Source organism: Equus asinus, chromosome 27, assembly GCF_041296235.1.
Source record: "Equus asinus isolate D_3611 breed Donkey chromosome 27, EquAss-T2T_v2, whole genome shotgun sequence".
Taxonomy (NCBI): domain Eukaryota; kingdom Metazoa; phylum Chordata; class Mammalia; order Perissodactyla; family Equidae; genus Equus; species Equus asinus.
The window spans coordinates 37,075,674-37,147,762 of record NC_091816.1 but is presented as its reverse complement, the minus strand read 5'-3'; positions in this window follow the sequence as shown (position 1 = coordinate 37,147,762).

Here is a 72,089-nt window from a genome sequence, read left to right as displayed (position 1 = left end):
TAGGTTTCTAGAAGAAGCTAGCGATTCAGTTGTTTGACAGGAGAGAACATTGGAAACAGAACAGTTTGCTGCTGAAGTCTGTCCAAACCCCGGGAAATCATGGAATATCTGATTCATCACCATACCTCTGTGTGGTGGTGATCTATACAAAAAGAAGGAGCTGAGTAAGACGTGTTTCATTTCTTCCTAAGCATTTAACTTAGATTGAGTGGGTTCTGGGACATTTTACTTTTAGCAATAAAATGGAACATTTCTCTGATCACCATTAACAAGCAAATACCCAGAAAGAGGTTGGAGTACTTTGAATTGGGTCAAGCCTCATTTCTGATTTCTGGTTTTGTGTTCTCTGGGTCCCTCTCAGTGTGGTGCACAAGGGCTCATGTGGAAAGGGTATGACACACCGAAAGCCCTGGGCACACAGGAAGGGCAGGGCCCTTTGATCTTGCGTCATCAGTATTGTTGGAGACAGTGTTTTAATCAACTCGGGCTGCCATCACAAAATACCACAGATCCTTGGCCATTGCTGGTGGGAATGTAAAATTGTGTAACCACTATGGAAAAATAGTATGATGGTTCCTCAAAAAATTTAAAATAGAACTGCTGTATGATCCAGCAATCCCACTTACAGGAGTATATCCAAGACAATTTAAAGCAGGGTCTCTAAGAGACTTTTGCACACTCATCTTTATTGCAGCGTTACTCAGAACAGCCAAGAGGTGGAAGCAACCCAAGAGTCCACCGATGGGTGAATCGATAAAGTGAATGTGATATATGCGTACAATGCAATAATATTCAGCCTTAAAAAGGAAGGAAATCCTGTCAGTAGCTGTAATGTGGCTGAACCTTGAAGACATGATGCGAAGTGAAATAAGCCAGTCACTAAAGGACAGACACTGTATGATTACACTTACGTGAAGTCCCCTGAGGAGTTAGAAAGTGGGATGGTGGGCACCCAGGGCCGGGGGTGGGAGGACGGTGGAGTCACTGTTTAATGGAGATGGAGTCTCCGATTTGCAATATGAAAAGGTCTGAGATTCGTTGCACAACGTGTGAATGTCCTTAATACCACTCAACTGCGCACTTAAGACGGTAAATTTTGTTACGTGTTTTTTGCCACAGTTTTTTTTTTTAAAATAAAAAAAAGAGATGTGAGGCAGCCATGGCAAAATCCTTCGAGAGTTCTACTGGTATCACAGAACTAGTAAACTCTCTCGTGGTGGGAAGAGCATTAGTCTTAAAAAAGAAAACATGCGTATTTCGAGCGGGGGCACCCGCAGCAGTGTAGCATTGGCCCCTTGATACTCAGTTGCTTCATCTGTCAAACGAGGACCCTAATTTCCTGCCCGCCAGTCACAAAGTGCTGGATAAAGATCAAACAGGGCTGTGAACGCATAGATTGAGGTATTAAGTCCTTCAGAATATAGCCTATATTCACTATAATTCCTTTTGAGAATCATGACGTATTTCTCTTCTTTGGAAAAGCTTCCATCCAGAGCTGTAGATTTTGTAAGCAACTGGATTTAGTTCATGCTTGTTTTGCGATAATTATCTTGGAGAATTGGTTGCATCTCATAATTTCTTTTTGCAATTGCAGTAATGAATTCGAGGCTTCTTTTGTTTCTTGCTTTCCCAGCGTGGTGCTTTCCGTGTAAGCCACGTGCTACACCGATTCAGGATTTTAATTACTGAAGCTCTAGCCACCTCACACGGGCATTGTGAAGATTAATGTCTATTTGGTAATTTAAGTTTGTAATATGATTTGAGTTCCTTTGAGGACAAGTTTTATATAAATGTCTTATAATGGCTGTAATGATAAGAAAGAAACCAAATGGCAATAAAAATTAAAATGAGACAGAGAACCATTTTCGGTGAAAAATCTAAGCAAAACAACCAAGAACCCGAAAATCAGATGAACTATTGTGTGTGAATGTTTAAAATGCTGAAAGTATCTCCATTATTCCTTTGAACACAAGGAGAAGTACATATTTCATTGTATTCAAGGATTGAGAGGAGAACAGGTAAAGAATGTATGTCATGCCTGCTTTCTTTTGAGTATGTCTCATGGGAGAAAAATGTATTCTAAAACGATTGACAACTCTGGGAAAAATGAGAACATCTTTATTCTAAGTACCACGTTCAGAGTATATCATGAAAACTATGAATTTGCATAAATAAAATATAAATGTTCCTGTGGTTATTTGGTACCCCCCAAGCATGTCCAGAACCATTTCGTTTCATTCTCTGTCATCTGATGTCCTTCTAGATTTTGGAATAAGATTGTCCCCTGCTAGACTTCCCACAGCCTGACTCAGTGAGGCCACACTCAGAGCTCCCTGTGGGCACCAGGATAGCAATTCTCTCTTGGTTGATGTCCATAAAGATTTGGCTTACTCAGCCATTATAAACAAAGGACGAACAGGGAAGAGATTCAGGGAGAGAAATGACACCTTCAGAAATGCAAGCCAGTGAAAAGAAGAGACCAAAAACTAATAACACAAAACTTGACAATAAAGATATTAGATACAGAGAACAAAAGACATAAAAAGATACACTTTATCACAAAAAAATGAGTAAGAGAGATGCGAGCGTTGAGCACAGTGGAACAAAGGGAAGACAAAGAGGAGACAGAAAGGACCACTCATGCAAGAAGGGCGCAGAGCAACATCTATGCGCAGTATCCACAGGTGAGACTCCAGCATGACTGGATTACGGGATCCCGCAAATGTCTTGTGAAGTGTGTGATGTGTGACACAGATAGGAGCGTGGCAGGTGCACAGGACCTGGGGCCATAGCCCACTTTGGGAGGCAATGCAAATGTCTTGGCGACAGATCATGCTTGGGTACCTGGAAATTCCAGCTCTCTCTGCTCACTGCTGGCTGTGGGACAGCTGTGCTTTCCAGAGAATCCCTGAGAATGGGATGTGTGTATTTTGGAGCAAATATGCTGCTTTTCATCCCCATACCTCTACCCTCCAACTATCCATAATCTCTTTAAAAGCTGCAGAACTAGGTTCCAGGGTATTATCAATTTTTGATTCTAAATATAACTCCAATTCCAGCCAACCTTATCATATTCATAATGTCGAAGGACATAAATGCTTATATTTGGAAACAGTGAATTTTATTAGTCATTTATTTAATACAATTATGCCAAGACTAAGATCCTAAAATTGTATTTTTTTCTACATTTCATCACAATTCCTTTTCCAAAGAGGTTTTCACCTGTAAATGTGTTCGTGTTGCTTTCTTTCCCTTATATGCTAATTAAATTAAGGTATTGATTAATTTTTTAGATAACTTGGCAAAGATTTTTAAAAAGATAATCAACCTTCTGACTCATTGAAGACTTTTAAAAAAGGCTAGAATATATTTCTTTAATGTCACATAATTAATTTATTAAACAACTGGTCATTGTATGTGTCTTCACGTCCCTCCCTCCCTACGCAGCTTCAGATATAGATGGAATCAAGAAAACAACCGTGACCCTGACATTCACAGAAGATGCTTAGATTGGGGATCAAAAAGAAGGGCACATGGAGATCACATTTCACCTGGGATGCAAATAATTCATTTTGTAGTCTTACATTTTATACTCAACGTCTTCCTAGTTTGTGTCTATTTAATGTAGTCAAAGTAATAAATCCAAGCCATTGTTTTCCGTCTTTATGGAGAAATAAAACAGAATATCAAGAGGCCAATGTACCTTCCAACAAGGGAGTCCCACAGGGAAATTAACATTCCGAACCCATGAACAATTCTGAAGTGAGATGATGACTAATAATTTAATATTGAAATTACCTATGACGTTGATGTGCTCTGTTTGTGCTGGAGCAGAATCTTTGGCAGTGATGGTGCAACGGGAATCTTTTCTCTTCTCCGTCACTGGAAGGACCACAGGCTTGGGCTGGGCTTTCCTTGCTAAGAAGCTCTGGGTTGGTGTTATGGACTCAATGTTTGTGTCTCCCCAGCATCCATATGTTTGAATCCTAACCCCAAGGTGATGGTGTTAGGAGGTGAGGCCTTTGGGAGGTGACTAGGTCATGAGGTGGAGTCCCCATGAATGGGATTAGTGCCCTTATAAAGGGGACCCCAGAGAGCTCCCTCGACCCTTCCACCATGTGAAGACATAGCAAGAATTTACCATCTATAAACCCAGAAGAGGGTTCTCACCAGACACCAAATCTGCCAGTGCCTTAGTTTTGGACTTCCAGCCTCCAGAATTGTAAGGAATAAATGTCTGTTGGTTAGAAGCCACCCAGCCTATGGTAGTTTGTTAGAGCAGCTAAGTCAACTAAGACAGTCAGTATAATTTCCCTTTTTTGAGTCAGGGCAAACCTAGGGCTGATGCTCCTCAGACCCTTGTTTGGAGAGCATAGGTATGTCAAGAAGAGGATGTTGCACATTCTAAGAGATCTTCCAAACAGAAGGTGACTATTGAAGTGAACAGCAGCTTCATCTGGGGATTGTTGCAATTCCAGATACGTTGCGAAGGTCCATGGGGATCCCAAGGTGGTTAGATGTGCACCCCACTTCACACACAGATTTCTGGAGCTGGCAGCTTAGCTTGGAAGCCCAGCTTTGTAACTTACTAGCTTAGTAGGATCACCTTGGGCAGTCGACTTCACCTCTCTGCATCTGGTCTTCTCATCTCATAGGATTATTATTGTGAGAGTGGAACAAGGTGAAGGAGAAGTGCATGATCTGGCACGCAGTGAGACCTCGTTAGGACAGACCTTGTGGAGGGTGCTGCCATGGCGTGCCTGGAGCACTCGGTCTGCACAGTCCTCTGAGCAACACTTCACAGCAGCACCATGCAGCAGAGGAAGATCAGGGAGGCAGGGACTAAAACCCTGTCTCCATTCCTGCTGGAAGCCAGAGTCACAGGACCAGAGTAATCAATGGAATAACGGACAGAATAATGAAACTTGACTGATACGATTTATTGCTGCCCTTGGTGTTTTCGCCTTGAAGCTGTTTATTTTATTTACAGAAACCAAACAAAAGATGACATTTTTTACTCATTCAATAGAAGACAACTTCATTTATTTAAGTGTAATTATCTAGTGTTATTTTCCTTTTCATCATTTCTATTGCCATATCTATGACGTTTTATGATCCACGCTTCTGTTGAATGGTTAGAAAGTCAGGCAAGTATGTCTGCTTTTTGCATGGCTGCTCATGGGACGCTCTAAAAGTGCTATTTTAATGAGCAGTGCACAAATCATTGTGGAATAAGAATCAAAATTCAAACCTAGAAACTTTGCATCACATGAATACTTATTAGTATTGAATGATTTCAAATTTTTGTGGAGAAAATTACTGATTTCCAGAGATGTGCGAGATACAAAATACATGAGGTTTGTTAATCCTCCAAACCACCTAAGGGAGTAAATATCGGTAGCTCTATTTTGCCAATTAGGAAACAGAAGTTTTTAAACTTAAATGAGTTTTCCAACCTAGTTAGTAACAATAATGGTACATTTCCATGCAGCTTCTGAGATTCCAGAATATCAAATTTTTCTCTAAACCAACTCCAGGGTTTCTTATACCTTTAACAGTAGAAATGAAGCACAGGATTTTAGAGCCGAGACACTTCATGAAGCTTTCGACATAAGAGGAGATTGAGTGTAAGCTCAGTTAGGTCTCCGGGGGCTGTTAATGACAGACAGGACCAATGCAGGGCTCTCTTCTACTTATACGCCGTTCAAACACAGATGGAGCCACCACAGACGTTTCCACTCTCAACTCAGGTTGGTGACTAGACATTCTAAGAAGAGACGTGGGCTCAGATGCCATTATTTTTCCTTATCTTCCCAATGGCCCTATTACTAGGTTTGGAACTTGTTGAAGCTACCCTACTAAATTAAAACCCTGCCCATATTTAAAGGGGAAGAAGATGGATCCAAGAATCCAATTTTATTCTAGATGGAACAGCAACTAGATGACATCCTTTCGTTAAAAGAAATATCACATGCTCTTAATTAGAAAAACGGGATAAGGTTTATGAGAAGGATAGTGATGGCCACACAGAAGATTTGGGGTTGAGAATAAACAGTGGAGAGGAGGGATGTGTTTCCAAGAATATTCCCGGCTCAGACTGGAAGATTTGTGGACTCAGCTATGCCAGTGTAAGGACAACGCTGGGGGAGAAGAGTTATTTTATGTTCATTTAATCATCAATTCAACCTACAATGTTTGTTGATCACCTACAGTGTATCGGGCACAATCCCAGGCAGTGGCTGTAAACCGGAAGGGCTCAGGGACGTAAGAGTTGTTGTGTCAGAGGCTGAGGCTGGCTGTGATGCAGACGGTGTGGCAGTTAAGACTTCACTGGGGAAGAGAGAAAATTGCTGCCTTAAAAAGAGGCGAAGATAAGGAGGAGCCATGGGACCAACTAGGATCATGGAAGACAACGTGCCCTGCCATTTGGATGTAGAGCAAGGCCGCCTGTTCCCTGAGCCTCCGTCCTCTCCCTCCCTTCAGAGGGGGTGGCCACAGTGTCACAGTGACATTCCCCACTGTCACTGACAAGCAAAGACAGGGACTCTATCCAAGGATGAGGCATATACCAGAGAGACTGGATGGTCTGTTTTCCCTGAGGCCACAGTATGATGGGGACCGCAACAGTGAAGGAAGGGAAGGTAGGTGAATAGACAACTTGGCTTGAGTTTTCATCTTCCTGAAATGACGATAAGCAGTACAGAGGTTGTGAATTGAAGAAACCCATGAGATTCTATGGTTTATCCCAACTAGGAAAGGCTTTGTGGGAGGAATGGAGATAATCTTACAGTGACATGAGGCTGCAGCCGTCTCAACTTAGTGAGAGAGAGAGAGATGCGGCCTTATTTTCTACCAGAAACTAGAAAAATAATACGAGTGACTGCTTAAAGAAGGAGATAATTCTATCATTGAACAAACACGAAAGACAATCTTGGGGGGAAAAGTCAATGACCATAGGCTAAGACAGTGATTTTGCAGGAAAGTTAGAGATGGGAGGGAAAAGCTTCTAATCACTTCCTGGACCCCAGGAGGCTCCTTCTCATCACCAGCTACTCGCTCTCCTGTCCTCCTCACTCCACTCTCCTCCCCTCCCCTCCCTTCAATTCATCCCACCATGAGTCCCTAAAGTTTCTCAACCTTGTGTGTCTAACAGAATCGACTTTGGCAGTTGTTAAGGCACGTTTTAAAATTCCATACTGTGGACCCATTGAATCAGCTTCTTTTGGTGTAGAGATGAGCACATGTGCTTTGAAAAAGTACCCAAAGGATGGGTGTGCAGTTAGGATGAAGAAACACAGCTGGAGCAATGGGCCATGATGGGGCATGAGCATGAGGACCACAAGTGGGAAGACAGCCAACCTAGAGATCATCATTCAGACCAGGGTCGAGGTGCGCAGGACTACACACCTGCATTCCACAGCACTGTCGCTGGATTAGGGTGGGAGTTTGCGTGTACATTCCAGAAAAATGTTAGCATCTGCCCAGCAGATGTGAAGACAGGTGAGACAGACAACCTTGACTTCCAGGACAGGACGAGCTGGGCAAGTAGCTCAGGACAGCTTCGCAGCTTCCTGGACAGGCTGCTTTGAGTAAAATGGAACTCAGGGACGTGGCCTCCTTTTAAATGATGGAGTAGCAGTAATACAGGGATCATAGAAATTTACATAATTATTGTGTTTTTCAGCGTTTACTGTGTGCACGCACTCTGTCTAGCCCTCAACAACCATTATCTCCTAAGTTGGTGGTCTCTGCCTAGTTACAGGGCTGCAGATGTTGAGGGTCAGGAAACAGGCTCTTTGGAGTACCCCACCTTTTCCTCCCTCATTTTTATCCATTTTCCTGCCCATTCATCAGCTGCTATCCATAATTGTGTGTTAGCTCAACTTAGAAGTAACTACGTCACAACAGGAATAGAATCACAAGCCTAGGCAGTAACCCCCGCTCTGACAATTACCGTAGCCCAGTTCTGTGCCTCTCATGCAGCCTCTGCCTTGGGGCTGTATGTGCTGAATATGAAGGTGAGGGTTGATGTCTAAGGGTGATGCGGGGGTACAGAATCACTTCTCAACCCATTGATCTCACCCCATTTATGAAACCTGTGTTTCTCTTTTTCACCATCAATTACTACACAGTTGAAAACCTCAAACCTACCTTTCATTCTGAATTGTTTGATATTGTTGTCACCACGGGATGCCAGATAATTGTTTAGGATCCATTTAGTCCAAACCCTCCCAGTTCTGTACCATAATTATCTCAGAATTCTTCCAACTGGCTTCCCAGCTTCCTCTCTATCCCCTTCCCCAAAGTTAGCCTGCCCCAAACAGTATTTGTATCAAGTCTATACATTGCTTAAAATCCGTCAGAGTTTCACACTTCTCTTAGGATTAAGTCCAAATATCTCCAACAGACTTTCAACTATCTCCCTAATCTGATTTCACCCTCTAAATGGAACCTCTCCTCCCACTCGTCAGAATGCAGAGTCAGTCCAGCCCAGCCCATCCTTTCCTTGTGCCGGGAGCACATGTGCATGGATTTGTGAATGCTGCTTCTCTCACCTGAAGTACCCTCTCCCTCTCTCTGCCTTTGCTGATCCTATTAAACCATTCCATACATCTTTCCCACTCATTGTCAGAGGCAGACTGTCGCAGTGCCCAAGAAAATAGTTTCTGGAACCAGAACAATCTTGACTTGAGTGCAATTTCCACTGCTTCATAGCTGTGTGAACCTGGGAAATTAAACTCAAACTCTCCAATTGTCACTTTCTGGATCTCTCCAATTCTGGCTACTATTTATGGCTGTTGTGGTGACAAAGGGGCCGACGGCCGAGAAGCGCTTGTCCGGTGTTTGGTACATCGCGGATGCCTAATATGTTGTTGATCTTCTTGTTCTTGTTCACCTCATTGTTGCCACAGGTTCCTGGTTCGCATAAACCTGGACCGCCTCAGTGGGTGGCAGACCATTTGCTCAGGAAACTGCAACTTTCTCCCATCCAAAATCGGCATACACTGGCTGCTGAAGAGACTGCCTTTTTCCAAGCCAAAGTGCTTCCAGTGGTGAGGCTGCTGAGCAGAAAAGTAAGACGATATGGATGTATTTTATTTGCGGTGGTTATTGCCACCGTCAGCACACTCCACAGGCCTGAGGACCCCAGAGCATCTCCACAAACCCTTTATGCCCTTTCTACATCTTTCCACTCCGGAAGTCCGGCTTGGTTGGCCACCACACTCAGCGCCTGAGCTTCCCCCAAGCTGAGTTCCTCTGGCTCAAATCATCACTGCCTTCATTTGCATGATATTTCCTCATCAGGGTGTAATCGATGTAACAGACACCCATGATCAAAGACCAGACCTCAGCTTTACTGGGAGCTGAGCTCCTTTAGCAGAGCTCTCAGTTTACCCGACTCTGCAGACACAAAGTACAAATGTCTGCAGTTGTGGAGTCTCCTCTTGCACATTTGTCTGCATCTCTACAAGGTCCTGTGTCCTAAAGAGTTTTCCGCAAATATATTAACTTGATACTTTCTTTTATAACTACACCCGTGCAGTAGCTTCTACTTCTGACCATGACAACACAAAGTCCCCTCACCTTCTCCACATATTTGTTGAAAACATGCGTCTCCCTGTAGAAAGGACACCTCTGTGTTTTCCCACACTGATTTCTTCTCTGAAAACCAATAAGCTACAGTATATAATTCACTCTAAGCTGTGCTTTATATTATTGTAGACGATTTATGATCGAAAACTCAGTGGTTGAACAAAACTTCAATTTAAGGCTTATGTAAACTTAGTTGATCCATACGCGCCATTTTGGTAGATACTATTAGAAATTCATGTGCGAACTGTAACTACTTTCGGACACACTGTTTTATTCGCCCCACCTTAGCATCACGAAGAGCTCATGCTTCTTCCAGAGGACTTTATTTTTTCTGAGGCAGACAGGACCACAGAGGAGTGGTCTAGGACCAACAACTGACAAATTGGCATCTTGGGACAAAGGCCCAGTTGATGTACAAGAAATACAGAGTTTATACCTGAGATAAAGGACATAAGTGGGTAGTTGTGACATCCTGTCCCCTCCCTAAGGGGTCAGGCAGAGGGGTCAGCAGGCCAGAGCACACTCCCAGCCAGGTCAACTGTAGATTCATTGGCTTTAAGTCAAAGGTGGGGGAGGGACCCAGGTGCCCTTTATGTCACTGGGTAAGGGAACTCTTGCAAAGCCATATTTGCATACCCTGCATTGCATTTCTCCCTGGGTCTTCAGATCTACACAGGCCTGGCCCCAGCCATGCCTAACTGCCATGTGCTGCCTCTGTTGCTTCCATTGTCACAGCTTGATGCCCAGCAGTCCGCTCTTTAGACTGGACTCTGTCTATTTTCTGCACTAGTCTAGGGATCATTAGAAGCATTTTCATTTCTTCCTAACAGCAATGGGATATTACAGATCCATCCTTATTTTCTGCTTGAAGACATGGAATTGGACACTCATTGGATCTTAGTAGAGAAACAGAATCTGGGTGACAGGGGTTCAAATGAGATCACTCTGACTACTTCAGGATGCAGCCTTTTATCTGAGATGGTTTCAGGCACTGTGCTCTTTTTGGTTGGTTTTGTTTTATTTTATTTTTTTAAATATCATTAGATCACATTGATGTTTGATGGTGCTAATTTAATATTTTTTTCCCTCATTCCCTTCACACTTCACTTTAATATAGGAGCTTATTAATTAATTTTCCTATTTCTGAATTTCTTTCCAAGAACTTTGATGTACTTTTACACACATTTTCATACAAAATTTTATGTCTAAGTTATGACAAAGCCTCTGATTTTAGGAAGATATTAGCTTTTTTTCCCTTTGTTTTGACGCTTGGCTGAGCACCCTGGGTGGATGTCAGTGTTGAACGTCCAGATCACTCCTTCCATGAGCATCGGCTGTGCACAGCACCAACTGCCTGAAAGTGACAGAACCACAAGCAGACAGGAGCCTCAGCATTCTCCCCGGGTCATGCCATGGGGTCAAAGGCTTGAGATTTAGGATATAATATACAGATGGTGTTGCCATACATTTAATAAAAGAAAGGAAAGACAATGTAGAAATATTCCAACTCTCAAGGTTTTATGTAAAATCCTCCTTTAAGCGTGAATAGACATTTCTACAAAGAAGACATACAGAGGGCCAACAGATATATGAAAAACTGCTTATCCTCACTCATCATCAGGGAAATGTAAATCAAAACCACATGAGATACCACCTGTTAGAATGGTTATTATCAAAAACAAACACATAAATAAAAGACAGCAAGTGTTGGTGAGGATGTGGAGAAATTGGAACACTTATGCACTGTTGGTGGGAATGTAAAATTGCACAGCTGATGTGGAAAACAGTATGAAAAAATGAAAAGTAGAACTACCGTGTGATCCAGCAGCCCTTCTTCTGGGTATGTATCCAAAAGAATTGAAATCAAGATCTTGAAGAGATATCTGTGCTCCCATATTCGCTGAAGCATTATTCACAATATCAAAGATGTGGAAACAACCTAAGTGCCCATCGACAGATGAACGGATAAAGAAAATGCGTTATATACATGCTATTCAGCCTACAAAAAAGGAAATTCTGCTATATGCGATAGCTTGGATGGATCTTGAGCACATTCTGCTAAGTGAAAGAAGCCAGACCAGTTCTGCACAATTCCCCTTACACAGGTGTTTGAAATAGGAGAACTCATCCAATCGAGGACTGGAATGGGGGTGACCAGGGGATGGCGGAGGGGGAAATGGGGTGTTATTACTCAACAGGCATCCAGTTTCAGTTAAGTGAGAGGATCAGGTTTTGGAACTCGGCTGTGCAACATGGCACCTAGAGTCAACAATGCTGTGCACTCAGAGTTTGCTAAGAGGGTAGATCGCATGTTAAATGTTCTTACCACAGTAATTTTTTTAAAAAAAGAGTAAAATAGAATGAAATAAAATCCTCCTTATACTTTTTTTTTCCATTTTAGCCTTGCTATTTGTTTTTCTTTGTACATTTTCCTTTTTCTCCTGTGACCGTCTTTTTTGGGGAAGCGGGGCTTGGGCAATTTTATTGTATAAGTCAAATCTTTAGAGATCCTCAGATGCACACCCTCTGCCTCAGTGCTGTCCCACTCAAGCACCTCAGACAAGGATCATAGCGTAAAAGGAACTTAATATTAAAGTTTACTAGAGATTAGAAACTCTCCATCCACAGGGGAGTTAGAACAACTCCTCCGTCCTGCACGGTTGTCTTCCTGTCGTTCACATCTCTGTCTGAACGTGCCCTCCTCAGGGAGGTCCCACCCGAAGATCTGCATAAGAAATCCTCCTGTCACCCTTCCTCCATCTCCCCACCACATCGCTCCGAGTGTCCTTCCCGGCCACACGCGCCATCTGAAATTCCTTCCATCATGTCTTTTCCACTAGAATGTGAACTCTGTGGAGCAGGATCATTGTTGCCATGTTCACTTCTGTATCTGCAGTGCTCGGCAAATACTAGATGTCTAATAAATATTTAGTAAATGAATAAAAGCAATCTTGAACACCCCAGACGTGACGGCTAATTTTATGTGTCAACTTGGCTAGGCCATGGTACCCAGTCTTTGGTCAAACACCAGTCTGGATGTTGCTGTGAAGGTGTTTTTTAAAAAATGAGATTAAGATTTAAATCAATAGACTTTGAATAAAGTAGATTACCCTCCATAATGTGGGTGGGCCACATCTAATCAATTGAAGGCCTTGATAGAAAACGATTGATCTTCCCAGAAGAGGAAATTCTGTCAGCAGACCGCGTTGGGACTTGAGCTGTGACACCAACTCTTCCCTGAGTCTTCAGGCTACTGTCCCACCCTGCAAGTTTCAGACTTGTCAGCCTCCACCATCACATGAGTCAATTCCTTAAAATCTCTCTCTCTTCATATATCTATCACCTCCCATTGCTTCAGTGTCTCTGGAGAATCCTGACTAATACACCTGATTCCAATGACTAATCTTCTACTGCCTTCCTTGTCTATAGCACTTATTTTCCACTTTGCTGTTGAGTCATTGTCAGTAAGTGTATGACCCACTTTTCCGATAATCTTCAGACTCCTAGAGGAATGGTTGCATCTTAGTTTCCTTTTTTATCCTCCTCGCTGCCAACTGCTCCCACTTGACTCTGGCATTGACCATCAGGTGGTCTCTGGGTTCTTATCAATCTGCAGGGGTCTCAGAGCCTGTGGAGAGACAAACCAGTGAGTGCACACAGGACAATTATTTTGGAAAAGTGGCTGAAAGGTTTCCCCAGGATTTTTACTTTGGTTTCAACACAGGATTTCAAATTCAAAAGCCATTTATGACTCAGATTGATTAGATAATTACTTTAAAAGCAAAAATTTTGCAAGGAACTTAAAAAATAAATTTCAAGTGTACCATAACTTTTGAATAATCAGCTCTTTCTCAGTCCTAAGGGGCCCTTAGCTCATGGTTTGATAAAAATCTCATCATCTGAACTTGACCAACTATGACTGAATTTTCTGAAATAGGACTACATTAATTATTTTAGAGACCAAAGTTATATTAAAGTAAACTTACAAATCTCTTCATTTCTAAACTTCAGATAGCAGGCAAGTGAGTGACCGAGAGAAATAGAAATTAAAACTTGACAGGGAATTATTTCTAAATCTACTGAACCAGTGCAAATTCTGGTATATGTTGACATACACCAGTAAAATATATTTTATTCCCCTGGACAAAATAGTGCAAAGAAAGAAAGTGATTTTAGTGGGCCTAAGGACTGAGGATAGAATCATTCAGATTCAAAATAGTGTGAAGTAACGTGTCCAGGCAATTTTGCACATTCATTCTTTCGTGGAAGGACTCGATTTAACTCGTGGGATTGAACTGATGATGGCTGGAGGCTGGTTGGTCCCACAAATCACATTTAAAATGGAAATAAAACATGGCTTAGATCCCAGCTTAGAATTATACCAAATGAAAATTTGCTTAGTTGTATTGATGAGATATGTACCCTGTTTTCTCTCTATCCTCAGGTTGTCTGTAATATAATTATAATTTAAAAAAATGACTTCGTTGTGATATTCAGTGCTAAGGGCAGCTGGGATCATTGGGTTAATGGATTTATTTTACTGACGGAGAAACAGGGCCTTTGTGGGGATCCTGGTGACTTCTCTGGTGCCAGTGCTAGATTTTTATTGTTGCATCTCAATGTATTTAATTAATAAAACCTGATAAAGTTAATGTAAATTGTTTGAATAGAAGGAGACGTGAATTTATCACATACCAAATCTTTTCGGGTAATTCCATCTATCAGAACATAAAGGTATCAGTTTTTTAGGGCTACTGTAGTGAATTACCATAAACTTGGTGACTTAAAAACAACAGAAATGTATTCTCTCACTGTTCTGGAGACCAGAAATCCAAAACCGAGGCGTCAGTGGGGCCATGCTCCCTCTAAAGTCTCTGAAGGACAATCCCTTCCATCCCGGTCTCCTGGCTCCTGGAGTTACGGGCGATCCTTGACCGTCATGGCTTGTAGGCGCATCGCTCCAGTCTCTGCTTCTCTCATCACATGGCCTTCCCCTCTGTGCATCTGGTGTCTCCAATTTCCCTCTCGCTTCTCTTATAAGGACACCTGTCATCACATATAGAGCAACCCTACATCCAGGACGATCTCATCTCAAATTTTTAATTACATCTGCCAGGACCCTATTTCTAGATAAGGCCACATTCAGACATACTGTGAAATAGGACACAGTCTTTCTGGAGCCACTATTCAACCCACTAACATAGATTATTTATTTATATTTTTGCAATTAATCTCTCACATACTCATGGCCAGCATTATGATATTATTTATGAATCCTCGTTTTGGTCAAATACTTTGTTTTAAAAAATGTATTTATTGTTTGATTCCAATTACTTTGAAGCTATATAGAAAGGTTTGCATTTTAGAAAAAGTATCATATGTTTGACAGTTAAATACAAAGTATAAGGAATCACAAAGAAAAGAGGACACAAGGGCAATTCACAGATAAGCAGACCGTACAACCGCACTCTGAACTTCTCCGTAGCCACGGCAAAAATGGGAATCTCAACAAAGTACACAAAAATCTATGCTGTTTCTCTAAAGAAGAGAGTACAGCTAATACAACTAAAACCCAGAATATAACCGTCCTGTGAATACTTACGTATACGACATAAAGAAAAAACTAAAGGATCTTAAATCCAAGCGCCTTCCTCCAGAATTTACACACAAACAAGCAGAAACCACATTTGTTCATGTTTCCTCCAATCTCTGTAAAATCTCAGGACCCAGTTTTGATGGCGATACTAGTGAAATGAAATCTGTAGAGACAAAAAACCTAGGTTGGACTGTACGGTACGTCTCCCGGTTAGAACCCCCTCTGATGTCCCTCGCATAGCTGAGACTCACTCTTACTCCTGAAAGAATGGCGAAAGCCAAAGGCAGATCTGTTCTGAATAAAAGAAAAGCAAAGAAAGAGAAAGAAAAACAAAGCAAAGAAGTCCTTCCATACAACGTTCCTGGGCTCTGCATTAACTTTGTGTAGACGGTCAGCACAGTGTCAGCCAAGGTCAAGTCTAATATGATGAGTGAGCAGGTGGAAAATGCGAGCTCCTACCTTGACTTGGTTGAGTATGAACGCAGTGCCTGGAGGAATGCATCACTGGTTTGTGTGGACTAATTTAGCAGTGCTCTCCTTCTGCTTGTGTTTCTACCTGTTATCTAGTTTCCAAACTGGTATGTTTCCTTCAGAATATTCTCTTCACTTCCACTGACAGCTTTTCAGGCTTTGTTCTGAAAACATATTCCCTCCAGAAATCGCAGCCCCTCCGCTGGGTTCTCATAGCAATTGTGCATTTCCCGCCATGGTGTTCCTCTGACGGGGTTGTCCCTATTGGTTTTCATCTTTCCCTTTCTCGCCAGACCACATAACATGTGAGGACACGTCCATGTCTTGTGCATTTGTTACTCTCCTAGAGACAAGCACAGTGATTGGCACAAAGTATCCGATTCCTAAATTTTTAGAGTATGCATGGCTGATGTCTCAGGCTGTACTAGGCAGCTGGGTTTCAAATGGGTGGGTCAACCTGTCCTACATCAAAGGCTCTTAAAGGTTTTAGCAGCCTGATGTCACTTTTCAAGTTGAAGTGCTCTTTGCTACAGCTAAGGGGACTGTCATCCCTGCTTTGCTGAGACAGTCCTGGTTACGTCTATTGTTCCAGAGTGATTCCAACAACATACTCTCTAAAAGTCAAAGTGCACTGGCTTGCATGAGGAATTATATTTAGCCCAAATCAAGTCTGATGTTCACTCTTTTTTTTTTTCTTGAGGAAGATTAGCCCTGAGCTAACATCTGTTGCCAATCCTCCTCTTTTTGCTGAGGAAGACTGGCCCTGAGCTAACATCCTTGCCCATCTTCCTCTACTTTATATGTGGGACGCCTACCACAGCATGGTGTGCCAAGCAGTGCCATGTCTGCACCTGGGATCCAAACCAGCGAACCCTGGGCCACCAAAGCGGAACATGCGAACTTGACCACTGCGCCATCCAGCCAGCCCCCACATTATGTTTTTATTGGACTGAATAAAACCTTGCAAAGTTTGACAGAATCAAAGAGGAACATGTAAATCAAGGCGTTACAGCCTTCCCCTTAGGTTTCACGTCATGGCTTTCAAATTACTCCACATTAAATTCGGATAGTTATAAGATAGACAAAAAGCATAAGAATTGATTTTTTTAAATTCTCATGAAATATTCTCTAGTGAATTGTGCAACAATAACAAGATAAAATCGTTTATTAGGCTTTTGGAAAAGCGTAATGTCAAATCATAAAGAAGAAAATAAAATTTTAATGTGGCGAAATTTTTTTTAAAAACTAGAAATAAAACATTTTGTGATTCAGTAAAAATGTCTTGTTTGATGGCTCTATGGACTGTATGTTTGGGAGATGGGAACTGTTCCCACAGGCAAATAAAAATGGATGTCTACTTATGACCACACGGAGTGCATTTGCCCACAGCCTCTCTGAGAGAGAGATGCTCCGACAAGACAGGCACAGTGTAACAGAACGAACGATTCTGAAAGCCATGTTAAAAGGGCAAGAGTGAGAATCAGCAGATATGTGACTTCCTCATCAAGTGTCAACAAAGCATTTATGGAGGGGACGGTGGTTCTGTGTTTGCAATGAGCACACGGCCAGATTTCACAGACGTTGGCTTTCTTTGGCTCCTGAACAAACTATTACCAGGGGCCTCCAGGGTCACAGCAGCCACTCCCACTTTGGAAAATCAAGGCCATCACTGGGCCTGGAAGCCAGGTCATGGCCCTGAAGTTAGCCTTGAAGGATCCCTTATGAATTGGCCAGTGCAAAGTAAGATGCTCAAAGATGATCCAAGCTCAGGTTGGCAGCAGGTAACTCTCAAAGCATTAGCAGCTGAATGAAAAGGAAATGAGAAAATGGACACCTATTTTCCTTCCCTTTTCCCGGACTGCTGTATCCTCCTTCATATTACAAAGTTGACAGGGCGCTGGCAAACATTCTGGCCGAATTTATGTATGGGGCAGAATGCACTAATGGTAGCTATCTGCGAGGCAGGTGAGCATATATAGACTATGTGAAGGGGACGGTTCTCAATCACTTCCCAACGGCCACTCTCTGTGTGTGACACAACGTAAGTCGTGTTCTCTCACTTTGTCGTTTCCAATAACTCATGGGTAATAAGTTGCATGATGAGTCTAGGGAATCTGTTTAGAGATGGACAGTGATGCAGACTCAAGCGGGCCGGAATAAATGATTCAGAAGGCAGTGATGTTACAGAGGGATATACGTGAGCTCTTTACTTATGTGACCACAAAACAAAATGCATTTAAAAGTGAAGAAGAAGCATGGCAAAGTGAAAAATCATGTGGGGCTTTTGGGAAACCTCAAGATCAAACTGAGCCAAATTTGTGACCTGCTTCCAGAAAAGGCTGAAAAGAACCCAAATTCACTATCAGAGATACCCACCTTCCAGAAGATGCCCTGGCACCGAAATGCATACGTTACAGCACAAGTTTGATGTGTGACAGAGAGATGCACTCTTAATGGCCAATATGTTTCTTGTGTGTGTGTGAGGAAGATTTGCCTTGAGCTAACATCTGTTGCCAATCCTCTTTTTTTGCTTGAGGAAGATTGGCCCTGAGCTAACATCTGTGCCAATCTTCTTCTACTTTGCATGTGGGTCGCTGTCACAGCATGGCCGATGAGTGGAGTAGATCCACACCTGAGATCCAAACCTGCAAACTTGGGCCACTGAAGTGGAACATGAGGAACTTTAACCACTTGGCCATGGGGCCAGCTCCCCAATATGATTTTATTGGGTTATTATCACTGTGAAATTTGGGTTAGTTATGTTGAAGGACTTTGTTGTAAACTCTGCCCACAAAGCAATCCTCCCACATGGTATTTAAGACATTTCTCGTATCCTTGTTGTCTGATGGGGTGCCCAGTTATGCACTATAAGCAGCTATGCCCTCTGCAAACTACTGATTGATTTTAAGAAGACTAATCTTTGAATAGTGACTGATGGTTCAAGTGAAAAGGGCTCCATTAAAATTTCACAAGGTCATTTTGGGTTTGCATTAGAAAGTCATCATTTTCCAGGAGAAAATTGTTACCTCCTGAATTTATGGAGAATTGTGGCAGCAATGGATCTAGGATGAGTTTAGAAAACTTACTTCAGAGCTTGTGGGGTGTGAGGAGCCCCGAGTGGGCAAGGCAGTATAAAAATTCTAAAAGAATATGGCAAAGACTGAGCACAATTGCAAGCAAGGGGAGAAATGCCCGGAATGCAAGGGAGGGGTTAATTTGATCTATTTGGGCAAGAATTAGCATAAAACATACTTTTCTGCAGTATTCTGTTTTGTTTTCTTTAAGGGAGAGCTAAAATAACTTGAAATATGGATTCTAAGATCCAGGGAAGCTAACGTGAACCTTTAAATGCATGAATTATTCAGATCATGGGGTGAAGACCGTATTTAAAATCATCTGTTCATTTTATACATTGTCATAAATTTGATATACACATGGCGTATATTGTATCTCACCCTTCTAGATTTATCTCTGCTTTGTTTTTTTATTTCCAAGTAAGGTGATGGATGATGCTTACATTATCATTTACCTGGTAGCAAATTTTATTATTACTGAAATTCTGCCTATGGATTATTGAAATTGTGCCTAACTCATTTTCTGTGCTATTGTGTAATAACTTTCCTTAACTGAATTCAGTAACAGAAAAGGCACAACCATCATGGAATTAAAAAAGTAAATATATAAAATTGATGTTTACCTTATAGCTCGTATTCAGCAAAATCATGATATACAGTATCTTGGAGATGTGGTTAATAACCATTCACTGTGTCGCTCCAACGATGTGAAGGAAAAGCTGGTGTCTCAGGAGAAACTGAGGCAGCAGTGCCGAACCATGGTCAGAGGCATCTGTTCTTCACCACCGCATGTTTGCACTAATTTTAATAAAATAAATGATCAGTTTGAATTAAAAATATCTTTGCCAAACACACACCTTTGAAATGATCTGTGTGATTAAATGTGAAGAGCGCATCAAGAACCCCTGATGTGTAACAAAATACAACGCGTGTCTTAAAAAGAAGCACCTGTGTCGTCGTGGGGTTAGCAAGCTGAACTGACCGCTTTTTTGTAGGAAACGGTTTTTCGTAAAAGGATGACGGACGGACAACTTACTGCTATTTAGACTCTCTATAAGGAGCTCCCCAGAGATTCTTCTAAAGACTTGACCACAGTTCACTTTCACAGCTGGTACTTCTTCATATATCTGCTTCGACTCTAAAGACGTTGTTGCATTTTTAATGGGTCATATAAGGGATTTTCTGGTCACAGTGAGTGGGGTAAAACTCTGATATCCCATCAGTTAATATTTCAGGAGTCAAATCATGTAGTTTTATTTGTAATCATATGCTGTGAACATACCGGGCATTTTAAAAGATACTCACATTTTTAAATGAGCTAATATTCTTAAAGCAAGAATAAAATTATAATATCTTTTCCCCCCTCACGACTGTGTGTGCCTTTGTTTACAGACCAACAATATGACTCAAAGTATAGTCTTTGGACCAGCAACGTCATGCACTCATCCATCATCTTTGATTCTACCAACCATCTCTTGGGTGATTTAAATGGAAGATGCCAGGGAGAGCTGGTGTCTCTTGGAGGTGAGGCTTACGGTCAACACTGTCCATGACCAGATGCCAGCACTGAAATTAATGCTCTAAAGCAGAGCAGCATGTCCATATTGCTTTGACTTGGCCTGAGACGGAAATAATTTCTAGAAGCTATTTCACATAATTTATTCATGTCGAACTTGAAATAACCTAAAATATACTTCTGAGCCTTTTCCCATAATTGCTGTTTCTATTGCTTTTAAGCTCAGAATTCTCTATATGTTTGAGGATTTAAGCACAGAACTTTATGTCCTTAAATGCATTTCTCTTTGCTGTGGGCTCATTCATGTTGCATTTTCAATTCTTGTTGACTCGTGAACCTACCATTTCACATATTAATTTTTTTCTTCAAGTATTTGATGGTTAATTTTGTATGTTGACTTGACAGCACTAAGGGATGCCCAGACAGCTGACAAAACATTATTTCTTGGTGTGTCTGTGAGAGTATTTCTGGAAGAGGTAGGCATTTGAATCAGTGGCAGGAGTAAAGGTCTGCCCTCACCAATGTGAGTGGGCATCATCCAATCCATTGGGGGCTGGAATGAAACAGAAAGGTGAAGGAAGAGCAGACTCTCTCTTTCCTTGAGCTGGGATGTCCATCCTCTCCTGCCCTTGGACATCGGTGCTCCCGGTTCTCAGGCCTTTGACCTCAGATTTAATTAAGCCATCAGCTTTCCTGGTTCTCCAGCTTGCAGATGGCATATCGTGGAAAATCTCAGCCTCCATAACCACATAAACCAATTTCCATAATAAATCTCCTCTTATACATACAACTATACATGTCCTATGGTTCTGTTTCTCTGAAGAACCCTGACTAGTACAAAGTGTCATGTGCTTTTCACACGTCAGCACTGTTACATTGTTACCTTTACTATAGTCGTTGATACTATAAATGTGGACTAAGTAGATCCAGGAAATGATTCCTCACAGAAAACGTTACCATGCATCTTGGAATTCTCCAGACAGTTCCAGTTTATGCTCATTGTATTGGCTTAAATATTAACTGCTTCCTCTCACCACCAAAAGTGTCCCTGTTTGGATGTGAAATAAATGTGATCACTTTAGACTGAGACTTCCAGGTTAGTCTTCAATACACACACACACACACCCTATTAATGTATTATAATGTATATAATATTTTTCAACCAAAGTCAATTATATGCATGTCAAATTTGTCTTTCAAATAGCACTTCTCTTTCATGAATATGTCATGGAAGATCATGAAGGACCATTCTAAATTTCTTGTCGCTATTCAACTATACTTAAGAAGCTTTAGCAATAGCCAAATGGACGTGTATATGATCATGACTATTGACACTGCTTGATATTGTCAAGCAACAGAGCCTACTTTCAATAAACGTAAGGTTAGACAATGAGATATTGGTTTTTAAATTACAAATATTTTCAAAAGATAAATCTGTATGAGATATTTGGATCAGTTAAAATAAACCCATATTGGGTAACAGAAAATTTACTTCATGTAATTCTACAAGGGCAAAAATACTAATTTTATTTTTAAAAACCCCAAAATTCAGGTAAATGAGTATTACAATGAAAACCTCTAAGGCTTATGGTCATTTGTGCAGTTTATAATAGAATTGAACGTAAAAAAAAAAGATGCCTATAATTAAGGTATCGTGATTAAGACCTGTTAACACTAAATCTCATCATTTTTACTAAATGGTGCATCATTAAAGGAGCATAAAACCTTTCCAAAGGCATCCATGTAAGAAAGCAAACGAATTCCTCTTAAGTTGTAATTTGTTGCCTGATAATTGACCGGTGAGAAATAATCTTCATTTTCTTTTTTTTTAATCTTCCAGCATTTTTCAGATTCAGTTCCTTCAGGTCTTTTGGGTTTTGAATCCAAACGAAATTTAGTTCTTAAAGGACCAGTCATCTTTGACAAGCTTTGCTTCCTGGGTGATCATTATTCATCCAAATCTGAAAAAATAGGTAATTGAAAGAAAATAAGTAGCCCAGCAGATGCAATTTCAAAACAAAGCAGCATCTATCATTATTGTTTCATAGAACATAAGTAAATGGATACTGTGGTTTTTAGGTCAAGCTGCAGCTAGACTGCAGGTTCCTAACGTTCTCTTCTCTGTGTCTAGTCTGTGGTCTATCTTGTTCCTTGGATTTATTTTAGTTAGCATAGTTTTATTTTCTAGAAGTTATTTTATTTTCTCTCCAAAGTACTTGGTCCATTTTGATAGCCTCTCCTTCATCATACTTTGAACTCCCTGTTTTACTTATTTAACTGTCTTAAACATGATCTTTTTATACTCTGTAGCTAATAACTCAGTTACTTTTGTTACTAGTTGAACTCTTTCCCCAAGCAGGGAGAGACCCAAGGAAGGGTCTCTTGCCCTTCCTCTTGAGATTCTTCCTCTATTTGGTGTTCCAACTTTGAAATGAGACTGAAGCTGAGCCTTCAATAGCACAAGCTTTTATTCAATGACCAAAGAGCAGAGAGGTGGGAACAAAATTCAGAAATCCACTTCTTAGCTCCTGGCGTGATTAAGCAGCTGTTATAAGGAGTCTAGGTAAGGAAGGGAGGGATGTTCATAGCTATTTGGTGAGATAGGCAGGCTTTTCTGGAGAGCAAGGTGCCATCTCTTTTCTTTCTTTATGTGGCTAGATCCTGCCGTTGCCATGGCAGTTGCCGACTATCCTGTCGTCAGTGGGCGTGTTCCATGATATGATGATGTATTACAATGAGCATAGAATGAGCTGCAGGGTCTGTGTCAGGTAAGTCAGACCGCCATGTTGTTTTCAACGTGTTCCGGCTGGTTTTGTTCAGCTGTCTTCTCCTTTCTTTCTTTGTGGTTTCCTGCAAGCTAAAGATAACACTTTAGGCTTATTCTGAGCAGGGTTGTGGTTAACGTCTTATGGGGCCGGTGGCTGGGGTAACACCTTTAAATTTCACCAGCTGGATTCTGTAGTTTATTGCTGCATTGGCTTTGGTACATGATGGCTTATTTCTTCATTCTAGTGCTTGCCTTCATGAATGTATGCATGCGTGTAGATACGAACACTTGGATTCCTTGGAAAGTCTATGTGGGAATTCCTCTAGAGAGAATTTACGATTCTGTTAGGTGTCATGGCCACCACTAGCCACAGAGCATTTAAATTTTAAATTTTAGTGGGCACAACACTGTAGGATATGAACAAAGTTGGAGGACTGACACTATCCGACCTCAAGACCTACTATAAAGCTACAGTGATCAAGACAGTGTGGTTTTGGCAAAAGAATAGACAAAAAGATCAATGGAACAGAATAGAGAGCCCATAAATAGACACACATAAATATAGTCAAGTGATCTTTGACAAAGGAGCAAAAGCAATACAATGGAGAAAAGGCAGTCTTTTCTACAAATGATGCTGGAACAGCTAAACATCCACACGCAAAAAAGTGAATCTAGACACAGACTTTACATCCTTCACAAAAATTGACTCAAAATGGATCACGTGCCTAAATGTAAAATGTAAAAGCATAAAACTCCTAAAAGATAACGCAGGAGAAAATCTCGAGGGCTGTGTGTTTGCTGGTAACTTTTTAGACACAATACCAAAGGCACAATCTATGAAGAAAAGAATTGATAGGCTGGTCTCTTTTTTTTAAAGGTTGGCACCTGAGCTAACATCTCTTGCCAGTCTTTTTTTTGGTTTCTTCTCCCCAAAGCCCCCCAGTATATAGTTGTATATTCTAGTTGTAGGTCCTTCTGGCTCTGCTATGTGGGACGCTGCCTCAGCATGGCTTGATGAGTGGTGCCATGTCCGTGCCCAGCATCTGAACTGACAAAATCCTGGGTCGCTGAAGCGGAGCTTGTGAACCTAAAACCACTCAGCCACTGGGCTGACCCCAGTAGGCTGGTCTTTCTTAAAATTAAAACTTTCTGTTCGACAAAGTACACTGTCAAGAAAATGAAACGGTAAGCTACAGACTGGGAGAAAAACATTTGCAAAAGACACATCTGATGAACGACCGTTATTCAAAATATATGAAGGACTCTTAAAACTCAACAATAAGAAAACAAGCAAGCTGATTAAAAAGTGGGCCTTACCAGACGCCTCACCAGAGAAGATATATTGATGGCAAATAAGCATATGAAAAGATGCAGCACATCGTATGTCATCATAGAAATGCAAATTCAAGCAACAGTGAGATACCACTACACATCTATCAGAATGACCTAGATCCAGAATGCTAAAAATACTGAATGCCAATGAGGGTGTGGAGCAGAAGGAACTCTGACGCGTTTCTGGTGGGAGGGGAAGGTGGTGCAGCCACTTTGGAAGACAGTTTGGCAATTTCTTGCAAAACTAGCCACACTCTTACCCTCCAATCCAGCAATAGTGTTTCTTATATTTACCTGAAGGAGTTGAAAACTCATGTCCACACAAAAGCCTGCACACACATATTTCTAGCACCTTTATTCATAATTGCCCAAACTTGGAAGTAACCAATGTGTCCATCGGTAGGTGAATAAATAAATAAACTGTGGTGGATCCAGACAATGGAGTATTATTCAGCACCAAAATAAATGAGCTGTCAAGCCACGAAAAGACATGGAGGAAACTTAAATGCATATTACCAGGTGTAAGAAACCAGTCTGAAAAGGCTACATCCTGGATGATCCAATTATATGACATTCCGGAAAGACAAAACTATGGAGACAGTAAAGACAGCAGTGGTTGGCAGGTGTTGGGAGAAGGGAAGGATGAACAGGTGGAGAAAGGGGGATTTTTAGGCAATGAAACTACTCTGTATGGTACTACAGTCATGGGTACATGTTAGTATACATTTGTCCAAACCCACAGAATGTCCCACACCAGGAGCGAACCCAGATGTAAACCCCAGACTCTGGGTGATGACGACGTGTCAAAGGAGGCCCATCAGCTGTAACAACGCACTGCTATGTTTCAGGATGCTGATGGTGGGGGAGGCTGCCCATGGGTCAGAGCAGGAAATATATGGCAACTCACTGTACCTGACTCTCAACAATCCTGTGGACTTAAAATTACATTAAAAAAATAAACAAGTCTAAAATTTAAAAACAATAGGAATATTTGGGGCCATAATTTTGGAGTTATAAACTTGGTACAAAACTCTTGAGAGCACAGGATTACTATTGAGATAATACACAATTGAGGGTTTTTTTTCAATTCTGCCACTTCCACCAGAGGCGAGGCTGAGTTGGAAAGCATTCCCTGCCTCCCCGGGGACAGAGTTTAATTATCCTAGTTTATCTGCCAACATCGTCGCCTGTCTGGGCAGCCAGCCTTCCCTGGGAGTCTCTGGTCCAGCCTTCCACCAGAGCTCCTGGCCTGGTCTCCTGCCCCCATGCAGGGTAAGCCCATCAGGGCACAAACCCTCAAGCACAGCTTCAGGATGATGCCTCCAGAGAAACATCCCCAGGGCTGCAGACCCTGACTTCAAGTTTTCTCCTTGTTCTTGCTCTCCAGTTGTTTCTGGTTTTTTTTTTTTTTTTTTACTGCCACTTCTGACTGTTTTTAAAAGGTTAGATTTTCTTTTTTGACTTTTTATTTTAAATCCAGTATTTCTAAGTTGTGTGTGTCAGAAAGCAGTGCCTGAATCCCCACTTCTAACAGGTTGCTGGAAACACATCACACTGCGTATTAACTCAGCATGGAGCCCTGCAGGAATTTCAGAGACAGAGAAAGATGTACTTGTTGCAAACACCTGACCTGACCTTTCAGTATTTTGACTAATTTCACAATTGACTGCGTGCAAAGTCTTTTAAGGAGCTGCTATAGCACACTTTGATGTAAGGATTCCTTGACTGAAATGCTAATTTCATTCATCTGATGATTACAACAATTTTTAAAAATCTTGCACCATAACACTTTAATCTTAGGTTGCTTGTAAAATTGAAAAAACAAGGGAGACAGAGATTAAAAAAAAGATTTTGATGCTGAAAAATCCTTGTCATATACCCATCAAAATAGCTAACACTTTTTTTGTGTGCGTGAGGAAGATTGATCCTGAGCTAACGGTTGTGCCAATCTTCCTCGATTTTGTGTGTGGGTCACTGCCACAGCATGGCTTGACAAGTTGTGTATAGGTCCACTCCTGGGATCTGAACCAGCAAACCCCAGGCCACTGAAGCGGAGTGCATGAACTTAACCACTACACCACTGGGCTGGCCCTGTAACACTATTTTTAAGCCCATTAAATTAATCAAAGAATAGGTATTTCCAGTTTATTCTATTTTACTCTCTTTTCTTGTGCTTACCTTTTATTCTTGTGGCTGATTTCAGGAAGATGTCTTTGTGTTTTGCGGCCACGTCCAAACCTTTATACTGCATCTCTCAAGGGAGGGGCTGAGCCAACTACAGATCAGTCTAAGAGTGTGTGGAGTAATGCCTGTAGGTCAGAGAGCAGAAATGATGATGAAAAGAGATGCCTGTGGCATCAGGTTGGCAGTCTGAAGACAGGGCAAAGAGGAAGTGAGTTTCCTGTAAAATGAAGTTGGACAGGCCAAGCAAATGGGTGTCCATGTAGCCTTGTTGGAATTATGCTGTAGGATTCATAGGATCCAGGTCAAGCCAATGTAAAAACAAATAAAAAGTAATTGTATCTGTGAACTGTTTTGGAAGGCAGTTTTAAAAAAAGAGAACATTTGAAGAGTGCCAAAAAGAAATTGACTGCATAGAACACAGCTTGCATTACCAGCCTGAATTAATACATTCGCTTTTATATTTAACTAGTATTGAGGAATGGTTTAAAGAAGAGACTCATGGTTTATGAAAAAGAGCATTGGACTGTAAATCACAAGATTTGGGTTCTAGCTCCCACTTTAATAAGCTGGGTGATTTAGGCAAATTAGTCCAAACATATGGCCTCAATGTCCTCCTTGTAAATTCAGAGGGTTGAATATATTATCCTTCAATCACTTTCCAATGTGACCTGGGATGTCAGGCATCCACAGCTCCCTCCTCTGCTCCCGTTTGTCCAGCATGCTCACGGCCAGCTATGTTACCACTATAATCATATGTCAAGTTATCTGGTGAAGGCCATTAGCCAATTTAAAAATTGTATATTCCTAGATAGGATGGCATGTTTTGGTTACGGAAATGGAAAATTTTAATTTGATGCCACATATCAGACACTCTTCTTGGGATCATACTGCAAATTTCCTTCAAAAGTTTGGCAGTTCTAAGTTCTCTGTGCTCTAAGAAGCCCTATTTCCTTTCCCATGTTGAGGACCCCTGCGGTCAGCTAAGTGACGTTTATGGGCGGATGCATTTTTCTAGCGCAGCTCAGGATGTTCTTTGAGTCCAGGATTCAGAGCTGCTGGGTGCGCCCGGATGCTGCTGGCTCATCTACAGCAGATTTCCTGTGAGGAGAATGTGGCGAGGACTCTGGCTCTTTACCAGGCTTTTCAGTCATACGTTTGCTTGTTCACTTTTAGCATGATATTAACCTTACAGAAATCTTGTAAATAGAGAAATTTATAGCGTCATCGTCTTAACTCAATAATTGATGCCTCTTTGTTTTACCCATTCCTGTCCAGCCTTCTTTCCATAGCTTTAGAAAGTTTGTGATGGTTGCAGTTATAGTTTATACACCCCTTAGCATCCTGCTATTTTAAAGGTAAATTTCTATCAAAGCATTTCATATTGCTGCATAGTCTTAGAAGGCACATTTAACAGAAGTCTTTCAAATCACCTATCTAAATGAAGGAGCGCAATAAGAATGTCAGTGATGGTGGAAGAGAGTTGATAAAATGTGAGGGATATTGAAGGTCCCTTACTACCAGGCATACGCCCCCTACTCTACCTGAATATAAAGATTTGCGAATTACACACTCAGTTGTATAGCTTTGCATAGATGATCTTGTAAAGCCAGTCTGAAGGAACCTACTCAAGCTGCACATTGTTTTCCTTATGGAGTTTTATGAAAATACTAAAACCAAGGAAAGCACTTTTATTACGGAATTCACAATATTTAAGACTTTAAATTTAGAAATTTTTATTTAAAATAATACTATTTAATTATCTTTCAGAAGTAAATTTACTTTTATGCTTCATGAAAGTGATATTAAATGTTTCCCATAAAATGTAGGTAAATGTAAAATTCGTGTAAAGTTACGTAGACAATATGTGTGCAGTGTGTGTGTACAACCTCGAGCTACAACCGTGTGCTAGAAGCTGCTCTAATTTTTTCATTTATATTATCCTATTTAATTAAACAGACATGAAACCAATTCATACTAAAATTAGTATTGAAAGTAGTATGATAAAAGACATAGATCTAATTTTCCATTATTCCTTTTTATCAAATGATGAGCAACCGTTTAAGTCACCATTTATACATCTTCCTTATCTAAAAATGAGTGTGGATTTTCTTGCTCAAGATCAAGCTATTGGACTTAATTTTAAGAGAGAAAAGCAATGCAGCTGCGACAGCATTTCTATTTTCTACATCTCCATCTGATAATTGCATCGATCTCAGAAATAGCTCTGCACCGTGAGTAGGGAGACAAATAAATCTATCCTAGTCGTCAGGTAACCAGCAGAGGGGTTTCATTGTGCCATCTGAAGGAATTTTTTCAGATGTCGCCTGTTGAAAGTTTGAAAATAAAGCTGCGATTACTGTGACCATGTCAAGAAAGGAGGCTTGAACTGTCAAGATAACGCAGCGAGCTGTGCATTGTAAGAGATGCAACCACAATGGCCGTCCTGCCACGGACTCCTGCTCTGGCTTACGACGGGGCAGACTGTGGGGGTAAAGCCACCAATGGAGATGTGGCCTTGGCACAAAACGAGCAGAGGAGTTCTCTTCCAGAGAGTCTGCTAAATTCAGAACTTTTAAAAGTACATTTGTATTCATATTAGATGTCATTTTCTATTTACTGTATTTGGGACCACTAAGGGGTAATTTCCATACCAAGACATCACTAAATCAGGAAAGAAAAACATCATTGGGTTCTGGGGAGTGCTAAAATGAACTCAGTTAAGGTAAAATAAAAGTGATATTATTCTTGATACATAAATATTTTAGGGTCAGATTTGTCCCAAAAGCACAATGAGGAGTTACGTTGTACGATTTTGCTCTTGAAACTGTTGCCTTATACTGATCTGCTATTAATATATTTATATTAACGTTAGCATCTGCAGAGAAATTGTGACATCATAAAATGCAAAATTCATGGCCAATGTCACTGTTAAAAAGAAAAGTCTTCTAACTAGAATGTTAAAAATATTCACACTGAAGAAAATAGATTAGTATTTTAATGAAATAGGAGAGTGGTGATACCATATTTGAGAGCATGTTATAATCCATGACCATATTTTACGATTAGGTTGCAAGTTGCCATTGTCAAAACTTGACCAAATATTAAAGAACTGTCTCTAATAATTGAATTTGACAATTTACATTATTATTATTTTATTTGATAGAAATTATTATTTTTGTGAAACCCATTGTGAGATGTAATTTGTGCCTAATTAGAAGGGCAGGGCAAGTTAAAAATTATTATGAGTAGGTAAATACTTAAATTATTATGGTTGAGAAACAGGCATTGAAAATAGAATTTGGTTTAAATCATGGGCACATAAAATTTGGAAAGCAGAAGAAAAAAGCTCATATTTTATAGCCTGGTTTCTCGGGAATGGTTTAATTAGATTTATAGTCAATGTTTTCGCTGTAGACTGTTGATAAAGCGTCAAATATGTGAAAGATTTAACATGACACATCAGAGAGCTTGTTTTTGAGCCATGACTTAAAATTTTACTTTATTTCTATTCATTAAACATTTATGGATTTTCTACTCCGTTTTCAACTCGTGCTGGTGTGAGGGTTCAAAGACGAGGAATAAATTGTTCTTGACCTCACAGATCTTGTAATCTAGTGTGGGGGCAGGCCCAGGATGGTGGGGGGAATGGCACAGTGGGGTCTGCGGAAGGATGCCAGGACTAGGGGGTGCCCCAGGCACAGGTGAACGGATCTTGTCTAGACCCACAAAAACTTCCCGAATGGAGGCAACAACGTGCATAGAGTGGCACAAAGGACAGCCTCAGGCAACACTAAATGGTCATCCCACTGGTTTCATTCACTCATTGATGTTTATTGATATTGATTCAAAGACTTTAAAATTCAGCTTTATATGCTAGCTGATGACCACAATAACTCTGTGAATAGCTTGCGGGCCGTGGGAGGAGCTCTCTGAGCCTTGTGAGTGGATAATGACCCAGCTTCTTGGTTTAGTGCACACAAAGCACATCATCTAATCTGATCATCACACCTGCCTTTTGGGGTTTTTAGGACAACAATTATTATCTCTTTCACAGACGGGAAACAGAGGTTTAAGGAGATTTACTGATTGGTCAGGAAGAATCATCATTTCAGTAAATGTCTCTGACCCCCTTTCACTGATCTTTCTGTTTCTGTTATGTAAGTCTGTTAAGGAAAGCCTACTTAAGGAGTCAGAAGATAGTTCTTGATCTGAGCTCACGTCAATGTGGGCGGATGACAGATATTCCTATTTAAAAGTGGCTGAAATGATGAAGTCTCACCATCTTTTTTAACATTGGGTGTTTTCTCTCCCTCCTGTTACTCCTCTTTTGAGCATCAGTGCTATCTAATTGTTGCTCACGTTAATTTCCTACAGGAGACACTTAGTTATGCCCAAACCTGGAGAGTCATTTGAAAGCAAACCCCAAATATAAGAAGTCTTCTGAGAAGAGACTGCCCTCAAGAGGGTGGCAAGGAACCCCTGGTGTCCACAGACATGTGCGCCTATCTATCAGAGAAATTACAATAGGTTAGAGCCAGGACACGTGATGCCTGGATGTTCCACTGGCCTTGCCACAGCCCTCTGCTGGTCCCCACTGCACTCTGCTGGTCCCCACTGCACTCTGGTGGGAGCTTCTAGAACAGGTAGCCCCACCCACAGATCCCCCACAGGTGTGCACCAAGCTGCTTAACTTTTGCTCCCCAGGGCCTTCTCCACACCCAGTGGGCTGCTCAGCAATGCACAAACTCAGCGGGAAGTTCAGGGTAGCTGTGGCTGGGAGTCAGGGATGAATGGGCCACTCTCCAGTCCAGGGGGGCAGTTCTAGGACCTGTGCGCCCCTCAGAGGCTCGGTGGAGGTTTTAATCCCTCCCTCCTACCTGCTGTAGTGGCATCTTCTTTCCCCACTCCCTTTCTTCTGCTTTCTAGAATTACATCCCAGACAGATCACCAGCAACCCAGACCTCATCTCAGACAGGCTTCCAGGGAATAAAGGAAGATACTCAGTAAACATTGAGAGGATTTCCTGAGAGACTTGGGACCACGTGGGTTCACACGAATGAGAGTAGCGACTTTTCAGAAACTCCGAGATTCACACGCCCGCGTTGTTAAAAAAATACAGATGGATGTTGAAAAACTGATTCTTTCACTCTTTTTGTGTTTGCCCCGAGGGTCTTAATAGTTCTTTTATCAGAGAAACAGAGAGATACAAACACAGAGAGGGAGAGTGGTAGAGAGACAGAGTTAGACAGAGAGACAGGGAGATGTCAGCCCTGCCTAACTCTGGGCTCCTCTGCCACCACACCCGCCCTTACCACTCAGTGTGGCTCACACTGGGTTTTTGTAGGTTATCAAAAACACGGGAAAAATTTCTGCCCCAAGACCCGACTATCTGCTCTCTCTGTCTGCGCTATTCTTCTTCTTGGGAGGCTTTTCGTGTCTACACAGCATGACCATCTGCATGATTCTCTGTCTGGTTACCTGGCTCATCATCAGAGGGTATGTTGTATATTTATCTCTGAGTTCATTGTCCTTTCCTCCTCCAGGAATGGAAGCTGCAGGACAGAAAGACTGCCTTGTTCGCCGGGGTATTCCCAGCACAAGAATGGTACTATCACGTGCGGGGTGCTCCGCAATTATTTGCTAAACAAAGGGGTTATTAATTCAGATTTTATTTTTATTAAGAAATGACAGAATATTATAGGATATTTTATTTAATCACTTAAGTCATCTGTTTATAAACAGAAGGGCCTCACTTTGCTTAATGCCGATATACAGAAACGTGCCACCTGTGCTGGTAAAACGATGGTCTAATTAGCTGCTTTCCTCCTGGCACGCCCTCCTTCTCCTGTCACAGCTTCTGAGAGAGGACGCTCCAAGTCTGCAGGCCCCAGGGGTACTTTGATGTCCTTGTCTTTGACCATGCACTTTCTCCTTTCTGGAGTGTTCTGACTGCCCTTTCTGCCAGAAAACCTTCTACTTATTAATTAACTCCCGGTTCAAACTCACCTTCTCTGCGACACCTTCCAGATTCCCCATCCTTCTGGCAGGATGAACTGTTCTTTCCTCTGAGCACCCTTTGCACTTGGTCCATCCTTCAAGTGAGGGTTAGAAGCTCTCCCCGCAGCTACATTGGGTTTCCTCCAGGGCGGGCTGTGCATCGTCCTTCTTTGACTCCACAGCAGCTGGCACAGGCCAGGACGTGCTCACTCTTTGTGACCTTGCAATCACCGATGGATGATAAGGACGAGGTGACTTCACCTGGTGCATCTCCTCACTGATGGCTTGTGCACATTGGTCACAGTGAAGAGCCCCCAAGGGTCACTGGGGAGTTTTCTGTGTGTAGAATAAAAACACCTCAGATGGATATCGTGTTGCTATTATGTTGTACAATATTATGTGATGCACCTGCCCACTGAAGGAACTTAGTCCATGACTAACTCAAAATGCTCAAATTTTTCTCGCATATGCAGAAAAAAGTAATTGGAATTATGTTCCTTTGAAAAAAAGTATTAAGCATCTAATGTAAATGTAATTCATTATAACACGTTTTCTCATCTGTTCTGATAGGATGTTCTGTCCTAACATATCTAAGTATGCACTCTGCTAAAACAAACCAAAATAAAACAGCAGCAACAAAAAAACCACGAAAGAGAATAAAATAGGAGAGCAAAAGAAGGAAGAAAGGGAAAGAGGAAGGAGGGAGGGAGGAAGGAAGGAAAGAAAAGAAAGGGAAAGAAAGAAAGAGAAGAGGCACTTGAACACCTCGGCCCATGCAAGATACGAAGTTCCGTATACCATTTTAGCTAAAAAGACAAATTTCTTACGGGCAAATCTAAGAACTTCTGAAGAACACTGTGACTAGTCTGTTTACACTAAACTCTATAGGACAATCATTTTTGATATGCTAGAATTGCATGCCATGATCCCGGAAAAATTAAAAGCAAGATAAAATGATATATTTTAATATGTATGGGTGTAAATCAGCATGCCTGCTTGAATTTAGAGAATTAAAATACAAGCAAACAGTATTGTGTTCTATAATAACTAGTAAATCTAGCCTAACGCTGGATGATTATGATTACGATTTGATGTCATAAGAACGTGAAGAATTGTTTTAAATTCCGATACTGATTCGTCCACTGGCGACTGTGTTTCATCGGTGACGGAAGCCTACGTGACTTGGTTGTGCCGAGGTGTGTGTGCGTGAAGGCTCTTTTCCACGGCACAAAGTTCACCTTGTTTTATCTCTTGTTCTTCACTAGACTCGTGGATTAATGGACAGGCTCTCCTCTCCGTGGAAGGGAATCAGCTCGGACCCTTCTAAATAGCATGAGGATAGAAAAATTACTAAGTAGAATAAGTCACGTATTCAAGTGTCCCCAATGTTTTATGTGTGTAGCTTGTCCCTCAAGGCTAGCTTGGAAGTGACTACAAGTGACTTTTAAAAAAATTATTAATAGGGGCTGGCCCCGTGGCCAAGTGGTTAAGTTCGCACGTTCCGCTGCAGGCGGCCCAGTGTTTCGTTGGTTCGAATCCTGGGCACGGACATGGCACTGCTCATCAAACCATGCTGAGGCAGCGTCCCACATGCCACAACTAGAAGGACCCACAACGAAGAATATACAACTATGTACCGGGGGGCTTTGGGGAGAAAAAGGAAAAAATAAAATCTTAAAAAAAGAAAAAAAAATTATTAATAAATGCTTTTTTTACCTGAAAATAAGATATGAATCTTGGTATTTAACTTGGAACCAAATGCTAGTGTCCAAGTTCTCTGCAGGTGCACGCTGGACTGCCTCCTCTCCTGATCCTCAGTGATCTGACCTCTCAAACCTGCCAGCCCAGAAAAGAGTAGGGCGATGTTAAAAGACTTGTTGGTTCTGTTAGAAAATCTTCTTCTTCTCCTCGCTGCATCCATCTGGCTTTTTAAAGGGGGTTTACGACATCAGCAGCCCTCTGACCTACACCATTCTCTCCTGTCCTGCAGTTGTGGTGCCGTTTTGATACCATTACACAGAAAAACCGCCACAGGGGCAGGGCCAAGAAGGTCACCTGACTATCCCGTGTTAAATTTATTTTAATCCGTCGGTTCCAGTTAAACTCTCCTGCAGTAAATCTTTGAGGAAACCACTCTGAGAATTAACAGGTTGCAGTTTCTATTAAGAGATGGAGTTCCTCAGTCCCCGCCTAGTGCATTTGCAAAACCGCTTCCCAGAGGTTTTGCAAAATGAGGACTGCCAAAGTGCCTGTTTTAATGAGTTTTTCTTGGAAATAACTAGAATTTAGTATAATGGGTATTAATTTTTTCCCTCGCCCTTTATTAAGAGTAGAAAATTTCAGATCAAAGCCACTTTTTTCCTCTTTAGAAAGGATGTTAAACATGTATTTAATTTTAATTAAAATGAGAATCTAATTAATGTAGCTTTTTCTGATCCAGAGAAGAAACTATGTATAGTATATATGTGTATATGTGTATACATTGTATATATATATATGTCTACGTATATACATATGTATATTCAGACTCCCCTTATTCTCACAGGAGGACATGAAGCTAGCCTGGCCATTTTGTGGAGAGAGCATGTGACGGTTAATTTTGTGTGTCTACTTGACTGGCTGATGCGTGCCCAGATTAAGCCTCACTTCTGGGTATGTCTGAGACTGTTTCTGGACGAGATGAGCATTTACATCAGTGGTCTCAGTAAGGCAGATTGCCCTCCCCAGTGAGGGTGGGCATGATCCAAGCCCTTGAGGGCCTGAACAGAACAAAAGGTGAAGGAAGGAGGAATTCCCCCTTCTTCCTGCCTCACGCTGAGCTGAGATATCTCCCTTCATCTCCTACCCCCCCAGTGGAGTCACACGATCCACTCCACTGGGTCTCAGGCTTGTGGACTTGGACTGAATGACGCCACCAGTTTTCCTTGGTCTCCAGCTGGCAGATGCAGCTCATGGGACCTCTCAGCCTCCATAATTGTGTGAGCCAATTCCTATAATAAATCTCCTTTTATCTATTGATCAATTAATTGGTCGATTGATAAGGATATATATCTGTCCTACTGGTTCTGTTTCTCTGGAGAACCCTGACTAATACAGAACATTTCTTGATTACTTGGAGCACTGAGCTGGACAAAGCAAGAGCGAGGACAGCACAGTAATGTGACCATGAGAGTCATGAGGGAAGACACAGTAAGGGCCACATTTTTAGGAGGGCCTGGGTAGATGTTTTTCCTTCCTCCACTCATTCCTCCCATGGCTCGTGACTCCATTACTTCCCTCATCACTCATCGTCCTTAAACACATCAAGCTTATTTCAGACTTTGTCCACATTGGTGTACCCCACATCGTAGCCCATCGCATTCTAAACCATTCTAGCATTTCATGAAAAAAAAATAATGTTGGCTGTGACCCAGGAAGTTGATTTCACAGATTAAAATGAGTCATTATTAATAGCGTGAAAAACACTGCTCTATCCCATAGTTTTATTTTATTATACTTTTTCAATATAAGAAATATGTATTTATTTATTTGTTTAGGACTTGTTTCTCATTCCAGAGGAGAATATATGAGTTCACGAAGGTGCTAACTTTGTCTATCTTTTCTCCTTTATCTTCCCAGCACATAAAATAGCATGTGACATAGAGCAGGTACTCCATAAGGATTTGAAAATAAATGAATTAATGGACCAATCAAGGGAACATTAGGTGCAAAGTACATATAAGCCTCTATATGATATGTTAATATGTGATGGACACAAGTTATTGTTATAACATAAATAATAGAAAATGATTAATAATTGTAGATATTCTTTATCTCCACACCAACTTTCTCCATAATCCTGGAGATTTCTTGTGTAAGAACGGGCTTTATAATCAGAGTTTCAACACCCTTCAATTTCTAGTTGACATTCATTCAACTAGAGCCACACATGTAGAAGGCCCTTCCCTAGGGATCACCCACAACTGCTTACTCTCCCAGGTAGTAACCCACATTCCACAGCATCCTGTACGTCTCGCTCTACATTTGTGACTCATACTTCATCTGCTTTTTGCTTTCCTAAAGACTTCAAGCTTTTCATCTTTTCCGTTTCTTCTATCAAATTTTCCTAGTTTTTCCTGCTCCTCCATTTCTAATTTTCATGAACTGATCATCTGAATATGTTCTCGATGTATGCTTAGACTCTCTGTAGCCACATCTTTCTGCCAAGCACCCTGGCCATCTTCCAATGTTAGAGCAATTGCACAAACCATTTTCTCTGCTCAGGTGACGGAGGGCTATTGTAGAAAATCTTAAAAACCATGCATATTGAGACCACAGTAGATTTATATTTGCAACCACAACTGAATGTTCATCACCATCTGTAGGTGGCATTCTCCCTGACGTGCAGCTTCAGGTCTTATATCCCCAAACTGCTCATTCTGCATTTCTACGCTGAGGTCTCAGAGGTTATACCATGGCTAGACAGAAATCCTGCCTCCCCTCCTCTACCATTCATCCTATTATAATAAAACATGTCATCCCCAGTCCTTCCCATCAATGGTATCACCCAGTAGTCAGTCAATTCTAAAATCTAAGAGTTTTCTGAGATTTATCTTCATTTTACCCTCAACATCTCATCAGTCAGCAAGTCCTAAGTATGTCCATTTCTTTCCAGTTCCAACACGACCATCCTGATTCAAGCTATCAGCTTCTCTAGATAAGATTAATATCAGAATCTTCCATTTGACCAACCTTAGTTAACTGTTACCCACTCTACAATCCCTTCTTCCCACTGAAGCGAGAGTGGTCATTAGGAAATTAAAATTAGATCAAACCACAACCCTATTTAAAACCTTAAAACTACCCCCCATGTATTTTCCTGTGCTTGAGTGCAGAGGGGGCGTTCTCTCTCCTTCCACTATTTAATTGTCCCAATGTATTGTCTTCATCCTAATTTAAAAGCATCCTCGTGTCTTTCCCTACCAGAATCCTGTCTGGTAGAGCATCACTCTCTCCCATCAACTCTCTCCTCTCTCTTTCCTGTATTAACCTCCCTGAATACTGGTCTCTCCTTTTGTCTCCATTTCAGATTCACTTCCTAACCACGGAGGAAAGTGTTCTCTTTAAAGAGACAGTTCTTAGTAATGCTGTTTTGTCCTCTTTCATGTGATGGTCAGTCAGGTGCCGCCACAAGTGGAGACACAGGGCAGACTCAGAAAACACAGCCTGCTATGCTCATGGGCCCCAGAGACAGAGGCACAGACACCATGCAGAGCCTCATGAGGGGATCTCCAGGGTGGTCAGGAGGCAGAAGATAGGGAAGAGGGGAAGAATTAGGCCACGGCCTTTCCTGGGGTTTCCACGGGAAAGGCAAGGAGGATGAAATGAACACTTAGGATTGGCTGGTTTCAACAATTTCCTTGGGCATTGGACGAGATGGATGGTGCCTAGTTGCCTGGCACCTGGCCCTGGATGATAAAGGCAGAGGAATCTTGCTTCCTGGGTGCAGGGCATATGGAGGGGGCCTGGCCCTGGGGGGCTGCTGGGCACACCAAGGATAGGCCACTCAGCTGGGCCCTTTGCTGTCTCTAAGGATTGGCTAGCTTGTGGATGGACAGTCTCTCCTCGGCCAGGAAGGTTTTCAAGATGTCAAAACATCATAAATACAGAAATACAATGTGTGTACAATGCAAATGTCAACAATTTCGTAAAAAAATAAAGATATTTTTCCACTATTTCTCTTACTGAACCTCTTCTGCAAACTGGTAATAATTCAATTTTTTTGTTTACTATTTCTATTACTTCCTTTCTACCATCTGTGAATTTTCAGCTCTCTTCATTCCTCTCTGACTGTTCATCCTCAGTCCCTTTTGGATCTTCTCTTTGTCTTTCAAGAGCCTGAAACTTGATGTTGCTCGATTTTCACACAGTCCCCACCCCCCTTCGTACAATGTCCTGAGTGACCCCATGCACTCTCATGATATCAATATGGCAGAGCTTCTTGAACCTTCCAAAGAGGCACAGGTTTGAAACATTACGCATTAGGGAACTACCCATCATGGTCTGCCTTTGTATGGCCAGAACTAGTCCAACTAAATCAGTAAATGATATGAAAGAGTGGGCTGCTGTTGTTGAATATGAATATGTTGTTAGGAAGTGAGGAAATTGTTGCCACAGGCTGGAAGTGGGAGACCCATATTATGCACTGGCAAATTTTTTGGTAAAATTTTTATTTTCAGTACACATATTTCACATTCTTACTAAACTTGAAACTCTAGTAGAACTGGTGGAAAGAGACTGTGTGTTAGTGTGTTTTGTCTTCTATTTGTTTCTCTTGGCAAATTATTACCATAAAGAGATGAGCCCTGAACTAACAGATAGTTAGTGGAAGTGTGGGTAGTTTAATCATGCTCACATGGAAGAATGTATATTTTAAAACACAGAAGTGTCAAAGAGTGGTAAAGGTTGAAATGGAGGCAGAGGTTTTTTACTGAGGAAGTGAGCAGAAGGAAGAAAAGTGGAAGGGCATGTGACTTACACATTTTCTTATCTGATACGGCGAAGCATCAATAGATAAAGAATGGAGTAAAGAGTCTGTGAAGCTACACACATCACCAAAATAATAATAAGAATACAGTTTATCTCATGTTTGTCAGGAGAAGAGTGAGGTGTGTGTGATAAATTCTTCATCTTTCACACAGACAATTAACTAGATATTTCCTACTCAATAAATCACTTATGTTCAGAGTACTCTTGTGGGTACAAGTGAGCTGAAGTAGAGCCAGGACAGTCATCTCAGGGGGCAGGTGATACATATTTTTCATCTCATTTCCTTCTGCTTATTTCCCTCTAAATGTGCGGCAGTTTCTTCATCTCTCATTTTCTCGGGTGAAATGGACCATCTTCTATTTTTGTTAATGCAGTCTAACATAGCATGAAGCCACCTTATTTGTCAATTAGGTCTTTCCCCTGTGTTCAGCATCTCAAGTGGTCTCCATGATCTTGGGCTCTTATTATTGGTATTTTGAAGTCACATAAAAATTATGTATATTAAAGAATATCTGGGGCCAGCCCTGGTGGCCCAGTGGTTAGGTTCAGTGTGCTCTGCTTCAGTGGTCCAGGTTTGGCTCCCAGGCCCAGAACTACACCACTCGTCTGTCAGTGGCCATGCTGAGGTGGTGGCTCACATGCACACAAAAAAAGAGGAAGATTGGCAACACAAGTTAGCTCAGGGCAAATCTTCCTCAGCAAAAAACCCAAAAACCACCAAAAAGTACTTCATATATATCATATATGACTCATACTTCACATATATACCTCATATTTCTAGCCTGTCAAATCATTACTTTACCTCCCAGTTTCTATGACATTTATAAACCTCTCTTATAAACGTCCATTAGTGTCCATGGCTAAAATGTTGAATTCAAGTGTATAATGAACTATCTTTAAAATGCTGGTGAAAGGAAACAGGACTGAAACCCCTCTGACCACTTCGTTCCTGGGTGGATTTTCATGTTTCATAAATAGGATGGCATACAGGACGTGGTGGAGTGAGAAAGACTGCTGGGTTGTCATCAGAACCCTGCTGGTTATTAAGATCCAGAAAGCCCGGCCAAGCCAGGTCCCATTTCAGAACCTGTTTCCTCATCTGTAAAAACTGGAAAGTGAGGTTAATGGTTCTTAAGGGACTGAGAAAACCATGGGGACGATTAAATTAGATCATGCATAGATTTAGGAAGCAGTCAATACATATTAGCTTCCTTTTCAACTTTCTTGACCTAAATTATGTTCAAAGTCATGTAAGAAGATACTTTTTAGATGAGGTTATTAATAATTCAAAGGAAAATACCAATGTGGATTTCAAATCACTGAATTTTCTTTGCTTGTTAATGTGGACTAGATCTAATGAATATCTTAGATATATTCTAATATGGGAATATTGCCAAGTGTCTTTTGAGACACATGACTGTAATGCATATTTTAAGTGAAAATGGATTAAGTCTGTTGTGGGAATATGAATTTGAGGAGTTCATTTGAGAAAAAAGGATACTAGGAAATTTTTAAAAATGAATTAGAGAAATCAAAGGAATATATCGTGATTTTGTTTAAGAGGAAGCGAGACTGAATTGCAGTGAAATTAGAAAAAACATAAAGATAACAGTCACGTGGAAAGGAATTGCTCCCCCAAATAGCAGCAGCAATGGTGGGCACACACTGAGCAGGATTTTACTTGGCTAAAAGTCAGTCCAAGGAAGTGCCTGCCCCCGTCCCTGGAATAAAGCCCAGTGACAGGTGAGCCTGTGGAGAGATTAACCAGATGAAGAGGGAAAGTGACACCCAAGGCAGTGGGATAGCTGGGCTGGTCGAGTGCGTGAAACAATGCAGGTTTGTGTCAGCAGCTCTGTGAATACCGTTTGAGTCTGCGAATCGTTGGATGTGTGCACAACTTTTCCCAGGTTAGACTTGACCCTCTCGCTAAGCAACCTGGAGGCTTTACATGGGAATGTCAGCGGGAAGATGATTAGAAAAGGAGAAAACAGAGACCTCATCGAGTTTGAACTTTCTCCCAGGGCACAATCTGCAAAAGCCAATGATGAGTGTTCTGTCCAAGAGAATTTGTCATCATTCCTATAAGTATTTGCCTCTGGAAAGACAAGACCCAATAGGACTTAATGCAAGCAAGACCCTTCTCTGCGAGAGCGTTCAGGGGAGGGGTCCGTGGAGGCTGGCCCGGCCTGGCGCTCAGTCAGCTTCTCTTGGGAAGATCACAGATCTCGATCTTTATTTTGATTGCAATCTTGATATATCGATTTCTATATTTATATCTATATCATCTATATCTAGTCTAAATTCTATACCAATTTTATGTATTTATTCTGTTTCTATATATCTATATTATCTATCTCTCCTCCATATATACCCAATTTCAGCCATACCTTTTCAGATTTTATCCAGCTGGCTTTCCCCACTCATCCTGGCTTTAAAAGTATGGGAGACAATCTCTGCCTCATTTCTTCAGCTTCTTGTGTCACTTGTAAACATCTGAGGATGGCGTTTGGCATTTACTATAACAGTGCCTTGAGGTCTATTTATCTCTCTCAGAGAAATGAAAGGCCATTCCAGACTGGTCCATGCTGTTCCAGGCTGAGAAGCTCTACACAGGGACTGGTCCTGCATGTGAAGGATCCCACTGCACTGGGACAATTGCAAAATCCACTTGTCACAGTGCCAAAAATTCACAGCATTAGATCATTAAATTGTAGTCAGAGCAGAGCACGGGCCCTGTGCCCGAGGAGAAGATAAGGCATCTGCGCTTGAGAACAGGGGCTGTGGTTGGAGACGCCCCGGGGGAGAATGGGTCAGCCCCCAGTTGTCTGATGGCATCAATGCTTTGGGTTCCTCAGCTACAAACAGAGGCAGCAATTCTTACCTCTTGGAGTTGTGGTCAGACTTCAGGAATATAATTGCTTCCACAATATTTATGAGTGCCTGCTCTTGACTTCCCATCTCATCTCCTATTCCAGTACAGACACGAGAGACTTTGTGATAAAAGTCAGTGTTGGAGGGACTGTCCTAGTTGGAGCAATCAAGACGTTACCCATGGAAATGATTTTAACATAAGCTCTGAAGTACTAGGAGGAATTAATGAGGGGGAACAGGAGGAGAGCATCCTTCCCGGAGGAAAGAGCATCTTCAAGGGCCTCAGGGGGAGCAGAGCAGTGTGTTCAAAAGAGTCCGATGTGGCTGATGCCCGGAGATGAAGGGCTGAACACCACGAGCTCAGGGAGCTGTTGGGGCGGCCCTGGGAAATGCTTAACTGAGCCTGGCAGGCAGAGCAGACAGTCCTTAGAGAGAGGGTGGGAATTCATGAGCACGCAGTAAATTAGGAAGCTTTCTCCCACGAAGTGAGCTGCAGGGAAGGGAATGGGAAAAAAAATCACATATCTTGTGTCACATGATGAGAGCTTGGCAAGTGTCCCTAAAATATCAAATTATCTACCATGTTTCTGTTGCAAATTTAAATCATGGTACAGTTTCATAGTTGGAATACATTTTTAGTTGTTTACAAAATATTTGAATATATTTCTGCATTCAAAGAACAAACTGCAAGATGATCCCCTAACCAAACATTAGCCAATTTCAAGGTTTTGTTTTCCAGGTTGCTCATGTTTTTGCTCATATGTTTGCTACTTCCTTGACCAGGGCTATATTTGCAGAGGTGATCCCAGAATGACATTAGGATTTCTGATGTCTTAAAGCTGACATGTTTGTTTGCTCCTTGCTCACATTTTCAAGACGATAGGTATTCTCTGAGACTATTTGTTTTGAGTGGGGACTGGCTCTGGAAAGTCTTCTTTCAGCATTTTAAATTAGAATTTCTTTGGAATTGTCTAAGATCCACCTGTGTGGTTAGAAATTACTTCCGAAAAGAATAAAAACACTTTGAGAGCATATATTTTCTCAAAACCTTTTTGAGAAACTCATAATGCCTTTAGTTTTTATAAAATAATTGAATAAAGGGGATTTTCTGTGATTTCATCCTTTTTTACCTTCACTACACATTTATGTGAAATAAATTGGCATTTCTACATACCCTACAAACTTAAAAGTACAATGAAAATATTAATATATAAATGTTTATAAATATGTATATATACATGTAATATTTCAAATTTAAGAGAGGCAGCAATTATGCTATAAACATAAGTTAACATTAAAGCATGTGTTGCCTTTGGTTGCTAAATTCTACTACAGGTTTTAAAATATTGATCTGATCTACTTAAGAAAGGCTCATGATGAATGTGTTTTCAAAAGAAATGTTTGTTTTGAAAAATGTCATCACGGCTTCAGTCCATCAGCTTTTCCTCTTGGGGTGATGAGCTGAGTGTCGATGGTGATGTGGTGGGATGCAAGGGTAGAGGACTCCTGTCTCCCCATCACAAACCCGTCTTTACCGCCTGAACGAAGGGACATGTGGCATCCGTGAGCCCCGACTGGCTCACCACCACCAGGATGTTTCACAGTCTCCATGCTCCCAGCCTCCCAGGGGACGGACACTTGAGCAGCACAGTCCAACGAGAGCAATACAGAGTTGAAGCTTCACAGGCTTCTCTGTAGAGTGGGGACCTCTCCACCTGTCCACCACCAGGCTTTTAGCAGCTCTTTGGGGCAACAGACGGGACGCACCTCATCCCTGGGCTTATGAACACAGGGCATTGGAGACCACATACACATTCTCCGGGCTCTCAGAACACCATTGTTATTTTCTTTTCCTATTTTTGCCTCATTGAGTATAAGTTTTCTTTTTGCTCTCCAATTTTGTTAACAGCAGACATCCAGATTTTGGGGATGAGCTAGCCATTTTGAGTACTGCTCATTATATTTTTTAAAAATTATTTTCTTCTCAATGGGAAGTTTTGCTTTCTAAGAGGAAAATAATTTTCTATGGAAAGCACGCAAAATGAGGAAGAATTCCCCAGACACTGTGATTGGAAAATAAGATTTACAGAATGCGGACTCTTCGGGCTGATTTCTCGCTGCAGAGAAGGGCGTCGCAGGGCCAGAGGAGACAATGCAGGATCTGTGGTTATTTGTGAAAGTGGTGAAATGAAGTTTCTCTGTACACGAGCTGCTTCTCACGTCCAGCCGTTTAAGAGAAATAAACACTGAGTCTTTTTGTAATGGATATTCGAGTTACGGCAGAATAATCACTTTTACTCACAACAGTAATTTCTTCCATAATACACATAAATACCACCACTGTTCCTTATTCGACATTTTGTGAAATGTTTAAACAATGCATCATTGTCAAATCAGTTAGATCAAATCTTTAGGTGTATTGGTCTGATCTAATTGCTATATTAAATACTAGTTATATATGTTTGAAAAATAATTCCTTTTGGTTATATTTTAGAAAGATATTACATCAAATGTAGAACTTTAGAACCAGAAGGAAGTCAGTAAACCATGTAGCCCAATGTTTTCATGTTACATATGAAACTGAGACTGGGTCACGTGACTAGGACATTTCATTTAGTAATTAAGTCAAAAGTATTTGCTTCCTAATCAAATTGCCTTTCCATCAATAACTATGGTGTTTTGCAATGCTTAAATATCAAGGAAGAGCTCACATAATCAGGTCATATTGATTGAGAGCAGTGAATGATGAATTTAGCCTCCTTTGAAGGGAATTACGGAGGGCTAATCTAGGAGATGAACTCTCATTATACCTGGAAAGTCACTGACAAGAGAATTCATCCCTGGATTTTGGACAGGCTGTCTTGGAAGTAAGTTCTCTGTACATTTTGACTTGCTTGCAATCCTAATATGAGAGGAAGGAAAACACTGTAGAGGGATGAGCAGGAACAGAGCAAGGAGAAGATGAACCAGGCCGGGTCATCGATGGCTTCGAGAGAAGAAACATGTCGAGGTAAGAAGACCCTGTCAAGCCAAGTCCATGTTGACTCCATGGTGTCACATAAGGAGCAGGGCCATAGTGACAGAGCAGGTGCAGAGGCCCGAAAATGGAGCAAATGACTGTTGGTGGAAGGGAATGATCAGGAAAGTTTTGAGATGTCTTCTTTACAGATAGACAGTCTGAGTATTTCAAATGGAGGGACAGGGACAAAAGCAAAAAATAAGAATCCTCTGAAGATTCTATAAAAAGTATCATATGATCTCTTCCTTGATTCCAGCCTTTAGCGTGGATTTTCATGTTTGACGTAGAACAGCCTGTGTTGTAAGAACAGCAGGATGATATTTCTAGGGTTTGATTTCGCCTTCGTTGGGAAGGCAGTGTGAAAATAATCACCATAAACATATAAAGGAAACACTTATTATGCACCACGTTATCTGATTCTTTTCACTGCTTAACAATAGGATTCCGGCTACAATGTATCCATTTAAGTTTAAGGTTCTAGTTTCAGGTTTTGTCGTCCTTTTGAAATATATCTCAGGTAGTTATACATTAAAAATTTATAACTAAATTTTAAGTTATTGAGTTTTAATTTAAGATTACTTTCTGAGTAGGATTTGCTGGTGTGAAATGAGCAGAAAGAAGGTCCTATGAACCCTATGGGTACTTGAGTGGATGCTGTATGGCATGGAGGGACCATGGGGATGAACCCCTACCCCCACCCCGCTGCCTCTCGAGTGGAGTCAATGAACCACAGAGGAGAAACAACGGAAGCTTCCCCACTGCTGCTTCCAGGTCAACCAGAGCTCCACGTCCATGCTCTTCTGTCTTCCTCTCACGATCTCCCGCTAACCTGAGCCTGTATGTGCACATCACAAAGACTACAAAAGGTTTTGTTAGTGGTATTTCCAAAAAGGTGACTTGGAGTTTGTATTTTTTAATAAATATTTTCAATAGAAGTTATGACAAGGACTGTAAGAAATTAAATGCCACCCTCAAAAATCTAGTGAGAGGTTTCCTAAAAAATAATTTTCTGTCCCTAGTTTCTAAGCTACAGTTTCCTTGATAAAATTTAACTTAGAGATGGTACAGCTACAGAAAAAGCTGCCTGAGCAGAGGCAGGCTGGGGAAGGTCATTGTCAGTGCGCTGGGATGCTGTGTGGACCCTCTAGTGCACCTCGGTATCCAGAGGGTGGTGTGCTGGGGTCAGGAGGGTGTATCGGATGGGAGATGAAAGGATCTGTGGGCCTGGGGCTCCTAGAGCCCCACCCCGCCTCCTCTTCTAAGGGACCCTGGGCTGTGAACGCCTGGCTTGCCCTCTGCTAGGTGATGACCTTATGAGCTTGCTGGGGGAAGACCAGTTCCTTCAGACCACAACAGGGAGTCAGTGTGTGTGAGGGGAGGTGTCTGTGGCAATCTGTGAAGACAGGCAGGCTCCATGGAAAGTGCTCCCAAATATCTCAGGTAAGGAGGTCAACAGATATACTGCAACACTTCTGTCTAAGGCGGGGTGGGGGGGGAGGGTGACAATGAAAAATACCTGAGACCCAGCCAGCCAGTCCTATCCTTCTGCCATCTTCACTCACCTTTAAAATGCCGCACCTTGGGATTATTTCAACTGTCCATCTGATCTTTCAACAAGTTGAAGGGCTGGCATCACACCTTGACAGATTTTGATTAAATGTCCGAAGTCTGGCTTCACACTGTCTAAAATCTTGGCTTGATCTATTCAGCTGTGTGACTTGGGCAATTAATAGGACCTTTCTAAGCCTCCGTGTTGAAAAAGCAGGCATTCTCTAAAATAGGAAGAGAGAGAGTCCTCACCTCGAGGGGTTGCTGTGAGAACTACGTCAGTCAATGCGCCATCTTTGCACATGGAAGTGACACACAGGAATACGGGACACGGGACATGCTCATCAGAACACACCTGTTAATTTTTTCATTGCTAAATTACATCAGATAGAGCTACAACCCAGGCAGAAATCTTGTAAAGTAGGAGCAGCTGACTTGGTCTCCTTTTGGTCCTCCTGGAATGAAAACATCTAGTCCTAATTAAAAATTGTCTTATATTTTTGATTATTAAGTTGAAGGATATGTTAACTATATAAAAATAATGTTCATAAACCTAGAGTTAAATATCCCACCTCCCTAGTTGTTTTTAGCATGCTTTAGGTTGGGGCAATTTCTAGTTTATGGGATTATTGTCAGCACATTAAATTATGAGAAGAGAAAACAGTGATCGAAGCCAGACGTCCTAGTGGGACACCCGCCTGAGAACATGGTCATGAAACAGAGAAATACTCCCAGCTGCTCTGGCCCTGTTTCCTTCCATTGTAAATCAATGCTTCACTTGCCTCCCACACAGAAGTAAATGAGGTTATGTGTGTGTGCATCTACATAATATTGCTCAATAAATTGTGAACCTCGACATGAATAAAGGGAATTAGTATCATTTATTATAGATTATAGGTTTTCAAAAAGTGTATCACTTATTCACTAGTGTTTTCTAAAATTTGGACTTTTGATTCTTGAAGGTGGAGTAGGTTTTGGGGGAGACAATGTATAAAATATATCTTGCACATATATCCAATACTATTTGAAATATTGGAAGTAATTGCCACAGTAGGAACGCTTTTTAGAGTGTGACTGAATGGGTGGTTGTCATGCAATTAGTCACCACTCTGCCCCTCCCCTCCTTTCCCTCACTCCCTCCATCCCTCGGGGGGAAGGTGGCTTCGGACAGGTGCACTTGGGGAGAACGTGCTCCATCAGCCTCATGTGCTCTCTTTCTTCTGTGGACTTGCTTCCCCTCAAAAAGCAGCCTGCTCTCCTCCACGCTTTCAGGTGGAGAGGATCTCGGACTCTCAACCACTGCCAGGAACCAGGTGATCAGTCTACTCAACTCACGGGTAACAGCGGGGGAAGGCCATTGGGCCGATGGACTCCCATTAGCACTGGTAGTCCTTGTCATTTCCACGGACTGTCTTCAGCGCCTATCGCTCAACTGTTTCAGGTAGGAGGGGAAGAAAGGAGGGTTATTTTGGGTCACAACTGAAAACTTCAGGGATCCCTCAATATTTCAATTTCCTGTTATAAAAATTAGGAGACCAATTGTCTGCATTATTTGTGCATGCAAGAAGCAGACTTATTTTATACCAGCCTTGCTGACTCTGGAGAAAATTCCCAGTCTGGGAGGCATTGTTTAGATGTTGGAGGCACACAGGAGCAGGGCTTGACTCTCAGCATGTCCCAGTGGAAGGGCTTTTGGGTTTAATGAAATATGACTTGAGACTCTAAATAGAGATTACTGTCACGGATTTGACAGTAGGGGAGAAAATAACAAGACACTTGATCCAAAATATTCTCAAGAGACAGAGGAAATATCACTTGGGAAATTAAAAAAAAAAAAGGTTCTTTGCCTTTTAAAAAATTTGGCATTCTCTATTGTAGTTTTTACATCTAAGACACAACATGTATTTTAACTAATCTTCCCAATAAAATTTAATCATTATAGGGCCAGCCCTGGTGAGCTAGTGGTTAAATTCAGTGGGCTCCAATTCAGCAGCTTGGGTTTGGTTCCTGGGCACAGACCTACACCACTCATCTTTCAGTGGCCATGCTGTGGTGGTGGGACACATACAAAAAGAGGAAGATTGGCAACAGATGTTAGCTTAGAGGAAATCTTCTTCAGCAAAAAAAACCCAAACATTACAATTATTTTGGTTAAGTGAAGATCCTTGAATGTTTTCCTATTTAAACATGAATTTGTATAATTATAAGATGTATATATATAAATACATACACATATTTATAGAATAATCTATACAATATTAGAATATATATGTATTACTTTATCAATATTTTAAAAGCTTCCCTTTAGAAGATTATAGTCATTTCTTCTCAATGCATAAATGAAAAAAAATCGTCTTACAATTCCTCTATTGGAATTAATCACTATTTTTAAAATTAATCCTTTATTGATACATAAAAAATCAGCAACAATATTTGACTTTGTCAAGGTGAACTGGGTGACCAAATGCCAAAGAAAGGATAAGTGTACATCTTTTGTTACTTCTGAATTTTATAATATGTAAATTTATCACCCATTTTAATACAATAAAGCTTTAAATTAAAGTAAAATACCTTTTAAATAATTTTCTTACAATGATTGCAAGTTCCTTAATACCATCCTCTTTGTCATAGTTTCAAATGGAAAGAATAATGTCTAAGAGTAGCTTAGTCAAGATGTTGGAGGAAAATGTGGGTGAGGCCAGATATTACCAGATATTTCCTTGTCCAGGTGACAGAACCAAGGGGACGTGGGGCCAGGCTTTCTGGGGACGAGGAGGTGCCACCTGAGGCTCCTGGGCTGTTGGCACTGGGGTGATGGACCGAGGCCTCTGTTTTCCTTTCTCCTCACTCTGAGTTGTTAAGAATTGACATGGGCTCTGAGTTTGATGGTGGGGAAGAAAGTGGATCCACCACCTGGACAATCACATCAAGAAGAATCTGAGTCATTCACACAGAAAACCATCAGGTCATCTGCTGTGGTCTGAATGTCTGCGTCCCCCCAAAATCCTCATGTTACAACCTGATCCTCAGTGTGATGATGTCAGGAGGAGGGGACGCTGGAGGTTATGAGGTCACGAGGGTCCTCATGATGGGATTAATGCTCTTGTAAGAAGAGACTCCAGAGAGCTCCCAGCCCCTTCCGCCATGTGAGCACACAGCGAGAAATCTTCCATCTGGAAGCGGGCCCTCACCTGGCCGTGCTGGCACCCTGATCTTGGACTTCCAGACTCCAGAACTGTGAGCAATAAATTTCCGTTGTTTATAAGCCACGCTGTCTGTTGTTTATTACAGCAGCCTGAACAGACTACGACACCATCTCTTTTCCTTATCATTAGGAATTCAAAGTAGGTGGGAATTATTTCTGTTATGAAACAGCTTGTGGGACGGGTTAGACGTGCTTCACCAGCAAAGAAGAATCTTTGCTTGGCTCCCAGCACAGGCTTGTTAGAATTTAGTCACCTGCCTGTCAGATCTCTCTTGCTGTAGAGTAGCTGTTTGGATGCTCCCTCACCAGGGTCCTGGGTGTCATTTTATGGTTTTTCTGAAGCACTTTGACTGTATCCTGAGAGAAGGACAGCAGGAAGACACTTATCTTCACAAATGCCACTGAGCATTTTGAGTGTGCACTGACATGAAAAAGAAAGTATTAAATTTTTATTGTCCAAGACTCCGAATATTTTTCCTAACTATTACGATTCTCTTATGGGAAATCTCCATATTGATGGATATGTTTAAAAATATTGAAGTGACTCTCTTTGTAAATACACTTCTACATTTCACAATTCCTGTTTATTCCTACTTTGTATGAATTCATTTTCTTCCTTATAATGCATGAGCACTCATCTTTGAAGAACAGACACCCTGTGTAAATTCACGTTGTTTTCTTGCGTTTATTTCTTAACCCCTTGCACAGCTCACCTATTGACATTGAGTTCCTGTGTAATCGTTCACCTGAATTGAATCTTTCAACTACTATTATTATAAAATAATAATAATAATAATGTTTCTATTTAACCTCATTCTAATATACAGTTTCTGGCTACTCCACGCTATTTAAAGAAGCTACTGGGTGAGGACAAAATACTATGTTCTGATTTAACCTCGTTAGGTATCAACAGCTCTGGGGCACAAAAAAGCATGATTAAGGAATTTTGAACAGCTTAAGGTGTTAAGATGAGCAATGCTATTAAACATTTCAGGATTCTGAAGGCTTTTGAGGTTGGGATGGAAGTGTTCAAGGTTTCAGAATGACTTTCGAAATTTAAAAAAAAAAAAGGATATTATCCAGTCTTTTACATCTTCTCTAGGTCATGAAAAATATTTTGATAAAAAAATGTATATTTTGAATGCCAAGATCTTTTTCACTGTTTATAACTTTTAAACACCTTATAAAATCATGAAATAAGAGTGGGATCAGAAAAAGAGCTAAAGCATTCTCTAACTTTGAATCAATTTTCGATGTGTTTGCTTGGAGAGCAAGGAGACAGTCAAAGCTCTGACGAGATCACAGCGTACGCAGCACGGTGAAAGTGGTCGGGACCTACTCAAATACAGATCTGTTCCCCAACAGTCCCTCACGGAAAAATGCTATTTTCATTTTCCCAGCCTCACATTCATCTCCCACCATCAAAAGGTGGCACCATCTGCAGTTGCTTTCAGAAAAATGCTAACAAATGCAAAGCAAATTACTGTTTTTGAGGAGACTTGCATGGAGAGCCGCACAGGGCCTGAAGACGACCTGGAATAATTGTGGGTAGTATTTACCTTTAAACGCATTTCCTAAATCGTATGGTAATTTTTGCAAAGTAAGTGAAACATTTAGTATTCTGCCATTATGATAAAATATAATATATGTGCATAAAAAGGGAGACACATTTAATCCCACAAACACTCAACGGAATTTGAAATGGAAATGGAGCTGTTAATATTTAGGTCTAGTGATTGTAAACAGTGGTGTATTTTGACAGAAAGTTTTGTTTACCTTTTTTTTTATGGAGGTTATTTGCTTTTGTCTTTTTTTCCTCAACTTTTCGGAATATTTATCTATTTTTTTGCTCAGCATGTGGAATGAATTGAGTGGCTATTTGCTGAATTTACAAAGGAATGTTTGAGATTGCTGAAGTCTTTCAAAAGTTACTGAACATCTATAAATGTGCTAACGTCTGAAAAATTGAAGTCAAAGCAAGTGTGATTTCTGCTATCATATATGTATATTATATATATAATATATATATTCAATTACTTATTCCTTTAAACATGTTCATACTATATGCAATGTGCTGAAATTGGACATACAAGCAGCTTTACACATTATAATATTCAATGATTTTCTAAACTGAGATGTATGTTATATGGATACACGTATGGATTTACTACCCATAGACTCTTTCAGAATCTCATCCAAAGATGTATTATGTAAATGTAGTCAAATTTCAAGACAGCCCTAAGTCTTATCACATCTTCTACAGCAACCATTTTTGCCCCAGAGTACCTCTGTCTCTCTCCCCTCCCCTCTCCGTCTCTCTCCCACTCTCTCACTGTAACTTTTCCTGAGAATCAACAGGAGGAGAAACGAATGAGAGAAAAGGGCTCGAGGCCTCTGTGACCTGTGTTGACGTTGGTTAGGATGGACAGAGGACTTCCATGATGCCCTCACCGTCGGTGCAGCCTCCTCGCCGCGTCGGCTCCTACACTAACCCAGCAGTTAGACGTGCTCCTTGAGGAATTCTGACATGAAGGAGAAGAGGATCCTAGCTAATGCATGTGGGGTTTGAGATCAAACTCCCCACAGAGTAGGGTTACTCTCTTGGAGATTTTGGGTCTTCGTCGTTGAGAATGGTTTGGTGCCGGGACTGATGTCCAGGTCAGCGGCTGACCCAGGGGCAGTTGCTTCGCTCCTGGGGGAGAGGCCTCCTCCAGCATCTCTTCAGTGCTGGGGCCCTGCTGGGACAGGGGCTATGCTCATTCTTTTCTCTTCCACGTTTCCCTTAGCTTTTAAGCTAATATCTCTCTTCATCAACATCTTAGGCTGAAATGAAATTTAGTATTAAAATATTGTTATGTAAACACACATACGTTCTTCAATCAATGACTTTCTCTGTTATCATGTACACAATAGTCCATATATTTTTCTGTAGACAGAAACTGGAGATGAGGTTTTAAAAATGGATGGTCCTTCATCTTTCCTAATTCTTGTACTTCCAAAAGGATGATAATACCTCTTTATGTACACGTCATCACACCCCTCTTTACCTGCTCAACGGTCAAGAGTCTATGCACTTCATATGACTGTTCTTTCAACATTTCTGAGTCTACTGGATTCTTCTCAGTTGATAGATATGGTTGTGTGTTTCGTCTTAAAACTACATTAACAACAAAAATCACCCCTCCTCCATCTTCTCTTATTTGTAAAATGTTCCTTCTTGTTAGCAACTTATTTCTCACTTTTTAAATCCAAATTCCTTAAATTAATAGACAGTCGTCATTATCTCTATTTCTCTGTCTTTCGTTCATTTATCAACACATTGAAATAAAGTTTGTTCATCTTAACACTGTAATAAAATTCTCTAGAGGATACTTCCAGAGTTTCTGGATATAAAATCCACTGGAATGCATGGAACGCATTCTGTTCTTTTCATGTCATCTTATTAACGCAGCTGACTTTGCAAATATCCTTTCTTTCCTTGTTTTCAAGGACAAAGTTCTACTACTTGTGGTACACTCTCTCCAACCAGTCTTTTGTTTCTTCCACTTTATTTTTGTTTCATTGTCTACAGTAAACTGTCCATATGTAAATGTATACCTTTAGGAATTTTTCCATATTTATGCACCTAAATCAAGATCATTAATATATTCATCACCTTCAAAATCTTTGTTTCCTCATACCCACCCTCCCATTCCAGGCAACCACTGATCTGCTTTCTGTCACCCCGATTTATTTGCATTTTCTGGATTTGATATAAATGGAGTCATACAGTCTGTGCTCTTTTTTTTGTCTAGCTTCTGTCCCTCAGTGTATTTATTTTGAGACACATCTATATTGTACCGTGTATCTCTGCTTTGTTCCTTTTTGATTGCTGAGTAGTGTTCTGTGGTATAGACCTGCCACAGCTGGTTAATCCATACCTCTGACGATGGACATTTGGGTTGTTTCTTGGCTAAAAACTTGTAAGGCTGTCCTTGAGCATCGTTTCTGTTTTTAAACCTTCCTTTATTATCTATCCCAGGAAAACTGGCAGCACCCAGCGTTTATAATCTACCTCGTAAGCTGTGCTTTTCTATTTGCATACCTGCAGCTTGCTTGGACTGGAAACTGCTGTAGTTCAGAAACTACTTCTCACTTATCTTTGTATCCGAGGGCTAAACTGACACTGTCTGATCCACAAAGTGGGCGCCCAGTGAGTGTTTTCTGGATGAATGGATTCCAGTAGTTGCCTTTGACATGTTATAATCTTTCCGAGCAATTTTTTTTTTTAATTAGGAGTGCTTTCTTCTCATTCAAATAAGGGTCTGGCTAGAACTTGTAAAGTGGCTGCTTCCCTGGGCTGTAGCGGCGGTATGTTATATAATAGGTTAATAAATACTACCCGCCCCCAACACAGGCCTTAGCCTTCTCTCCATCCTTGATGGCTGCTGCAGGACCATGGGCTTGTTTTACGCCCATCCCTGAGTCACCAACCTCATCAGGCTAATGCTTTCCACTCACTTTGCTGCTGGTCATCCTGGAAAGCCTGTCATCCAATTCACAGGGAAAGACAACAGTCAAGCCTTTCAACATTGTGCCCTTCACAGTGGCAATCTGAAACTTCTTTCTGCTTTGAAGCTCTATGTTTTCTTCAAAATCTCTGCAGTGAACGTTTCCAGCCTCCACCCATCCACCGTCTAGTAGAGTTTACCTCCTATTAGTGTTTGCTGTTTTTCCCGTCAAGCGATGCTGGAGCATTGTAATCCCCAGATGTATATCTACATTTCTGTGCTCATCAGTGCAGAGCAGGACCACAGGGAGTAGGAAGAGCGTTTCATTACGACAATGCAAGGAAATTTTGGTAAACCGTAGGCATATTACATTTATTATTATTTTTTACACCCCTAAGATTGAATCCAATGTCTAAAATTCATGGACTTGTCTCCCTAATTGTGCAATTGTTCTGAATGCCTGTTAAGAATAAACAGTCAAGAACTGATAACACTGTCTGAAAAATGTAGTGTGAAATCACTATTTCATAACTGAATTCATTAGCAGAGAACAAAGGGGAAAGATTTTCATTTCTTCCCCCATCCTACTTCTATCCTGAAGACCCAAAGAACAAAAGAGAAAAGTGAGAGAATCCTCACCAGCATCTTTGCTCATGGCAAGGAAAGACAGAACCGTTAGTGACAGCAGAAAATCTTAAAAAAATCTGAGCTTTCTGGATGAGGGACAAGCAGAAATATTATGTGAGAGACTTAAGGGTCGACACCTGTGGAGCTGTGCCAAATCCAGCTTCTTGTTCGAAGTCTTTTTCTGTTCACGTGGGCCGAGCCAAGAACTGGGACGATCCTCCTCAGAACCTTGAACTATTAATCCAACCACTAAATCCGCATTTAGAATGTCAGCTCCATTTATTCATTTAGTCAATAAATGTTTATTGAGTTTTCAGGATGTACTAGCCATTGACCCAGATGCTTGAGGACACAGTGTGATCACCAAGATGTCCTTGTCCTCATGGAGCTTACGTGGGGAGGGAGAGTGAATGACAAGCACCATAAACAAACATGGAGCATGCTTTGAGCTTAGTGGCAAATTCTGTGAAGGAGAATAAAGCTGGGTAAGGGATTAGCGAGTAATACATTTTAGACCGTGTTTTAAGCAATGTAGGTGGCTTCCTCAATCTCCATAACTTACTGAGATCCTTGAAGTTGGGCACTGACCCCAACCTTTCACATATCAGGTAGATAGACGCATGAAAAAGGCACTTTACCACAGTGGGCTGTGGGGACCTTTGAAAATATTCAACTACTTAAAATTGCTTTCTTTTAGAAGAGTCCCCAAATCAGGATGGGCCAAAAGCAATTGAATCCATGGTTTCACATAAACATTCTCTCGGAAGGAGGTTTGGATTATTTCATGTTTATAGGCAAATTACATAATGTTTCAATCATAAGTTTCATTTGCTCAAGTTATGAAGCAATCATAGAAATTAGTGATATCTAAGAAACACTTACGGAGTTTAACCCAAAAATTATGCCACTAGGAGACTATACTCATTATGTTTATGATGGTGGTGCATGAGGTAGAAAGTCAGACCGGGTATGTTTAATAATAAATGGTGCCAAGAACAACATCCTTCCATGTTGACTTCTATTTTCTTGCAGTTGTGAATAAAATACACTTCTTTCATGTCTAAACACAGATAATTTAGTTGTCAGTAAAATTATGAAAATGGTTTCAACAAAATAAGCACTTTGTTTCATAAAGCAATAATATGAAAAGGCTACGTCAAGCACTCTCTTATTTTCCGTGGGGCTCCCTCTTGTGGTTCTCACACTGCAAAAGAGGGCAAGAAACAGCTTTCCGTGAAACGGACTAATGAGGGGAGTGATGCTCAGAGAAACGAGACCTCGTTCAAGTTTATTTAGCTATTAAGTGCTACAGATTAATTTTTCCCAGAAGTAAAAATAGTGGATGCTTAACCAATGTAATGAACCGATGCCATTAAAGTTGGAACCATATTTTCCATTCTTATAATCCCTACGACTTTGTGTGTATCATTATATTCATTATGTTGTATTATAATTGTATGTTAATTCCTCCATTCTTTAATAAATCTGTACATCTTTAATGCCTAGCCTAATGTATGGCACATATAAGATGTTTAGTAAGTGGCTGGGTGAATGAGGAAGCTTAAAGACCTCCCAGTTAAGTGAATGAGACATTTAAACAAAGAAGTACAGTGCAATGTTACACGTGACCTTACAGTGGAATCCCCAGGTGTTTGCGAGCACAGTTGAATTCTCTCTCCTAGTTACAGGTACCATTGTGCTTCCTGTAAACTGAGATGATTCAGGACTTCTAATGCCAATTTGTCCAATCCAGTCTCTCTACTTCTCTTTTCCATTTGGAGCTGTGTGACATGATCATGAAATTTCCCTCCAAGGCAAAAATGTTTGTGGTTTTGTGATAGCCGTTTAAGTCAGTAGAGAAAGAGGAATGTAATTGTGGTAGGATTACTGTGCTTGTAATTTTTTACAGATTTATTGTCTCTGGCAGATTACAGTACTTAACATTTCTCACCAGTGACTATGCCTGTCTAATAAATTTCAACAGTGATGACAGATAATTTGACTGAGTTTGTCCTGGTTTCCACAGTTTTGTTACAGGGACACATGAGATAAGGTGTGAGTCTATTTTTCACATGCTAACATAACATATTTTTCTTAGAAAAGTTTGGGGAAGGAGAGTGGCATGTGAACTTCAGCCTAGAGTTAAATCACGAACTTCTAAGACCATTCTAGACTTCCGGAGAGAAGGGGTCACGTGCTGTTTCCTCTCCAATTCTGCAGCAGTGGTTCTCAACCCTGACTGCACAAGAATAATAGAGGAAGCTTGAGAAAGATATTGATGCCTGGGGTCCAACGCAGATTGACTAAATCAGAATCTCAAGATACGCAGGCAGCTTATCCATCTGATTATTAGGCACCGCCAGGATTGTATTTAGTAGACCTAAACTATAAATTATCCTATTTATACTTTCTCTCTTCTGCCTTGTGTATTTAACAGCATGGATTTGCCTACCAGATTGCTAAAGTGCAACGCCACGTGCTCGTTCAACACTGCGTGTTCTTCAAAGAAGGACTCCTGCTCAAACTCTGGCGGCCAGATTCCTAATCACATCCTCCTTGATGGCAAAGCCTGCCATGTACATTCTCCATTGGTAGAACCTGAAGCAGGATGCGAGGCTCTCAGAGAGATGTGGGCAGTGAATTGTTGTTGAAGTTTAATGGATGATGACTGAGATTAAGACTGTCAAAGAGGAATTATTTAAACCAGTCCCCTCAGAAGAACTTTTGCATCGAAAGGCAACTTTGCAAAGTATTTCAGTTATTTTAATATCATCCTCTGGGTGGAATTTTCTTGTATTTAATTATGAATTCCCCAGCCATCTTCCTACTGATATATTCATCCCTACATATTCATGTACTTAAATATAAGCAGTGATATTTTCTGCCAATGGCTGCATGGGTGACTACGAGCAACTTCACACTTGATGATGGATTTCAACAAATTTAATGTCTATGTCTGCTTTAAGAATGTCTGAGAAGTGAATGTATTAAAATGTGTTAAATTTGCCTCTAAATGAAATTTAATAGAAATCTCTCGGTCAAATTCTGCTTTCAACTGGAAAACGTAAGGCACATAATTATTTAATTCTGAGATTAACGCCACATCCTGAAAAGTCTGCAACATGACGTCTTCTAAAATATGTTCCTGTATAGTTATACCTACACGCCTTTAAGGAGACTTACACTACCTTGCAGACATTCTTTGAAATCCTGTGAATATTCTCCTTTTCCTTACTACTGGAAATATTTATGAAGGCACTTCTTTGCTCATATTGCTGACTTTACCTTAAATGCTTTTCGTTTGTCTCTCTTTCAACGCATCTGTCCTTTACATACGGCTCAGCACTCACCCATAAAGCGCCTTCCGTGATTCCTTACCATGTCATGCTGCCGAAGCTCTCTCTGCAGGTGTGTTTCTGCACCAGGGCCATCACACTGTGCTGTTCGCTCTCTGTGCACCTCACCCTGCTACTTCTCCCCACTTTCTAGTGTGTTGACAATCTCAGTGTTTTTGTCGCTTTATATCCCGAGGTTGAACATAATCCTTGGCACACAAGAGATGCCCAAACTTCCTTAATCTGCTTGGAGAAATAATGAACGCTTAGACAGATACTAGTTCCTGTTGATTAAGGAACCCTACTCTGGCTTTCCATGCTCTTACTGCTTTTCTACTCTGCTTCGATCTTCTCTGTATTTTAAATTAACCAATTCCTTTGCTAAAACAGTGAGTGCTCTTCCCGGAGGAAGCAGCCAAGCCGCGTCCTGTGTAAGTGACCTGAGAGGCAGGGTGAAGGTGGACTTGGTTACGATGGCAGGGCTGCTGTGCTCCTGCTGTCCACTGAGGCATTTACCGTGAGGAGTCTCAAAACATAAATTACATCTCCTATAAGCCATCCTTTTGGTGGCATGTGCTTCACAGAGATGTGTTAGTCGTTTAATAGAAGAATTACCTTCTGACGATTACTTTATGGTGTTGGCAAAGAGATGCCTTATAATGAGGGGACTTTTCATAGTTTAGTGTCCACAGGTCCCTGTGGGGTGGCTGTCTGAAAATGACAGTGTTCCACTACCGGACACGCTGGCTTCCTTGGACATCAGCTGTTAACTGTAGGAAGTGCTAATTGATGATTTCCAAAACTTGGGCATCCCTTCTGTCCTGAAATGAACGCAGAATTCCACTTTCTTTCCCACAGGCTGATCATGACTAATCCACATTCCCTTATTATTAAGATGGAGCTTATTCCTAAGGGTGACCTAGAGGGGAAAAACTCACATTTTCCCACTAATTCTCTAAGTTAGTAAGTTCTCCAGGAGCAAGCTTCTGCTAAGTCGGTTTAAGCTGACCTCCTTCTTGCTCCCCTTATGACAGCGTCAGAACTTCCCCATTGGCACAGATTAAGGGTAGCATCAAAAGTCATGAAACCAGCCTATTTTACAGCTGTCAGCATAAATAAGAAAATAGGATATTAAATTTTAAAAATATGGACTATCGGTTAAAAGATTCTCCCTGAATTGAGTGCAATGGGATTTCTACCTTTTCCATCCTATTTCACTTTATGTTAAGATATTCTAGCTGCTCCCTGGGGTCCTGGGGCCCGTGTGAGGGGCATTGAGAGAGCTAGGTCTACAAATTCCCCTTCTGATGTGTCCACCCATGACTTCTTCCAATTCACTGTCTCCATCCAGGTCCTTATTTTAGCCAGAGTTCTAGAGAGAAACAAAATTTACTGAGTCCACCAATTCAAATGCCAATCTCTTCTAGAAACATACCCGGAGATGATTTTTGGCGGCTCTCTGGGCGTTGCTCGGCCCCTCAAGTTGACACATAAAATGATCCATCATGGGCCTCCTGGAAGGGCAGGCTTGGAGGGAGGGAAACCCACTGGAGGGCATGGGAAGCAGGTGTTTCCTCTTTCTTCTCTCCACCCCTCTCCTGTCAACTCTCTCTTTGCTGCCGTTCACCAGGGGGTCTCTGTCAGGGACAAAATTCCTTCAGGCCACGACTGTACTTTCCAAACACTTGTACAGCATCTTTAAATGCGTTAGGAACAAAATGCCCACCTGCTGTTGGTGGAAGAGACTCCTGCTAAGTTACAAATGAGGTTCTGCCTCCGAGTAGAGACTGGCGGGGAAGCTTGTGCAGACAAGGCGCAGTCTGAGCAACGGATGAGCACATCGCCTGTGTGGATTGTCCTTTTGCTGTGAAAGCCAAAGAACCGCTTCCAGAAACTCTCCCAGCCCCAGGTGCGCAGGTCCTACTCACAGAGGTACGGAGACGTGAGCTGGGACAGTGCAGGGAATGTGGGTGGGAGAGGAGACTGGGGAACGGGTCCTTGTCTTTCTTTGCTCCCAAATTGCCCCATATCTTTTAGGAACTTCTCCTCTCTGATGCTCTGTATGCATAGTTTTCATGTAGGTTATGGAGAGAATATCACCTATAATAACACTTCACACATAACAATAATATCTAATGCGAGTGAAGCTGACATCACACCGGATCTTTTATCTGCACCAGCTCATTCAATTCTCACTCCATCCCTAGGAGGGATGCGATGTTATTTTGCCTATTTCACATTGAAAATTGAGGCCCAGGAGATTTAAATAATTGCCAGGATCATTTGTAGCAGAGGTCTGATTCTCATGATGCGGTCAGAGTCTAATATTCAAGTTCTGAGTCACAAGACAAGACTGAGGCTCAGGCACAGCAGGTGCTCCCTGTGTGGTCGTTTCTGTTAATGGTTAGACTTTGAACAGGAGAAAGGCTTAATCGGATCTTTTTTATTGTTAAAGATTAGTTTCTGTGTTGCCTGCCCACGATTGTTCTGAGCCCTAGGATTTTCACTCTTTTGCGTCTCAAACACGGTTGTCATAACCTACGAGTCAGACAACACCCACGTGCACAGTCATGCACATTCTACTGAGAGTTCTAGATGCACACAGTGTGTCAGCATGTGATGGGCACCTTATAACCATCACATCCATGGCCCGAGGAGGTATTTACAATGATTCCCTCTCAAACACTGGTCAGGAAGCTAAAGCGTAAAGTGTTAATGTGGTTGTTCAATTATGCTCATAAGCTGTGGAGCCAGGATTTGAACTCAGATCTGCCTAAAGCTTGTGCTCCAAGTACAGCTCTTTACCATGAAGTGTCCCCATGGTTACTGCACTCCCATGCAACGGTCTTTCAAAGGAGACCAACAGTGCTGTCTGTAGGGTACCACGTCCACAGGCCAGTCAAGGGACTTGGATGGTGGGGTAGGTCTCTCGCCTTTTCAATACAAGTAACCCCGCTGGGTGTCCTAGAGAGGGTTATTGTACCACAAGGGGAGGAAATGGTAGGTACACCCTTCTGGCTGCAGACCGCCAAACTCCATTTTTTCTACTTGAATGCTTAAGCAGAGGTACACGTTGTTTTGATTTTTTAATGTTTCTTAAGGGAGATACAAATTTAACACTACTTATAACTTCTTTTTCTGTCTCTCTGTCCCAGTGTTAATTTCATTTAATGGCACTTGATGTTCTTGGTACAAAGTAGCCAAAATGTGAGATCCTAAGTTTTGGAGTACCAGCTGTGTTTTCAGAATAGCACAAATAGAGGCAAAGAATTACCAACCAATTTATCAAATTAGCCTCGCTCTGAGACTTTGAAGTGTCTTAATTGTTGCTTCACTGAATTTAAAGTCAGATCTGGATTTGAATCATTTTCTTGAGCTCCAAGGTTCACATCTGAGAAATGGGCAAAATGATACCCTCTTTTCAAACCATCATTATCAGGAGATCAAGAGGTTATCTCTATCTGTCTAATTATTAGAAACATATTTTACTCTATGCTATATATTATTTACATATACATATATTTACATTGTTTTACGCATTGTAGATGCCCAGTAAATATTATTGTTCTTATTAGGAAACAAAGTGTCTAGAAATTAAATTAAAAAAAAAAAAAGACAGCACAAACATTCAGACAGGCAAATTGAGAAGTGGGACTAAGCAAATCTGATTTTAAAATATGAAGGTAATGTGATTATATCACATCGAAGCGTCAGGAGTCGTGGAGGCTGTGCCTAGGAAGAGGGTTCATGGTTTCCTGATTGCTCAGGGATTCTGCCCGTGCTCTGTAAGAACAAGTCGGCCACGGTGCAGCGGCCAGCAGCACGTCCACTTGACCATGACCCGCACGCCCAGGACCAGCCTCAGAGAGGGCACGGCGAGAATCCTGATGGTCAGGAAAACTCCCCACGTTGTCTCAGAGCACCTGGACATTTCCTAGAATTGTCCCTTCCCAGATCTTCATTCTTCCCCAGGATGTGGAGTCTCGGAGGTGTCTTTGGGGATTCGCCTCATTTATTGCTGCTCAGAGACCAAGGAGCCGCTGCAGCTTCGCTCAGTGGTCCGGGGAGTTCCCGCTCCCCTCGGAGCGGCGGGGGCTCTTCCTGGAGCAGACGCTGCACAGCCAATAGGAACACGGCGCGGAGGCCGCCTGACGGATTTCACCTTGAGAAACGCTTGGGAAATTCTGTAATTACCAATCCTATCACAAAGAAGTTAAAAATGCACAAGTTACACATTACTGCTTGAATGCTTTCTGCTTCAGAATATACCCTTTGAATACATGCATTCGAGAGAGACCATCAGTACATATACTCGGTATACGTGTGTATATATGGCCGCTTTTTAGTTTTATTCCAACAGTGTACATTCTACGTATGCGTTTAATAAAGCGCCACTTTGCCATTTTGTTTAATATTTCAGTGCTCTAATTTACACGCTACTCCCTATGTTAGAATAACTCAACCATTATTTATTTTTAAGAATTTAAAAATTCAAAAATATAATCAATCACTTTAATTTACTGTTATTTTGTTTCCATAGTAAGGTTTTGCTAAGAACCAATTAAGCTATGCAAATATATGCACACTTTATGTCTAGAAATTCCATTTAATTTTAATAAGTTAGTAGACGTAAATCATATATTGTTGAATTAAAAGGATTATGAATAAAAAATGAAACAGTGATTATCTCACTAGAGAAATTTTTATTATTCAGTGACTCAGCTATGAACTAAAATGAGAACAGTAGTGGAAAAATTGAATTGATCCAGTCAAATTACATACTCTAGGAGCAAAATCTCTGTTATTAACTTGCTAAGAAGACAAATGAAAACCAGACTCAAAAATGTTACCAGAAAATGGCCAAAACAATGAAACAACTGTTGATTCTAATTTGATTGCTCATTCTAATTCTATAATACAGATTTGGAACTTTGAACTACTCAAAAAAGACCCTCGTGGTATTTTTTTAAATGAGCATTACTTAAGTCCTTATGAAACAATCATTTACTCTAAAGCCTGCCGAATTAAATTCTCCCAACATTTGTGATGTTTTAAGTGAAAAAAACTTGCAAAAACCATTCCAGGCTACGGAAAGCATAGCCCAACTATGAATTTCAAAAAGCAAAAACATGCTGGGAACAGAAGCTAATGATCATTAGCCTGCAGTCCTGGGGCTGTGCAGATATTAACCACCGCGGTTTATGCACAGACCCACTGCTGCATGGCCCATGGGTTGAAGCCTGTGTTTCTCCTACGGTATCCCAATGAACTCGAAATCCCAGGCCAGTGCCAGGGATTGCTAATTGCAAACCAAGCTCAATCTCCTTTTCCCACATAATGATAATGAGTGAGTTATAAAAGAGAAACTTAGAGATTCCTAATGTGTGCCAACGTTCTGTGAGCCTTAAACGTCTAACCCAAATCTGAGCTAGGTTGGGTTAAATAACTGTAAAGGTGGTGTTTTCTTTTTTCTTTAAGCTTTATATTGCAGGTTGGAAGTAACATTTATTTCATATCCTGCTTTCCAGTCTGAGCTTTGCTCTCTGGTTCATTTTGATTTGTAGTTAAAACAGTTTGTATTCAACGGTGTGAAGATACCGTTCCTTTACTTGTAGCTGTTTTAACAAGATACTCCACAGTCAAAATTAAGGTGTAATGTTACCATAATTCGAAGATGTAATCTATTATAAAGCATATAATTAGGTTCACATCAGCTTTCGTGAAGAGGTAAACAAAAGACGCTAATTAAATATACACATCGGTTGCAGGCTGCATTGAAGCAACAAAATTTGAGATCTGAAAAAAGGTTTATATAGAAAGAAGTAACGAAATATGATGACCAATGTAACTAGCATATGTTTATCATCTTTTTAGAGCATTAGTCCACAATAAGTAGGGTTTCATTAATTCTATGTGTCTTAAGTGAAAGCTAAAGAAAAATTAACATTTTTTTACACAGAATTTTCTGCATAAATCAGTTAGTGTTGTTTTTAAATATGTGCTACAAATACTACATCTAATCCATTTTTTTTTTTTTTTTACCAGTTTCAGTATTTGTATTTAGAGTTGCATTTGAAGGAGCCAGTGCTATGGCCCCTTTCAGACATAAAGACCCCCAAACAAGTGGCTAAACATGGGAATGGTCAGTTTGTGTTGCTCTTAGAAACAGACAGCAAGTCTTTAAATACATAGACAATGATCAGTGACAAATTCTCTCCTTGATCAGACCCCAGCCAGACCCCTCTGTGCCCTCTGCTCCATGAGGCACCAGCCCTGACCTGTGAAGACTTGAACAAACACTGACATTGTTTCCCCATGCTCAAGGTCACAGCCCTAGGAGACCACAGCCCCCTTAAAGCATTTTCCTGAGAAAACTCAAGGCTGCCAGAGGAATTCTCTGTGCTCCAGTGACGCCTGGAGGTGGGGCCCCTGTGTCCCAGCCTCTGTGCGGGGTGGGAGCCCAACTTCCACAGACGCCAGTCAGCAAACCCAGACGGTGTCCTGGGGATCGACCTCTCCTCCAATTTTGTAATGTTCACCCTCTGCCTCTACTGAGCCCCCCACCCTCCGCCCTCCTTCTCCCCTTAAAACCCTCAGCCTCCTCTGCACAAATCCACTTGAGTCCAGTTCTCACTGGACTCTCCTCTCTCTTGCCGTGGTTATTACTGATTCAATCTTTCCACCGCTTACCTAGTGTCCTCCTTTTTGTCTTTGACACCACTAACTAGGCTGAGAGGAAATGCGAGAATCAGAGAGGGCCCAGACTCAGTCCTGGATGCACCACAGGGCTGAGAGGAATGGGTGCTGTCACCGTAGCACATGCACAACTCAGCCCAGGGCCTCCCTCACAAACTGACCTCCCCAGCTCTCAGATTGGCCTTCCCAACCAAGCTACCTCAGCATTCAGACTCCCTGACAAAACCAGCTCCAATTCCTCCGTGCCTTCCCTAATAGAGACCATTATAAATCCATTTTAAACGTTTGAACATGGGAAAGAGGCTCCCACTGTTGTTTCTATTCCCATAGCCACTCTACCTGAAGCTTAAGATGAACTAATTCCCAAAATCTGCTGCCCTGGAGGTCAGACAGCTGGACAACTCCAGTTACATGTCTAGCACACAGGAAGAGAAGGCAGGAGGACCGGGCTCAGCTGGAATCGTTGACCAGAGCGTCTACACCCTGCCTTTCCATGTTTGTTTCAAACAATATGGATGCTATAGCCAACCTGTTATCTCACTGTTGCTCTTATACGCAAAGTGGGGTTTAGATTCTGAGGATGTGTCCTGCCTCTGGCATGCGGAGGTCACTCCACAGCCAGCTGGCAAGGAACCTAACCTCTGAGGCTGATCCTCAGTGATAGTCAGGAGAAAACAAGTGCTCGCCCAAACAACAAGCAAATGAGTGAACCCCTCCCCTGAGTTGCCCCCTCCCGGGACCAACAACAAGAAAAGTAAGTGAACACAATTCTGGCTATGTCTCGTTTGGACAGCACTGCGGGTAGAAGACCTGCAGAGCTGTGCACCACAAAATAGAAAGACTTTTCTTTGGAGAACAAATAGCACCACGAAGAGGCAGCTGGCAGACGTGCTTCCTTGTGTGGAGGGGGATGCTCAGCACGGAGGTGAAGAAAGACTTGTGGATATTTTTAGCTTAAAACTACACAGTCAAAACAAGTTATGTTTTAAATTACTTTGAAAGCAATTCTTTTGTAGCTATAGTAAAAAGGAAATTGGAAACTTATGCACTGACCCTTTACTAGAGAGAAAAAGTCTCTTGAATAACCAAAAATCACATTTTTTTGGTATACAATTAAAAAATGCTGAAGAGATGCATGGTAAATTTCATTTGGTTATTTAACAAACACTGACTCAGTCTTCATGGGGGTCAGGAATTGTCTTAGGGACAAGTTTCAAAGAGAAAAGACCAAAGTGTAATAAGAAAGATTAACTACTTACTACATAGAATTATCTACGAACACTACCAAGAGGCATGCATGGGAAATCCTTAATTTCCTACTAAATAGTTAACTCTTTTAAATTAAAAAGAAAAAACTTTATTTTATCACTATATTAACTATTATACCTCAATAAAGTTTATCATGTTATATAAAATATTTTATATTTTAATGTCAAAGATTTTTGAAAACATAATCTCCCTATAATTTATGATGATTTTATTCATAAAACACGTATGTTCCTAGATTACTTGTCGAAAATTGTATTTAGTTCTTCAATGCGGTTTTCAATCTGTACCACACTGAACATTAACATTTTCAGCATACCCTCATGCATCGCTTAATGATGGGGATATGTACTGATGAAACACGTTCTTAGGCAATTTCCTCCTCATGCGAACATTATAGAGTGCAGTTACACAAACCTAGATGGTATAACCTACTACACACCTAGGCTCTATGGTACTGACGTCATGGGACCACTGTCGTAGATGCGGTCCATTGTTGACTGATACCTCAGTATGCGGCTCAAGACTGTATGTAGAGGTACATGGTATCAACCTCACTTTCCAAATTAGGGTATTCTGTCACATCAAGGTAGAAGGGCATCCCCAAGGCCTCATGGCTGGTTTGTGGAATAAAAACTCAATTCGCCTCATAGTCCAAGGCTCACTGCATTATCCAAAAACAGACCTGAACCCATCAATGTTGTTGGGAAAATACTATTAAAAACAAAATTTCCTCCTAATCCAGAAAACTTCTCCGCAAAGGAAAAAGAGAAAGAAAACAGTTTTATTGTCAAATAAGTATTAAGCCAGGATGTGATATGCATCACAGGCAATCTGTTAAGAGACTGCAAGGAGAGAAAGACATCTCTCCCTTCTATAGAGCCAGGCAGGTGCAACCCATTATGTGCACATTCTCAACATCAGCAATAACTTGTCTTCAGGTAAGAAGATGCTACGGTACAATTTGTCACAGAGTTCATCCCAAATTCACCTAGTAATTGAGATGACCATCCGTATTAGACAATTGGCTTAATCCAAAGGAAAAATAAAATATGTCATGTCTTTATGGCAGGGAGTTATTTTGTAACTTAGAGTAGGCAACCGCTGATGTTAGTCTCCCGCGGAGACTAGGAGACAGGATGTCACCATCCTTGACGATGACATTTCAAACAGATGGTCCCCAGGTCCTGGGAAACACCTTCCTGGGTCTAAAGCTGGCAAGAGACTTATTTAGATGTTAAAAAGATTTGCATACATTTCAAAAGAGAGAGAAAGCACTTACAACTTTCCTAAAACAGATGCTTTAAGCACAAGGACCCTTCCAGCACCCACTGTGGTGGTCCCCCTGCTCTGTTCGTTGTTTGCAAAGCAGCTGTGAGAGTCTGCAGCTAGGGTAGGAAGAGAACCGTGTATGTCTGGAGCCTCCAGAGCCACTCTGAGGGTAATTGTGTGCTTCCTAAAAAGGTTCCCTTCCCACTACAGCTCCCACATGCTCTGGACCAACAACTCTTACCTTCCTGTCCCACCTTGGAAAGACAGCTTCACTTAGAGGTCATCTCTAGCCTCAAAAAAACATTTATCTGCAAGGGAGTGGCCTGCGTCCTTTACCACTTCTACATCCCAATACTCAGCAGAGCTCCTGAGAACTATTAGCCACTTAAGATACTCATTTAATGAATTCATGAAATAATAGTGCTACAAAATCATAAGAGTGTGTGTGTGTGTGTCCTGGACCATGGCCTTTGAAGAAGTGAGTGCTATCATAGTCCCTGATAATTGGTTATATATTTTGATATGTGAGACTCATAATTACCTATTTTGTAATAAATACACACATACGACAATAGATGCTTATTTTTGTATTTGTAGTGCAGACGTGGTTGACTCTCTTGCAGAGGAAACTGATGGCTCACACACTGAGCAGAATCTGTGTTTACACGAGTCCACATGGGAGTAAGGCATTTGAACACCTGAGTGCCTGTGGCTGGCAGAGATGTTCCATAGGATGATGCAGCATCGTATTTCCGACCAATGTTGGGGAAGGAGAGGAAAGGATGCACACACTTTTCAGAAATGATCCCAATGTGGAAATGACTCTGTCTGCAAAAATCCTTGAAACATAGATTTTCATGGTCTGGATTCAGTTTGTTTTGGGGGCTTCATATGCTTTTGGGTGTCGCCATAAGGGACTGAGCATTTCAGAGGAGGGACTGTATCAGAATGCTTTCAGTGAACGAGAGGGAACCGGGTAGTCAAGACGATGCACACAGTTAGGCTTAATTCTATCTCCTTGTTCTGCAAAAAATACAAATATAATGAGCATTATTTTGTCCATTGTTTTTCTGGAAGAAGCAATTTTAAACCCATACTTATTGCATTGTAGAAAACTTTCATTCTGTGATCTCATAAGGAGAAGTTCATCTAATGCCAAATTGGAACTAAATTTAGGAATATAGTGTGGTTTCTTTCTTTTTTTTAATGGGAAGTGCAGAGGATGAGAAGGTGCTAGGTAATCAAACCTAGTTCAACCTCTTAATAGTTTCCACTGGAGTAACACCTTGGGAAGAAACAGCCCCTGCAACTTTGTTGAAGGGAGATGACAACAGTCTTTATAAACTAGCAAACTGTCCCACGCCTTTGCTATAAGCCCAATTTATGTCAAAGTTTTCCATAACATAAAAATAACCAATATCTTAACCTTAAAAATTTTCCAGAAAATAAATTTGGGTCAGACAGTTGGCTGTGAACATCCTCAAGCATCGCTCAGAGAGCAGCAATAAGAAACTTTCACCTGTAAACCTTCTCACATTTTCTTTTACCCTGTTTTCCTTGGGAAACTATGTCAGATTTCCTTTCATCATTAATAATTTACCTACACTCTATCTCTTTTGTATGAAAGATGTGTGAAGTAGAGTATCATCTCTATAAAAAGCTTCAGAAGATCTAATTAAAACAATTGATTTCATTAATTATATCTTTGAGTAAATGGAAATCTAGAATTATTTCAATATAGAATATAGAGTGCATTGTTGTTGTATAGGGATTCATTCAATTGTTTCATCGTTTAGTCAGGGTTTTAATGTTTTGCCTCTTTTTTTTTCTGTTATAAAAATATAACAGATAAAACCCAGAAAAAATTCTCTAGATTTATAAATAACTGTGGGTACATAGCCTCTAGAACATGATTTACCAGCAGGGTGACTGGGGCAAGATCTTTAGCTTCTTTAAACTGCAGCTGCCTGATATAAACTGAGAGAAAAAATAACGTCAACTCACAGATTTGTTCCTCAGGTTAAAAGGATATACAACAAGTAGCCCATTGCAAGCACATGACGAGAGCTGAAAAAGTGATTATACTTATATATAACATAAATGCATATGCAAGGGCCAGCCCCATGGCCAAGTGGTTAAGTTCACACGCTCCGCTTTGGCGGCCCAGGGTTTCGCTGGTTGGGGTCCTGGGCGTGGACATGGCACTGCTCATCAGGCCACACTGAGGCGGCGTCCCACATAGCACAACCAGAAGTGCCTACAACTAGAATATAGAATAGAATATAGAACTATGTACTGGGGGGATTTTGGGAGAAGAAGAAGGGAAAAAGAAAAGATTGGCAACAGATGTTAGCTCAGGTGCCAATCTTTAAAAAAAAAAAAAAAAGATGCATGTGCAATACACATGTATCTATGTACATATATATGTGTATGTATGTAAAACACTATAGTGGAAATCAAGGGACTTTACTTCTAAGTTAACGCATAAACAACAAATAACATATTATTGTAGTTAATTTGAGCTTCATGAAATTAAATTATTCACTTTTTTAATTAAAGATCCCAAAACACACTGTCCTACAACTGTGTCACCTTTTACGTGGTCTCTATGATCTAAATCCTCACGAAATATTTCTGACAAAGTTTCAAGAGGGTAAGGGAGTGACTAGCAACCAGTTTTTCTGGGAGTATTTTTCAATTCTGGATTGAGTTGAGAGTCTGGGCCAGTGCCATCCTAAGGACCAGAGCTGGGAGAAAAAGAGACCAGTATGACATCTTATAGTTGGGTGAGGCCGATGTGACAAAAAGGAAATATGAGGGCCTTCTTAGTGATCATGAAGGACTGGAAGGACATAATACGAATTTTGAAGGGTCTCCAAGGCATCGGCTCATTTTCCTCACAAGATATTTGAATTCTGACATTGTGCAGGAGGCTAACAAGAGGGACAAAACTTGTGCAAGCCGTAGCAAAAATGCTCGTGGTCTCCCTTTGCTTGAAGAATAGAGACCTACTGTGAGAGGAACCTGGACTCCAACCAGCTAGAGATGGAAGCCCCCGGCACGGAGGGTTTAAAATGCTTTCTTGTCTGGCAAATGCCTGGTGCCTGAGAACCTACGCTTAACCTCAGGCAAGAAAAAGGAAACCAAATAAACAACCAAATGAACAAACAGTTGCTGGATGAGAAGAAAGAAAAAGAAAAGAAAGAAAGAGAGAAAGAAAAAGAAAGATGAAAAGACAAAAGGAAAAAAAGGAAAAAGAAAGAAAGAAAAGGAAAGAAAGAAAGAACAACAATAAGCATTTGAAGTTCCGTGGGACTGGATGTACAAATGGAAGATTTCAGGGGCATCAAGCACATGGATGTTCTTCCCTCAAGATATCTTCCAAATTCTAAGGATACATGAAATGAAAACAAAAAAGGGTAAAGCTTAAAACATAAGGGAAAGAATTATGCCTACTTCAGTTTTGCAGGTTTTCAAGTCCTTATTTGGAAATTCCAGAGAACCGTGTGTCCTAGGATAAAGGGTGCGCCAGAAGTAGATTTGATGTCGTCAAAATTGAAACACACTGCTAAATTCAAATCACCATGGCATTGTGTTGATCAGTCCCATCCCACTGTTTTACTCTCACAAAGGAACAGAAGAAACCCTCTAGAGTGGATACTAATATCCATTACCTCCATTATCCTCACACCAATGTCCAGTGTATCTAAAAATTAATCGGCATGTGAATTGTCAAGACAGCATGACACATAATGATAAGAAATGCGAGTGACACAACCCACAGATACAAAGTAACTTAAAATTAATATGAATAAAGATTCCAGAAAATAAAAGGTGGAACACATATGAAAATGAAGAGAATTTTATCAGCTAACTCTCAGCAGGAATAATGGAAACCAATCTAGAAGTGTATGCTTAAAGAATAAATGAAAATATCTACGGATCCAGAATTCCCCTCTAAATAAAATATTCTTCTAAAATGAAGTGGGGATTTCAGTCTAAAAAACAGGGAAGTTTTTGCCCATAGACTTGCACCAGTAAAAGTATTAAATCAGTTTATTATAGAAAATGATGGATATACGAAATGAAGAAGACTCAAACACACACAGGTTTATGTAAGTGGAGTAAATTTGAATCATTATTTCCATATAAAATAATCTCAATAGAACTGATATGCATGACAAGAACAGTGTGAAAGGGAAGGAATTATTACATTGATTTGAGTTTCTAATTGTATTAGTGAAGTGATAAAGTATTGATATGGATTAGACTTTATTATGTTAAGTTTGTGTGGTGTAATCACCAAAAAAATTAAAAGTTAATATAAGAAAAAATAGAAAAATTAAAAATAAGTGATATATCTACAAAGTGTCAGTGAAGAGAAAGAATAAAGCACAAAGTAGGGGGGGTGAAATGGAAAATAGACATAAAGATATCAGACAAGTACAATTATGTCAGTAATTACATTAAATGTAAATTGTTCAAACAGTTCAAATAAAAGGCAAAGATTGTTAGACTGGATAGGGAAATGTATCTCAATTATATGCTCATAAAGGTTGGTGTACTCAAATATAATTATATAGATAGTGTGGAAAAAAGATATACCCTTTAAACATTAAACAAAAATGATACAGTGTAGCTATGCCAATATCAGATGAATGACATGAAGCCAGTAAGACTTTCTAGAGAGAAAGATGACTA